Genomic DNA, 72,089 nt, shown 5'->3' with positions numbered 1-72,089 from the left:
AATATATTCCTTTAGTTTAACTTTGAATGCATTAAATGAGTCAGTTTTCTTTATAGTTTTTGGAAGTTTATTGTATAACTGTGCTCCTTCAAAGGTGATATTTCTTTTTCCATAATTAGTTCGGATCTTAGGTATTGCTAAAAAACTCGCTCGACGCGTCGATCGCTTGGTCGTTTCTTTCAACTTCGTAAATGATAAGTTAGTGTGGAGAATGCCCTTTAATATTTTTTGAATAAGAATACATGTGTTGAAAATATATAATTGTTTTATATTCATAAGCTTAGTTTCTGTATATATTTTAAAAGTAGGTGTTAGAAAGTGGTATTGAAAAATGATTTTTATTATTTTATTTTGAATTCTTTGTAAATCAGCTATTTTTGACTTAACTGCGCTGCCCCATATTTCTATAAGATAAAGTAGGTGTGGCTTAACTATGGAGTTATAAATTGTATAGCGTATTCGATTTGGAATACATCTGACGATGTGACGAAGTGATCCTAAAAGCGACGTGAGTTTGTTTTTTATATGTACAATCTGTGCATTCCATGTGAGCTGGGAGTCCATCCTTAAGCCAAGATATTTCTCACTGCTTTTTTCTTGCAACGCTACGTTATTAATTGTTAGAGATCTGTGGGGAGGAATGGTTTTATTTTTTGCCTTGAAAATGACGTAGCTTGATTTGGATGTGTTAATTGTTAGGAGATTGAATCTGAACCAGGAATATAACATGTTTAAATCTCTTTGAGCTTTGGTTACAATATCGTGTATTGAGGACCCGAAATAAAACAGACAGGTGTCGTCGGCGTATAAAGTAATATGGCCGTGCAATCCGATTTCATGTATGTTGTTAATGTAAATTAGGAAGAGCAACGGGCCCAAAACTGATCCTTGCGGAATCCCGCATGTTGTAGGCAATAGTTCACTTTGGCTATTTTCAATTTTGACTACTTGTGATCTATTTGATAGGTAGGACTTGAACATTTTAAGAGCGGCACCACTAATACCAATGTTTTGTAGCTTTTTTATCAATAGGCTGTGACTGACTGTATCGAATGCTTTTTTTTGATCAATGTATATACCTAAGACTATATTTTTATTATCGATATTAGACTTAATTTTGGTAACAAGATCTATCGTAGCTGCTAAAGTGTTGCGTTTGGACTGGAATCCGTATTGACGCTCGAAGATGAAATTAATTGTATTAAGATAGGATATTAGTCGCTTGTATAGAATCCGTTCGAAGACTTTAGACAGTGTCGGCAGGACAGAGATCGGTCTGTAATTCCCCGGGTCAGTTTTAAGTCCTGCTTTATATATAGGTGTGATTTTTGCTATTTTAAAAGTGTTCGGGAATTCTCCCTTTAGTAATAAATTGTTGAAGCAATTAGTTAAATTACGGGCAATTAATTTGTTTATACATTTGATAGATTTTGTGTTAATACCATCTAGACCCGTGCTAGTGTTAGTGTCTAGTTTGTTTATGATATTTGTAATTTCGTCCGCGGTGCATAATTCAAATGTTGTAAATTTAGGAGGATATTGTTTATGAGATAGTGCTTGGGTACAATTGTCATGAAAATATTTAGGGATTTCATTTGCTAACTGTGGTCCTACAGTAGTAAAGTATCGATTAAATTCATTACAAATATCCCGTGTGTCGGTTATTTCTAAAGATCCAATTACTAGTTTTGAAGGAACATAGTTATGTTTGATTTTATTACAAGCTAAATTATTAATTAATTTCCACATTTTCTTGGGTTTGTTGGAGCATTTAATAAATTTATTATAATAGTAATTATCTCTTGTGTTCTGAATTAGCTTAGTTACATGGTCTTTTTGGGTTTTGTAATTTTCTTCTATCTTTTTATTGTCCTGGTTATTCTTGAATTCCGTCCATAAGTAATTTCTTTTGGTGATTTCATCGATTATATTCTTGTTTATCCAGTCTTTTTGTGGTTCATTGATTATTTTAGTCTTTGTTACTTTGCATTTCTGTATATAGTATTTTATATCATTTTCTAGTTTTGTGTAATTTGTGTTATGTTCGTTGTGCATGGATCCTTCCATTATTGTATATAGTTTGGTATAGTCTATCGCTTCGTATTTATATTGTTTCTTCGGTGGCGGTTTCAGTATTTTTAATTGTAGGTAGATTTGCTTATGGTCAGACATGTCAGAATTGATAATTGCCATGTGGAAGTAGTCGTTTTTTAGATTCGTGCAGACGTGGTCTAAAATTGATTTTCGAGTGGTAGAATCTCTTGTACAGTATTTTTTAGTGTTTTTGTTTAGTATTGTGTATCCAGATTCCTTTATTAGTTCTTTGTATTGTTTCGTTTTTCTATCTTGGGTTAAAAGGTCCACATTAAAGTCACCAAATATTATAGCTCTTTTTTTCTTTTGTAAGTATGAAGAATAAGTCTCAAGAAAGTTTTTAAAGTTTGTATTACCTGGATTGTATACTATTCCAATTGATAACCCATATTGTTTGAGTTGTATCCAAAGGTAGTTGTTCCCATCTTGATAGTTTGACTCGGATAGACTGTGGTTCAGGTTGTTGTGTATATAAGCGGATACTCCGCCACCCTTAGCGTCTGTTCTGTAATTGTAGTAGTGAGTATAGTTCGGTAGTTGTAATTCAGCGGCTTGTGTTTCATTTTGAATCCACGTCTCGGTTAGTAGGATGATATGTGTAGTTCTTGGTATAGATCTAATAATGCATTTCAATTCGTCGAATTTTCCTTTTCTACGGATACTACGTGCATTTAGGTATAGAAATGTTAATCGAGATTTGTTTGTTTGTATATTTTGGTAATCATGTATGACTTCATAGGTGTTATTGCATGCAGTTGTTTTTGTAGCGTTCATTATGGCAGTCAGTTTTTTGGCACGATTTGTGTGATGCAAGGTATTCCATTTATATATTTTATGGTAAGGTTGGTCTCTCCATTTTTGATGCGGCCGTCTAACTCGTCTTTTAGATTTTTTAAGTATTTCTGCTGGGCAGGGGTTTGGTCGGAGTATATTTTTAGGTTTTCAGGTAGCATATTTTTATTGCGAAGTAATATTTTAACAGGGCTTTTTGAATTAAAACAAACTTTGATACTACGGTTCTTTGTCGGGTTGAACTTGCCGAGTCGTATTACTTTCATTGGTTTGGGCAAGTCAGTATTTACTTTACGTATAATATCTGTTATTTCCGTCTCGTCCTTAGATATTCTTTCTTGTGCATTTAACGAACTTTGTTCAGGCAGACCCACGAGTATGAGATTTTTCTCTCTTTCATTACGCTCTTGCATTTCACGAATCAGTTGTTCGTTAGTATATGATTGGGTGTCAAAATGCGTGGATAGTGTAGATTTTTTTGTAGATTCTAGCTCTTGTAGCTTGGTATTATCATTTGTTCCTATTTTGTTCTCCAGCAGGGTCACCCTGGCAATGATGTCTTTTTGTTCCGTTTCGATATTCAGTGATGATAATTTAATGTGATTAACTTGTGTTGTAACTTCTGAAATATTTTCTTGAATTGAGTTTATTGTTCGTTCATTGCTTATTTTTATTTCTGCAATCTGGGTCTTGACTTCCGAAATGTTGTCTTTCATTTGATTCATTAATTGTTCATTCGATGAAGTATATTTTTCAAGTAGAGAGGTCATACGAGTTAGCTCAATACGTATATCTTGTATTTCTTTTGAACATTTACACTCATTGTCGAATGGTTGTTTTCGTTTTCTCATAGTAACAGAAGAGTCCGTTTCCATGTTTCTTAGCTTGGTTAAGTCGGGCTGCGATCCACCGCCCGTTGTAGTTTTAGAGGGAGAACGCAATAAGCTCATAATGACTACAACACTTTGTGGATATCGAGAAGCTAGCTTAGCTTGAGATACAATGCGGGTGTAGTTGGGTAATGTTATGTTGCTTGCTAACTTCAATCCTAGCGTATCAGCAATGCATGTGCACAATGCGTAGTTACAATTTCACTCAGTAATGCTAGTAAGTGCAGGTGTTGAGTGAGCGAGTTAAAAAATAGCAGCCATACCGTTTCCTCCGGGTGTGAGGGGAGCCGCACGCGCATCGATGTTCGTTATCTTCCAGCTAGGGCGGTCAGAAACGACGTAACTGCGAGCTCGAGGAGTACACGAATTGGAATTTATTTCTTGTGTTACTGTGTTTTATTTTGGATAGCACTTGTTATTTAAATTTATTAGCAAAGTTGCAATACGTCTGCTCAGTGTGGCTTACGAACGACGAATGGCTTACGAACGACGAATGGTTGTTTGTTAGGTAAAATTGTTTTTGTTAAAAGTGTTTGATCGGTGGCGCATCTGTGGCCGACCTCAGGTAGGAATCCAATGTTATGGTTAATTACATATGACTATGGGTAGCAGTAACCACTTACCATCAGGTGGACTGCATTGTCTGCTACTCTTATATCCAGCGACTGATCAAGAGTTCTGACCGCCCTACGCTAATTATGAAGACGCGCCCCCACCGTTACGATAGACCAAAAGTAATAAAGTTTTGACTTTGTTTACTAGCATGAAATTAATAGTGCCGAAGACACAATTTTGGCGCCCCCCCCCCCCACCAATCCTCGCGTCCTAGGCTGCAGCCTAATTAGCCTAAGGGTTAATCAGGCCCTGCTTATATCATAAAAAATACAATGAAATTTGTATTATTTCCCTACATATATTACTAGCTGACCCGGCAAACGTTGTGATGCCATATAAATAAAAAAATGTTAAGGTTGAACAACTCACTTAGGGGTATGAAAAATAGATAGCCGATACTCAGACCTACTGAATGTGCATAAAAATTTAGTGAAAATCGGTAAAGCCGTTTCGGAGGAGTACTGTAACTAACATTGTGACACGAGAATTTTAAATTTTCTTGTATGCGACGATAAACCGTGTGTCGCGGATGTCGACACAGGATATCCTCTTTAGCTAGTTGATTGTCACGCTACGTTGCAAGTGTATCGTTATTATTGACTTTATTCCCGTATATTCCTTTCCTGTGTATTGAAATAGCAGAAGTGTATTATTATTTCTATTTTCATATTACGATAAGAGCTATTTGTCCAAGACGTTACAACTGATGGTTAGGGAGACATACGTTTCCGAGGCATTCCAGGTTAGTCCTCAGAAGTAGTGGCGCGTCCGTTTCTGACCTCTGGTAGGAATCAAATCTTATCTTGGGTTGATTATAGGTGTCCTTCGGCGGTAGTAGCAACTTTATTTTTTTGAACCCACCAAATGTGGTGGCGTTAACCACTAGAAAACCACTAAAGTAAAAGAGCAAGGTACATTATATTATATTTCAATTGTTTTAAAGTACGATTTTTTCTCAGGCGTCCCGGGACCCCCCCCCCCCCTATATATACACTCACAAATATGCATATCAAGGCAAAAACATACTACCTAAGGACTCCCACACTCTTCACTCTATAATAATATAATTTATAATTTATTTCGTACCCAAAAAAAATAGAACCACATAATTTGCACTTAGCTACTGGACCAACAGTGCTTTCCGCAACTTGTAACCAGTCCTTTAATTCTGGGTCATGTAACCAACTATCACGGATTTTTTGTGTATACTGTGGTTTTGGCTAATTAGTTTCTAAAAGATAATATGCAATTATGAAAAATCAACCCTAACTGTACAGTGCGTCCGGTATAATATTCGAGCAAACTGGAATACTGGAATAAACAAAAACAAACCAGTGGAATACTATAAAACCTTTGAAACAAATTCGACCTAGTAACTATACCTATAAAGTTTATTATTAAAATGATGAAAAAAATTTGCAAAATAACGGGGGAATCCTCGACAATAACCACGTTGGTTCTGTTGTGTTGCCTGCACAACAGATAAATATACCCTTGTTTTAGTTTTGTTTCTCTAAATACGGTATATATGTCAATCATTCTAGTGGGTGAATATTGTATCTTACCACTAACTGAAGCAGTCAAAGTCACTAAAGAAATCCACTAAAGCCCATATTTATCCGCTGAAACGAAGGTTTAAACCACCAGATTTAGTGGAAAATCCACTGAGTTGGCAACACTGCTCCCACGGCACCAGGTACCTTTTGAAGGTTTCCCCTTCGATAAAAAAAAAAAGGTGGACTAAATACTCGTGTGCTGCTCCCATATTATAGAAAAGACTTAATCAAGGGAATTATTTCTAGTTTCATCTGGAGTTGATAAAACTAGGAGGAACTAGGAATGGCGATCTAAGATCGATTAATCGGAGAATCGATCTTTTGGACCAAAAAAATCGATATTAGTAAGGAGTGATGATCTTTAGCAAAGTTGTTGTCCATGAACTCAGGAAGGTTCCAGAGTTGGTACGACCAATTTTCGCCAGATGGCGCCACTGTCATTCCAATGAAGGTACGAATTTTCAGTTTTATGTATGTTAGTATGTCATATTATTTTCTTTTAAACGCGGGCGAAGCCGCGGGGAAAAACTAGTAATATATAAAAGTCTTGAAATACTTCCATACACACGCAGGAAGTATACCATATATAAGTATGTAGATAGTCCATGTCTTTCCACGTGAGACCTTTTTTTTTTTTTTTTTTTTTTTTTTTTTTTTTTTTTTTTTTTTTTTTTCTTCTCGAGGGGGAAACCTCCGGGATCTCCAAAGGAACGCGACCGGAGTCCTCTCAGCGCACTGCCCCGTCGGGCTCCGCCCAGGTGACTTTGTGTCACCACACCGTCTGGTGTATACGACGGAATGCGACCACACATACCGTCGTCCTTCCCGGGGTCGCTAGCCGGGTGGTTCGAGCTCCCACTCTTGCCGCCCGTAACCCCGAAAGCCCCTTTTAGTCGCCTCTTACGACAGGCAGGGGATACCGTAGCCCTATTCTGGTCCCGGAACTACAGGGACATTCCACGTGAGACCTAAGCAACAAGCAACCTGATCTAATGAGTTAATATCTTAATTAAGCGCTCCGATGAACACAACGGATGTTTGTCACCGAATAATTAGTGCTATTTGCACATCTCAGATTCTTGTTTTTTGAACGAAAAGTTTGTTTCTTTGTTATCTGATTTTAAATACTTGATCATTTCATAATATGTAACTGCTTCGCATGAATAACCGCATAACTCAAAATTCATTATTCTGTATAAGGTATAGTTTAGTCCAGAATAGTTCCTATTTAAATTTGTCTAACTATACTGTAAATAACTAATTATAACTGTATTTTTCATTATTTTAACTTCATTTATTAGACAGATTTTCTATACCTACTTCTGTTTTATTTTTACTAGTGCGGTTCGTCATGCAAAACAGCGATGTATTGTATTGACTCCTGATATAAGTAGAACCCAGCTATATTTTAGGGTTTCAGGGTAATTGCTTAGCTATATATGTATATGGGTCCGACCGGGACCCTGCGCTCGGAGGACTCCGCTCCGTGGATATCCCGGTGTCCGCTACGTTGCGCCGTGGATGAGTGGTGGAGGAATATGTGGTGCCTTCTGAAGTACCCTTTCCTTGAGAAAGAAGGTTTGTGTTGACTGCGATAATTATTTAGCAAATCCTATGTTATCAATATTTTATTTAATTGAAAGGTGTCCCATAAGGATGTATTGCATGTAATTTTGAAAGGAGTGCCAAAGTTTCGCACTACAAAGGGTCGTTGGCAGTATTCTACAGTCATATACATTAAATTTGACGGTGGTAGAACCCTTTGTGGTTCGACTCCGGCGGCACCACCGCCACACCTATTTGTACCTAATAACAGCAGTGTTAGGCGCTGCTGTGTTCCGTTTTGAAGGGTGTGGTAAGGGAGATAGACTTTTCCGAGGCGTTCCAGCTGAATCCTCAGGGGTAGCGGCGCATCTGTGGCCGACGTCAGGTAGGAATATCTAATCCTATCTGGGATTGATTACAGATGTCCATGGGCGGCAGTAGCCACTTACCATGAGTTGAACTACATGCTCGTCTGCTACTCCTATATTATAAAAATAATATATACATTAAATATTCATATTCTTTACTCCTACACTAAAGATAGAACTGATCTAATCTGAAGTTGCTTATAGATGGCGCACTAGCCATTTTCTATCAGATGGACTTCCAGCCCCTTGCTATTTGTACTTTACTACCTTTGGTTATGTATCTATTTTATAAGTCATATTTTTTTAGATTTCATCTTCTACTATGTTATTTCTGTTCTGGGTCTGGGTGTATTTGGATTCAGCTCTGTGTGTGTCCACGGCTACCAAGGGTCATGGCACCCACGAGAATCATAGTATGGGGCTGTAAGTGTATAAATACAGAAATTTCTTATACAAATCATCATCATCATCATCAACCCATTATTGTCCCACTCCTAGGCACGGGTATCCTCTCAGAATGAGAAGGATTAGGCCATAGTCCACCGCGCTGGCCAAGTGCGTATTGGTAGACTTCACATACCATTGAATTTTTTTTAATACTCTCTGGTACGCAGGTTTCCGAGATTTCGAAGTCTTCCTTCACCGTTTTAGCAAGTGATAATTATTTTTTTAATACGCACATAATTTCGAAAAATCAGAGGTTCGTGTCGAGCGGCCCCGGGAAGGACGACGGTATGTGTGGTCGCATACCGTCGTACACACCAGATGGTGTGGCGAGCGTCAAGCTCACCTGGGCGGAGCCCAACGGGGCAACGCGCTAAGAGGACTCCGGTTGCGTTCCTTTGGAGATCCCGGAGCCCTCTACGCAGCGCAGAGGACGGCCACCGGGGGGGTTTTAGTGCGGTAAAAATCCCACATAACCCGACGTCGCTCCCACGTTGTCGGGTACCTTTTGAAGGTTTCCCCCTTGATAACAAAAAAAAAAAGGTATGCTGCTTTTTTATTAGAATAAATTGTTTCACGAGGGGACTTCTTACGCGATTTGACTTCTCGGGTCACAAGGAAGCATATTCACACAGTGGGATCCAAAGACGACATGGGACCGCGATAGGATACGGCCCAATGACGCAATTATCCCGGGGAAATAATTGATAGTCGATTGATACCCGGCAAACGTTGTGTTGCCATATAAATAAAAAAATGTTAAGGGTGAACAACCCACTTAGGGTATGAAAAATAGATAGTAACCGATTCTCAGACCTACTGAATATGCCTATAAAATTTGGTGAAAATCGGTAAAGCCGTTTTAGAGGAGTACGGAACTAACATTGTGACACGAGAATTTTATATATAATATAAATCACATAATATTCCCTGATGCGTTGTTCATTCTGGTAAGGCTGTGCATTCTGGTTATAAATAAAGATATAACTTGATTCTATGTACTGCATATGTCATATCTTGTTGAATGGGTATGATGCATTAAGTTCAAAATGGTAAAATATGCAGTTTTAATTTTGTACCCTACATGGTGGATACAACGGTGCGCGAAGAAACTTTGAATTCGATTCCCGGCTAGGCCAACATTTCTAGGGTCGGTGTGTTTATATTTTGTCTGTGTGTGTGTATCCTTCGCAACACTTACAGAAAGATGTCTTCTACACCGATATTGATTAATAACACATGTGCATGGCCAGTAGCCACTTACCATCAGATGGACTGCATACTCGTCTGCTAATCCTGTATTGTAAAAAATACAAAATCCCATCGGATAATGTTGTGAATCTCTGATTTATTACACTAACTGTGTAGTTATAGTTACTTTGTCGGGTTGTCAAAATGTTTATTAAAAGTAGTCATAATAGAAGTGGTAGCATAGAAGTGAAGGTAGTAGATCTATGCTTTGGTGTGGCTAAGGAAACATACTTTTATTATACTACTAGCAGAACCCGCGGCTTCGCCCGCGTAAAAAAATATGATATGACATACAAACAACTGTAATCGTAAATTTGTACCTTTAACAATTTTAACAATAGAGTAGCATTAATATTTAATTAATAAAAGCTTTTTTTTCGTCACTGTGTACCTAAATTGGTCAAGGTTTCTTCAGAAACATACACTAAGACTCTAATTAGTGGACTGTAATGAAACTTTATTTAAAATATAAGTTTTATGTAGGATATAATATTTATTATTTACACTATTCCATAGGAACCGTCCATCTATGGGGCCTTACATACAGTGGTTCTTTCCAGGATCTCTGACTGGGCGATTAGAGCTCTCATTCTTACCACCCGCAACTCCAGAAGTCCCCCTTTAGTCTCCTACGACTGGCAGGGGATACTGTAGCCCTGTTCTAGCTCAAAATTTTTATCGAAGATCTATGTATCTATCACATCACCATCACTAATCCACGCATAGCCACAACCATACCCCACGGCAGGACAAAATGTCGGCACATAGTGTGTCCAAAGTAGTTGCAACGTATCTAATCAGTATACCAAAATGTAGGCCAATTTGAATAAACTTACGCATTATCATATATAAAATTTGCACCCGTCCACGTGGTCGTGCATTTGTCTGAATAGACGTTATCTGAAATTTCACGTTTCTAAGTTCGAACCTAAAAGATTCCCGTATACATACATATAACACTTCCTTTACCTCCTTAGTAGAATTTCAAAAACATCCTTTGTACATATGCATCAATAAATACTTTATCAGCAAATTTCTGGAAGCTAATATTCAACACCAGCGGTCGGCAACCCAACACCCACTGGTGGTGTGTGGCCCGCGACTTTCCCTTGTGACCCGCAGGTCTGCGCGTTACTAATAATTGGCCAAGTGCAAGTCAAACCCGCCCCTGAAGGGTTCCGTACAACCAACATATTGTTTTTTTAATTTATAATATTTAATATTACAGCAGCCATTAAAGTACACAAATTGTGAAAATTTGAACTTTCTACCTCTAACGGTTCAAAAGTTAGTTTGAAAAATAACGATTGCAGTTTGTTGTATAACGATAGCAGTTTGTTGTATTTTTAGTATTTGTTGTTATAGCGGCCACCGTTATGCACCCTCTGTAAGAATTTCAAATGTCTATCTATTACGGTTCCAGAGATAAAACCCTGTGACACACGGACAGACAGAGAAGTCTTAGTAATAGGGTTCCGTTTTTATCCTTTAGGTACGGAACCCTAAAAAATCGCTGTTCTGCACTTCAACACGCGCAATACGGAATGTATTGCATGTTAAAAATATATGTTACGATGGCCCGTGCAATTTCGCATTACACTAAACTTCTCTGCACTCTGTTCTTTTTCCAGACACGCCAAAGGAAGTAACTTCAATAACGGTTTTTAAAGAAACTTTCTTTATTTATAGTACCCTAATGGGGTTGATTGTTGAGTTGCTAAAAATGCTGAAACAGATGCGGAAACAGAAAGGCATGATGCATACACCCTTTTATAACCGTCTTAAGGGTTGATCTAAAAAAAACAGTGACTCAGATGCTTCATTAAGTCCAATGATAGTTTTTCATAGTGGTTGCTATTTAACGACCTCAAGGGTTGATTTGGTGTGAAAATGAAAAAATAGTGATATATTATTTACAACCAGAAAGCAAAATACCAATTTTCATAGACTTTGCTTCAAAATCTGCGGACTTCTAAACGAAGTTTCTACACCTATTATACCCTCATAAGGGTAGATTTGCCATAAATGGTGTTAAAAAAGTTCTATCATTCCTAACCAATTACATTTTTTACAGTCCTTGCTTCCAAATAAACGGTTTTTAAAATAAAATTCCATCCCCTATTAAATAACCTTAAGGGTTGATATTCCAAAAAACTGTTTTATAGGTGTCCTAATATTTTCAATCAGAAAGCCAAATAACAATTTTCATAGACTTTGCTTAAAAAGCTGCGGACTTCTAAACGAAGTTTCCACCCCTATTTTACCTTCTTAAGGATAGATTTTCCATAAAGGGTGTTAAATAAGCTCTATTATTTCGAACCAGAACGCTAAATGCTGTTTTTACAATCCTTGTTTCCAAATGAACGGATTTTAAAATAAAGTTCTATTCCCTATTAATCGAACTTCAGGGTTGATTTTCATAAAACGGTAAAATAGGTGTTCTATTATGTACAATCAGAAAGCTGAATACCAATTTTCATAGACGTTGTTTCAAAATCTGCGGACTTCCCAACAAACTTTCAACCCCTGTTTTACCCTCTTAAGGGTAGATTTTCTATAAATGGTGTTAAAAAGTTCTATTATTTCCAACAGGAAAGCCAAATGCAAATTTTTATAGACCTTGCTTCCGAATTAACGGAGTTTGAAATAAAATTCCAACCCCCATTTAACGACCTTAAGGGATGATTTTCCAAAAATTATGAAATAAGTGATTAATTATTTTCTATCGTAAACCCAAATACCGATTTTTAAACAGTTTACATCAAAACTGGGGGACTCTCATACAAACCTACAACCCATATTTAACCCAAATAAGGGTTGATTTTCCAAAAACGATAGAATTAAAGTTCCATTATATCTTACCAGTGAGGCAATGGCTTACTTTCATAGTGCTGGCTTTCAAATCGGAAATTTTTAAAATAAGCTGTCAACCCTTATTTTACCAACTTAATGGTTGATTTTCCAAAAATGGTGAAATAGTTGTTTAATTATTTTCTATCGAAAACCCAAATACCGATTTTTATACAGTTTACATCAAAACTGGGGGACTTTCATACAAACTAACAACCCTTATTTAACCCATATAAGGGTTGATTTTCCCAAAAACGCTAGAATTAAAGTTCCACTATATCTAATCACTAAGGCAATTAATAACTTTCGTAGTAAATTCTAAAATAAGCTGTCAACCCTTATTTTACCAACTTGAGGGTTGATTTTCCAAAAACCATGAAATAGGTGTTTAATTATTTTCTACCAAAAAGCTAAATACAGATTTTCATAGAGATTAGATCAAAACTGGGGGATTTTCATACAAACTTACAACCCTTATTTAACCCACATAAGGGTTGATTTTCCATAAACCGTAGAATTAAAGTTCCACTATATCTAACCAGTAGAGCAATGGCTAACTTTCATAGTTCTGGCTTTCAAATTGGCAAATTTTATAATAAGCTGTCAACCCTTATTTTACCAACTTAAGGGTTGATTTTCCAAAAATGGTGAAATAGGTATTTAATTATTTTTAAACGAAACCCCAAATACCGATTTTCATAGAGTTTACATCAAAACTGGGGGAATTCCATACAAACTTACAACCCTTATTTAACCCACATAGGGGTTGATTTTCCAAAAACGGTAGAACTAAAGTTCTATTATATCTAACCAGTAAAGCAATGGCTATCTTTCATAGTGCTGGCTTTCAAAATGGCAAAATTTAAAATAAGCTGTCAACCCCTATTTAACCACCTTTAGGGTTGATTTTGAAAAAACCCTTAGATTAGTTTTTTATTACTTTAAATCAGAAAGCTAAATACCAATTTTCATCCAGTTTGCTTTAAAACTGACGGACTTTCATATTAACTTTCAACCCCCAATTAACCCCCTTAATGGTAGAATATCAAAAATTCCGTTCTTAGTGCGCATCTACATTATAAAATGAAGCTATATTCCAAATTTCATGATTGTAGCTTCCGTAGTTTCGGCAAAACCTTGATTAATACGTTTCGAACGTGAGTATCTTTTCGCTTTTATATACAGGGTGAATTTTTAAAACGGGCCTTCAGGGCCAAATCCGAAACTATAAGGATAAGCGAAAAATGCTGAAAGGAGTTACGAGGCCGATTTTGATAAAAACTAAAACTGCATCATTAGTTTTTTTAAATATTTTTTTCCTTAGCCGGGAATCGAACGAGTTCATTTTGAAAAAAATGACACCTCTATATTATTCCACTATCTAATAGTGTCGCTTATAAGGATCAAATTCTGGGAAGTAATGTTATGTGACAAATTAAAGGAAAAGGAAAATTTTGAAGAAAATACGTATTTTTCCATACATTGGCATACTAATCCTTAAGGATTATACATAACAAATGATTTATGTATAATTCTTTAGAAACAGACATAAGTCATACCATTGAAGAATTTGTTGGTTAATCAACTAATTATTCGATGTTATGACTATGACATACGGCTTAGTATGAGAAAGTAATAGTTTGGCAAAAAGTTACCGCCGTTTTTAGGATTGATTTTTTAATGAAAATAAATAACTGATTAAATAGTAAATTCTTATTGTTTGTTGATTAAAACTTCGTTTCAACGTTAAATATGATTCTCTATATCTCTTTTTTATTAATCACTCGGATTTGACTCTAAAAAGTAATTCTCGCAAATTGTAAACTTTACATCTGTATTAAACGATACTCCGCCCATAGCAAGTAAATCTATTTTAATGGTCCTAAAAATAACCTTAGCTAAGTCGGACATAAAAATATAAATTATTGTGAAACAAAACGTCCATTTCGAATGATTAGAAACATTGAGCCAAAAAAAATGTTAATACACGAAATGTTTAAATTGATGAATGGCGGGAACTTAACTGCCAAATTAATATGAAAAAATAAGTATTTTCTTAAAATTGAGGCTTTTCTTTTAATTTGTCATTTATCATTACTTCCCAGATTTTGATCCTTATAAGCAACACTATCAAATAGTGGAATAATATAGAGGGTGCATTTTTTTTTAAATGAACTCGTTCGATTCCCGGCTAGGGAAAAAGTTATTTTAAAAAAGTAATGATGCAGTTTTAGTTTTTATCAAAATCGGCCTCGTAACTCCTTTCAGCATTTTTCGCTAATCCTTATAATTTCCGATTTGGCCCTGAAGGCCCGTTTTAAAAATTCACCCTGTATATAGATTTAAAAGCTCAGACCAACGTAGCTCAGACGACACTTAGCATCTTAAAAGAGGTTGATTAAAGAAGTGACCACTTACCATCAGGTAGACTGTACGCTCATCTGCTACTCGTTTAATGTAAAAAAAGTGGGTCATAGGTATTGTAGTATATGTACTGCTATTCTCCTGATGCACTGGCTCGACAACTCACTATGTGCGCAGGCGGCCGTCCGCTCTCACCCTTGGCTCTCACGATACTGACGCCGCGCGCCCCGCCACACCGTAAGCACGAGACCGTGTTTACAGCTGTGCTGTACTTTAGTTAATAGTCATGGTGCAAACACTACAGGTATAATAGGCATTATTTATCCCAAATAGTTTATGGCTTGTTAGTTCTGTTTCAAGGCGGTAAAATATGAGTTGCTACACCTCATTAGAATGAACCTACTAAGTTTGTGTTACTTAATCTTCGTGTTATAAAAGTAAAGATATAGAGAAGTCCATGTGTATGTATGTTTTTGGTATAGTTAAAAACGTTAACTATTTCTATTTAATTTTTTCTATTTTATTATTTTCTATTATTTTTGAGTATGTGACAATTAAATATAAACAGCATAGGGATTCAATAAAAGAGTCTTTACAAGCGAATATTTATTGCATAGAACAACTACATGAATAAGTAAGAACAACTAAAACAATTTATTGAATAAAGTGACAAATGTGATTCGTAAATCGATTTTTTTCTTTTAAGTGTTTCGTCTCGCTGAACGGCTGTATCAAACTCTACCCGCAGTCTATTTTTCCCCACAGGTTGAACCCCTGCGGGCGAATAATTCACGTCCTTAAAGTGTATGCTTTCCCTCCACCGCTCAACCACTTCCTGCCGATTCCTATCCTCCGATGTAGGATATATAATGAGGGATGGCTTACTTTTTGGTTTTGCGATTTTAGGAGAGCTGGTATTCCTGGACGAGGCCATCTGAGCATATGTCGGGATCCTGTCTTTCGTGGGTGCTGGTGTTTTTAATTTTGATATTTCTGACTTTATAGTGTTTTCTATGCTGGTTTTTACGTTACCCAATAGGTCATTATGATCTATGGATACAACCGTCTCCCGGGTAAGTTTCTCTATTTCATTTGCCATTTTAATAACTGTTTTTTTGTTTTCAGATGTCACGCTTTTCAATTTTTTCCGATTTTTCGGGTATAAAAACAGGAATTCCGGGAGAACCACTACTCCTACAGAGACGTGAGTGGTGTCTGCGGATAGGTGTTGTTATAACGGAGCTATTAATACTAGAATGGAAGAAATCTAACGACTTGGCAAGAAATAGGCGAAAAACTGAATCTAAAAAGTGCAAAAACTAAGAATTGAATTAATTTAAAAACTATTAATCTGACAAAAGCAAATGAGATATTTACTGAAAGGTCTAATAGAGAGAAATCCGTGGACACCAAAAGTGTTGAGATGTGACGGCGGACAACGGAGAAAATGGCTTTCAAAAATGAAGAGAGTATCGGTTAGGTTAGACTGATCGTCCGTGCCTTTTTTATGCAAAGTTTATTTTGTCATATCTTAGTCTTAGTCAAAATTGTTGATAGCTCCACTATGAGCCTTCACTGTCACCACCGCACTTTACCTGCTAATGGCACGAGCCGATACCCAGTTTCATGCGGTGATGGCAGTGGCGGCTGTATAGAAAACCTTATTTTACTTACTACTACAGGACCTTTATTGTCTCTTTTCGGCTTTGGTCATGGCGGTCCTTGGCTGTAGTGAGTCCCTTTCAGGAGCTTTCTGTGTCCGTGTAATGTTTGTGTCCAGTTTGTGCGTGTGGTCTTTTTTGCCTGGAATTTGTTGAGAGGCGGCTTTGAATGTCTTCATTATCGCTGACAGCATTCCCTTCTTTACGCTTTTCTCGACTAGCTTCTGGTCGGCGGCTCTTTCAGCGGTTCTTTTCTGTTGGAGTCTTTCTGATCCGCTGTCTTCTTCAGGGCTATCTATGGGGTGGCCCCATCTATCTTCGGGGTTTCGGGAGGAGGATGGGCCTACCTTGTGTGGTTTTAGAAAACTGAGGTTTTCGCCCCTGTCTTCGTATTCGTCGTCGTCTTCGTACCACTACCTCGTGTTTTTCTGAGGCTTTGAGGTTCCCTGTGTAGTCCTCCGCTCTTCCCTTCATGTACTCCACTACCATAGCGTCCAGGCTTATTACCCTCGGTGTTGTTGTGGGTTCCTCGCCTGGTTGTCCTAGTCTCAGTAGCACTTCGCACGCTTGAGCGAACTGGGTCTCTTCGTCGCTTCCTTCGAATAGTGCGATCGTTTTGTTCCTCCTTCGCACTATTTTGCAGCGTTTGTTTGCCATCGAGATTTCGGACAGCGCGAACGTGGTGCGCTTCATTGTAGCCCTGAAGGTGCTGCCATTCAGCAGGGCCGCTAGGCCAGGTGAAATGGCCACTCTGCCTGAGCACTTCGTGTTGCAGAAGCTTATGTCGAGGCGCTCTTCGTTATTGTCCATGAAGAGGGCCACTCCCCGGATTCTCATGCTTGGCTCCCCTCGCTCTGCTTCATGCAACAAGTTGTTAAATGCTGCCATGGTGCCGTCGAGGGGGCTTTGGCTCTGGGTGCGGTCCTCGTTTGTTTGGAGCGTGATGGTTGGCGTTCTTGTGGGAATTGTTACTGTCTGCGATAATGTAGAATTTCTTTTGGCTACTGTCCGAAAGATAGAATCCAGATAGTCAAGGAAGTGAGACCTCTTTTCCTCTTCCTCCAGGATCTTCGTCAGGTTTGGCTTCTCTAGTTTGACACCGATTTTGACCTCAGTCTCCATGCGGGTCACCAGGAATCTGGGGCATTCCAAGATCACATGCCAGACTGTCTCGCTGATGTTGGGGTCGCATTCGCATCCGGGGCTGTCTTTCAACTTGAACCGGTGTAAATACTCTCCCATTCCTCCGTGTCCCGTCAAGGCTTGCACATGTGTCGGTGTCAGTTTGGTCTTCCTTACGATCACGTAGGCTTTGCCCACGTCCGGGAAGAAGGTCTTCATAACTGACCCGGTGCTAGAGGTGGTGTAGCGATCCTGCCATTTGCGAATCGATTCCTCTCTGATTTTTCTCTTGACGAATGACAGCGGAGTTTCTGCGTAGTCCGGGGTGGTTGGTGTGTTCTTGGCGGCCGATTTGGCTAGCTCGTCTGCCCGTTCATTTCCGGCGGTCCCGATGTGAGCTCTGATTCAGAATAGCTGAACGTGTCTTCCTTCCCTCCTTAGCCCTCTGATGTTTTCTTTTATTGCCTTTGTCAGGGGGTGGGACGGTCTTGGGTCTTGACTCCAGCAGTTCGAGCGAGGAACTTGAGTCGCTCATGATGTTAACGTATTTGTTTCTGCTCGATCTCGCTTGTTCCACAGCCTTGTGTAGTGCATACACTTCGGCTTGGAACACCGTGCAGGAAAGATATCCTTACTAATATTATAAATCCGAAAGTAACTCTGTCTGTCTGTCTGTCTGTCTGTCTGTCAGTCTGTTTGGTTGTCTTTTCTTCACGCCTAAACCACTGAACCGATTTTAATGAAATTTTATACAAAGGTAGTCTGAGACCCGAGAAAGGACATAGGATAATTTTTATCCCGGAAATTCTACGGGAACTAGGGATAGCGATCTTTGATCTATTAATCGGAGAATCGATATTTTTGACCAAAAAATATCGAGTCTTTTAATCGGTCTCCAGTAATGGATCCTACCTACGTTCGTGAGTCTTTTGGCCTACTCTAAATAACCATGAGCTTAAAAATATCAATGTTTGCAATCGGAGACGGTTGCAACATTATATTTGTTTATATAGATTTATTAACCCCAATAAATGTATATAATTATAAAATAGGGATGGCCATTCTTTCCTTTCTTTCTTATCAGGACCAAACAAGCACTGTATCCGTCAGCCAATCCTTACTTCCTTACTAATCCTTACTTATATTATACATGTGGAAGTAACTCTCTCTGTCTGTCTGTCTCTTCTTCACGCCTAAACCACTGAACCAATTTGGATGATTTTTTGTACAAATATAGTTTGAGACCCGAGAAACGACATTGGCTACTTATTATTATTTTTATTAGGCTACTTATTTTTAAGGCTTTTCTATTTTTCTATAAATTTGTGTGACTTAAATAAAAAAATCGAGTTTCCGGCGCTTTTCGTGCTGCTTAAACCGTGAAATATAAATCAAAACAGTGTACTAGAAAATTGTAGCTCTTTAAATGACCTACAAATAAGTATATATCTATCTATTAAGGGCATATACATATCTGTCTATTAAGGGTGAGTCACAATAAGCATTTTTTAAAATATTAGGGAAATTTACGAACCTTTTTCCTCCAATTCATTATTAAATACTATCCAAATTAATATGTTAGTCACTTTATTTATAAAATTATACTTATAAAATAAATTATTTATTAAATTAAACTTACTAAATACAACTTACTAAATAAAAACTTACTAAATACTTATTAAATTATTATTAAATTATACTTTATTTATTAAATTATACTTATTATGGTTTAAACTATACCATCTGGATGAATATTAAGGGAGATATCACAAATTCAAATATACGTGTAACATAAACATTCACTCTGAGCGAAACGTTTGATCGGTCGCCGTCGTTGCTAAGAAATATACCTACAATTCCTTTACTTATCCATGTTGGTTGATCATCCCTACTAAGATAATAAATGCAAAAGTCTTTATGTCTGTCTGTCTGTCTTCCAGGTTAGGTGTAAGTTTGGTTTTGCTGTAATACTGTTTTAAGTAGTTTAGTTCATTTTGAAATAAGTAGGTTTGCGTGTTAATGTCTGTACCTACTAAGATTATATTTGTATGTTTTTGCTTCGTTTATGTCCTTATAGCATCGATAGCAAATTTTGTTTATTTTACCTACTCCTTTTTATTTACCGCGTGTACTGGTTCGGTTAGTACAAATATAATGCAAATCGATCCACTACCGTCCTACCCGCACGGCGTCCACACTAAGAGTGACGTACCAGATCAACTGACAGTTACTCGATGTCGCCAGATGCGTACCAATACCGCACGCTATACCAGTACTCGTACTAGTACTCGTATCTATGTTTAGTGTCTAATTATGAGCGTACTTACTAATACACTACACCGCGTATATTTTAAATTATTTAAGTTACATTTCTTATTCGTGTAGGTTAGGTGTAAGTGTTGATTGTTGTAAAATTATTTTAAATAGCTTAGTTCATTTTAAAGGTTTGCGTGTTAATGTCTGTACCTACTACGTATTACTTTTATGTTTTTGCTTACTTCCTTACGTGAAATAGTATTTTATAGTATCTACAGCAAATATTGTTTAATTTATTCCTTTTCATTCCAATTGTTATTTTTGTCATATGTAAAATAATATACTGTAAGTATTTACAGCATTTCATTTTATTTTTAAGTGTCTACAGCAAATATATTTGTTTTATTTTTTTCTTTACACTTAACGTGTCATTTTAAAAATCTATAAATTACATTTCCTATTCCTGTAAGTTAGGTGAAAGTTAATATTTTGTTAAAATACAAATTCTTAAATGACTAGAAAACGCAAGTCTCGAGGGTGGTAGAACCCTTTGTGGTTCGACTCCGGCGGCACCACCGCCACACCTATTTCTACCTAATAACAGTAGTGTTAGGCGCTGCTGTGTTCCGGTTTGAAGGGTGTGGTAAGGGAGACAGACTTTACCGGGGCGTTCCAACTTAGTCCTCAGGGGTAGCGGCGCATCTGTGGCCGACCTCAGGTAGGAATATCTAATCCTATCTGGGGTTGATTACAGATGTCCATGGGCGGCAGTAGCCACTTACCATCAGGTGGACTGTATGCTCGTCTGCTACTCCTAATTTATAAAAAAAAGTCTAATCTAGCACGTAGTTCCAGTGGAGCTCGCGCGAAGAAAGTTGCAAGACGTGAAGAATCTGAAGAGCAAACTCAAACCCGTTTGGCTTTAGAAGCGCAACGTCATGCAGCTCAAAGAGCTGCGGAGACTGAAGTGCAGACTCAAACCCGTTTGGCTTTGGATGCCGAGAGTCATGCAGCTCGAAGAGCTGCTGAGAATGAAGAATAGACTCAAACCCGTTTGGGTTTAGATGCCGACCGTCATACAGTTCAAAGAGCTGCTGAGACTGAAGAACAGACTCAAACCCGTTTGCGTTTAGATGCCGAGCGTCATACAGCTCAAAGAGCTGCTGAGACTGAAGAGCAGACTCAAACCCGTTTGGGTTTAGATGCCGAGCGTCATACAGCTCAAAGAGCTACTGAGACTGAAGAGCAAACTCAAACCCGTTTGGCTTTAGATGCCAAGCGTCATGCAGCTCAAAGAGCTGCCGAGACCGAAGAGATGAGCGTAGAGCGGCAGCTCTTAGATGCCGAGCGTCATACAGCTCAAAGAGCCTCTGAAACTATTGATCAAACTCAAGCACGTCGGGTTTTAGATGCTGAGCGTCATGCGTCACTGATCGCTGCGGAGTCACATGAAGAATCACAAAGGCGACGTATTTTGTTAGCTACAAGGCAATTGGAAAGGCGACGTATATTTACACGTAAAACTTGGGAGGCATTTCAAGACGCTGCTTTTGATTATGACCCTTTAATCGATTACATGAACCATCGATTAGTTCTCTTAGGACGGATGGATAAAAAGTGTACATATTGTAAAGCACTAAAATGGAAAGAGGAAACTCCGGGTATGTGCTGTTCTGGTGGTAAAGTTTCACTTCCATCACTCGGTGAACCAGAGGAACCCCTAAAATCATTATTTTTATGCGACACCAATGAGTCGCGACTCTTCTTAAACAAAATAAGGAAATATAATTGTTGTTTCCAAATGACGTCTTTTGGCGTAGGTAATGAGGTTGTTATGCCTGGATTTTCTCCTACATTTACTATACAAGGTCAAGTTTATCATAGGGTTGGTTCTTTACTTCCTTCAAACGACGCACCTAATTTTTTACAAATTTACTTCATGGGCGACGAAAATAACGAAGTAGATCGCAGGTGTCAGAATATACACGGTGTTGAAAGGAACATAGTTTTAAACATTTAAAAAATGTTGCACCAGCACAATAGGCTCATAACCACTTTTAAAACAGCATTAGAAAGAATTCCAGGAGAAGACTATATGTTGGTTATGCATCCTGACCGTGCGCCAAGTGGAGAACACGAAAGACGGTATAATGCACCATTAATTAATGAAGTCGCAGCCGTGGTTATTGGTGAACAGTTTACTTTCCGTGATATTATTTTATACGCCCGTAATGACACTTTAACAAGGGTACCAGATACACATAAATTTTACGACGCGTTGCAATATCAAATAATATTTAGCAAGGGCGAGGAGGGATTTCATTTTCAAATTCCCCAGGTCAATCCTGTCACAGGGTTGCCCTTACCCAATAAAAAAGTGTCATGCATGGATTTTTACGCCTTCCGTATTATGATTCGTGAAAATGATTTTAATCTAATATCTCGATGCAGACAACTGGCCAATCAGTTTTATGTTGACATGTATGTAAAAGTTGAAAGTGAACGATTACGATACATATCATTGAATAAAAACAAATTAAGAGCGGAAAACTATATTCATCTTCAAGATGCTATAGAAAATGACGGTAATGTTAATCCCCATAATTTAGGTAGAATGGTGATTTTACCGTCTTCATTTGTCAATAGCCCTAGGTATTTACATGAGTATACACAAGACGCGTTTGCTTATGTACGTACGTACGGTCGCCCTGACTTATTTATAACTTACACCTGTAACCCAAGTTGGTCTGAAATAGTTGATGAGCTCCTGCCAGGACAAAGCGCTATGCATAGACATGATATAGTTGCAAGGGTTTTTAGATTGAAGGTTAAAAAGCTTATGACAGTTATTTCCAAAGGAAATATTTTTGGTGAAGTATTGTGCTACATGTACTCGATAGAATGGCAGAAGCGCGGCCTACCACACGTGCATTTATTAGTGTGGTTGAAAAACAAGTTACGACCTGATAAAATTGATCTAATTATCAGCGCTGAAATCCCAGATCCGAATGGTGATAAGACACTCCACGATATTGTAGTTAAAAATATGATTCATGGTCCATGCGGTCCTGAAAATCCTCAATGCCCATGTATGAAGGATGGAAAGTGTACTAAAAAATACCCTCGCCAGCTGATTAAAGAGACTGTCCACAATGATAATGGATATCCATTGTACCGCAGAAGAGCACCAATAGACGGAGGTCGAACGGCATCTGTAAAAATTCGAAACGGTAGTTACGTTACTATAGACAACGGTTGGGTGGTCCCTTATTCGCCTGTTTTGTCAAAAATGTTTAATGCCCATATAAATGTCGAGGTATGCAGTTCAGTACGCGCAATTAAATACATCTGTAAGTACATTTTTAAGGGCAGTGACCAAGCCATTTTTAATTTTAGAAACACAGAGGCCGCTAATCCCGTCGATGAAGTTAAAACATATCAGGCTGGTCGCTACGAGTATGTCAGCAGTAATGAAGCGGTGTGGCGGCTCTTAGGGTTCCCGTTACACGAAAGGCACCCCGCCGTCACACACCTCAGTGTACATCTAGAAAATGGCCAACGTGTCTATTTCAATGAAAATAATTTTCGGGAAATACTGTCTTCCCCTCCAAAAACAACGCTGACAGCATTTTTTGATCTCTGTACAAGATACGAATATGCTAAAACACTACTCTATTATGAGGTACCAAAATTTTATACTTGGAACAAAACACGAAAAGAGTGGAAACGACGACTTCAAAAAATATATAAAATCTAAAATAAAATAAAATAAATAAATAAAATCTATATATAAAATCTGGAGATGCATTAGGTAGAGTTTATACTGTTCACGTAAATGATATGGAATGTTTTTGTTTAAGAATGCTTTTACACCATGTGCGTGGGCCAACCTCCTTCGGGGACTTCAAAATATTCAATAATCAGGTGTTTTCGATATTTCAAGAAGCATGTGAGGCAAGAGGATTATGAGAGAATGACAATCAGTGCGATAATACTCTAGGAGAGGCTGTTCTAACCAGATCTGTGGCCAAGGTGAGGGAACTTTTCGCTATATTAATGGCAACATGTGGAGTTTCAAACCCTCAACAATTGTGGGAAAAGTACAAAAATGATATGGCGGATGATATTTTACACAGATTACAAGAACAGAATTTGAATGTTGTATACAATGATATAATTTATAATTAATGCGCTAGCAAAGATTGAAGACCAAGTGACAACTATTACTGGAAAAGATTTATCTGATTTTGGGATGAGTAGACCAGAAAGAATTGGGGAAATAAGTAGTGATTTAATGCGAGAACTAGATTACGATATTATTTCTTTACAACGACAAATAACGGAGGCTCTGCCACTATTAAATTCTGAACAAAGATTAGTATTTGATGCAGTTATGCAAAAAAATTCAAGTGGTGCTTTGCTTTTTTGGATGCTCCTGGAGGCACCGGCAAAACTTTTCTTTTAAATATACTATTAGCCCAAGTCCGAAAAGATAAAAGTGTCGCTGCTGCAGTAGCTTCCTCTGGAATAGCTGCTACTCTACTTAGTGGGGGGGGGCGAACAGCGCACTCAGTTCTTAAACTGCCATTGAACTTGGCTCATGAGATTATGCCAGTTTGTAACATTAGCAAAAGCAGTGGTCGTGGACGAATGTTGCAGAATGTAAACTGTTGGTTTGGGATGAATGCACTATGTCCCACAAAAGAGCGATCGAAGCACTAAATCGTACAATGAGAGATATCAAGAACAACTTGAATATAATGGGAGGAATGGTAGTACTTTTAGCTAATGACTTTAGAAAGACCTTGCCGGTCATTACCAGGGGTACACCGGCAGATGAAATAAATGCATGTTTGAAAGCGTCTGAACTATGGGCACACGTAGAGAAATTTTGTCTAACTACAAACATGCGCGTACGACTACATAATGATTCTCTAGCAGGACAATATGCGGAGACACTTCTTAAAATCAGAGAAGATTGTATGCCAACCGACAGTGATGGTATGATAACACTGCCACGTGAAATTTGTCAAGTCTCAGATGATTTAAAAAAAATGTCTATCCTAATATACAAATTAATATGGCGAATCCAGAGTGGTTGTGTGAAAGGGCAATTTTGGCACCGACAAATGATTTAGTAGACCAGATAAACGAACAAATTATGTCAGACGTAGAAGGCGATGTTGTCGAGTACCTCTCCGTAGATAGTAGACTTTTCGAGGGTAGGTGTACAAAGCAAACAGCTGTTTTTGATCTCTGAAGTTTAAAGTGTATTTAAAATTATTTACAGTTTAGTTTTTAATAATTTTTGTCTAAATAACAATACTTGACATCCTATAGTGAGTGTTACATATTGAATATGTGCTTATAAATAGTTCTGAGTACTCACTTGGCACCACCCCTCAGCATAACCTGATTCTTACATCACAATCTTTCACTGTGTGGACAAGCACAGGTATTCCTCAAGTGATAATTAATAGTCCACTGCACTACACTGAAGATGGCACTTTTACCGGATGCAGAGAAAACCCATAAGGAGTTGGAGTCATGCTGGATTCAAAAGATGGCAGAGTTTGAAAGCAGATTAAATGCTGTCTCAAGTCCAAATAATCCAACTTTACTTCAGCTTCAAGGGGAATTTAAGGCATTCAAGGACCTTGTAACGAAAATGTTGCATCTTCTGGGGCAACAGGTTCGCGAGAATGCCAAGGCAATCGATACCATGGATATGCGGAACCGGCAAAAGGTATTATTGTTGCATGGCATCCCTGAAGATCCTGATATTGTGGTCGAGCAGAAAGTATTGGACTTATTTCACAATACTCTGGGTGTCACTCACATTAGCAGTTCCTCCTTTAAACGGTGTCACCGGCTGGGGATTAAAGGTAACAACAATGTTCGCCCAGTTCTTATCCACTTCTGTGACCATCGCTATAAAGCAGAAGTGTGGAGTCTGAAGGCGAAATTCAAAGCAACTCCTGTATCGTTAGCAGAATTTCTCACGAAGTCCCGGCAAGTGGTTTACAAAAAAGCCCGGAAACATTTTGGTATGCGTAATGTGTGGACCCTGCATGGTACAATCTACATTAAACTTTCTGGAGGTGACCGGGCAAAAATCTCCACAATGGAGGAGCTGGAACCGCTTGTTGCTAAGTACCCTGAGCAGCTGGCGGCTGGAGATAGGAGTGGAGACAGCGGTGACGGTAGCGGCGCTGGTGATGGGCACTCTGGCCACCATAGTGGCTCCAAACCACCTCGCCAAATAGAAGTGCGCCGCAAACAATTTCCCACGGGGTCGCAAGTAGAGGACAATAAGCGTGTTAGACGTACGGCCCCAAAGAAGTAAGATCCAATTATTTACTATCGTCCGCTGTTTTATGTGTCGCTTTATTCGTTTCACTGTTTTTGTTTTTCCTATCTTTTGTAGTTTTCTTCATCATTCCATTGCTATTTGTGAAGTCTACTGTGTTTTTGTTTTGTTTGTTTTGCGAAGTTGATTTTGTTATGTCAAATAAAATAAGAAATGATTTCAATTCAACTGTCAATTTATGACGTGACGTATTGTGACGTTTCGATGTTTTGGGTGCGTTCAGTGTCTGCAATTTTAATTTAAATGTCAGTGCTTAGTGTTTTATATATTATTTATTGAACAATTTTGTTTCGAATTGAAAGATTATTTATTAAATATATACAGGGTGAATTTTTAAAACGGGCCTTCAGGGCCAAATCCGAAACTGTAAGGATTAGCGAAAAATGCTGAAAGGAGTTACGAGGCCGATTTTGATAAAAACTAAAACTGCATCATTACTTTTTTAAAATAACTATTTCCCTAGCCGGGAATCGAACGAGTTCATTTTGAAAAAAAATGCACCCTCTATATTATTCCACTATCTGATAGTGTTGCTTATAAGGATCAAAATCTGGAAAGTAATGATAAATGAAAAACTAAAGGAAAAGCCTCAATTTTAAGAAAATACATATTTTTTCATATTAATTTGGCAGCTAAGTTCCCGCCATTCATTAATTTAAACATTTCGTGTATTAACATTTATTTGGCTCAATGTTTCTAATCATTCGAAATGGACGTTTTGTTTCCCAATAATTTATATTTTTATGTCCGACTTAGCTAAGGTTATTTTTAGGACCATTAAAATAGATTTACTTGCTATGGGCGGAGTTTCGTTTAATAAAGATGTAAAGTTGACAATTTGCGAGAATTACTTTTTAGAGTCAAATTCGAGTGATTACTAAAAAAAGAGATATAGAAAATCATATTTAACGTTGGAACGAAGTTGTAAACAACAAACAATAAGAATTTACTATTTAATCAGTTATCTATTTTCATTAAAAAATAAAATCCTAAAAACGGCGGTAACTTATTTGCCAAACTATTACTTTCTCATACTAAGCCGTATGTCATAGTCATAACACCGAATAATTAGTTGATTAACCAACAAATTCTTCAATGGTATGACTTATGTCTGTTTCTAAAGAATTATACATAAATCATTTGTTATGTATAATCCTTAAGGATTAGTATGCCAATGTATGGAAAAATACGTATTTTCTTAAAAAAAATCCTTTTCCTTTAATTTGTCACATAACATTACTTCCCAGAATTTGATCCTTATAAGCGACACTATCAGATAGTGGAATAATATAGACGGTGTATTTTTTTTTCAAAATGAACTCGTTCGATTCCCGGCTAAAAAAAAAAATATTTAAAAAAACTAATGATGCAGTTTTAGTTTTTATCAAAATCGGCCTCGTAACTCCTTTCAGCATTTTTCGCTAATCCTTATAGTTTCGGATTTCGCCCTGAAGGCCCGTTTTAAAAATTCACCCTGTATATATATATATATATATATATTTAATTGATTTGACACTGCATAATATTCATAAAACAGTTTTTAAGCTAGTTATTATATTTTAAACAACCGTTTGCAGACACTGAGCGCGTTCTTTCATTCATTCAATTATTCAATCGCATTCATATGTTTGTTTGTCCATGCAGTGAATGTTAATTCTGATCATTCTACCATATAGTTGCTTATGATTAACGGGTAACGGGTGTAGTTATTGGCCATTATTAATACATTGCGACATTTATTATAAATTATTTGTCTTCATATATTTTCTAGTTATTATTGTGTTGCTACTATTTATACCTTTCTTTCTTTTCTTCTCTTATCTCCATTATTATATATATTATTATAACACTCTATATTTCATTTATATATTTTATTTTTATGTTTAAAGATGTCCGATGACTCGTATTGTTCCTATTTTTCAGCAAATGACTCTGACATTTCTTATGCTTCCTGTGACGAATCTCTTGACACCAATGTATTAAAAAATCAGGTAGATTTCATATTTAAGAACAATAGCAACTGTTTGAATGTGGTTCATATTAATGCTCAAAGTATACCGAGTCATTACTCTGAACTCGAAAGTGTTTTCTCCTGTGATCACATTCATGCCATCCTCGTTTCAGAAAGTTGCTTAAAACCCTCACTTCATTCTTCTTTATATCCATTACCTGGTTTTATTCTTATTCGTAATGACCGAATAGGTAAAGGCGGTGGTGGCGTAGCTATTTATTTGCGAACTTCAATTGCGTATAAAATTGTATTAGCTTCCCCATCGAGTTATTCCGCTTCCGCCGAATACCTATTCTTAGAACTCGATGTAAAGGGCACCAGGGTGTTGCTTGGGGTAGTGTACTGTCCTCCTTCCATTGACTACTTCTCCTGTCTTGAAAGCGTTTTCGATTCTATTGGGTCTGCGTACGCTCATTATATTATAATGGGTGACTTTAATACTGATTTACTAAAAGATTCGACCCGTAAGCAGAAATTGAAAGCCATAGTGGATTCAGTCAATCTTTCAATAGTTCCGTTGTCAGCTACTCACCATAATGTCGACACTGATCCTACCTGGATTGACCTTATTTTAACCGCGTCTCCTGATCGGGTTTTGAGGCACGGCCAGCTCTCTGCTCCCGGTTTCTCTCGCCATGACCTCATTTACGTCTCCTATAACTGTAGACCTCCAAGATATGAACCTGCAATTGTTAATTTGAGAAATTTCAGAAGGATGGACACTGGGAAGCTGCTGAGTGATGCTTCTGGTATAGACCTCCAATCGGTGACTGAGGCGTCAACAATTAATGATAAAATCTCTTACTTCAACACTTCTGTCATTAATTTGTATGATGCCCATGCTCCTATTCACAGCGTGAGGTTGAAGCGTGCTCCGGCTCCCTGGATGTCCAAGGGGATTCAAATGGCGATGAGAAGGCGGGATCGGGCCTTCCGTGTCTTCAAGAGGGACCGCACCGATTCCAATTGGTCAACTTTTAAAGCAGCGAGAAATCGTTGCAATCAGATGGTACGAACAGCCAAACACCGCTATTTTCACGATAACATCTTTAATTCTTCTTCCGCTGAAGTGTGGAAATTTCTTCGCTCTCTTGGATTTTGTAAACCACAAACCTATGATTGCGGTACGTTTCTCACTCTTGATGCGATTAATGATTATTTTGTCACTACTACGACATTGGACCCTGCAATCAGACGTAAAACTCAGATTTCAATTGCAGCCATGCAATCACCCTGCATTCCCAGTTTTCAGCTGTCTCCTGTGACCCAGAAGGAAGTGGTGACAGCCATTACGTCAATTAAATCAAGGGCCATGGGGTGTGATGACATTAGTAGGACCATGATTTGTCAGATAGTAAAAAATCTGTTACCAACAATTACGCACATTATAAATTTTTCTTTACTATCGGGCCACTATCCTTCTATTTGGAAGAAAGCCTTTGTGCGACCTCTTCCTAAAGTCTCAACTCCTTCCCTACCAAATCACTATCGCCCAATCTCTATACTTCCATTCCTTTCTAAAGTTTTGGAAGTCTGTGTTCACAAGCAACTTTCCTCTTTTGTGTGTAACCATAACCTACTGAGCGTATATCAGTCTGGGTTCCGTCCTGGTCATAGCACCACTTCTGCATTGATCAAAATTACTGATGATCTAAGACGTGCCATAGATAACATAATGGTCACAGTAATGGTGCTAATTGACTTTTCAAACGCTTTTAACACAGTCGACCACGATATTCTCCTTTCCATCCTTTCGCACTTAAATTTCGCCCCATGTACCCTTAAGTGGTTTGCATCATATCTTCGCGACCGTCAGCAGGCAGTTCGTCTAGAGCGCAAGAGCTCTAAGTGGGCTGACCTTACTGCTGGGGTTCCGCAAGGCGGTATACTTTCTCCTTTATTATTTTCGTTATACATTAACTCCATCACTTCACTTATTAACTGTTCGTATCATCTATATGCTGATGATTTACAATTATATGTGCAGACAAGTATCGGTGAAGTTGGCTATCAACAGTAACTTACACCCTGTGAAAGATTGGTCTAGTCAGTATGGCGTTTCTGTTAATCCCTTGAAGTGTCAGGCCATTATAGTAGGTAGTTCGAGACTGCTGTCTAAAGTCGACTTTGCGAATTTACCCGCTATTACATATGACAATATCACTATTCCTCTGTGCAATGCCGTGAAAAACCTTGGGCTTGTCATTGATAGTAGTTTGAGCTGGCGAATGCAAGTCACCGAGCTGAGCCGAAAAGTAAATGCCACGCTACAATGCCTATATCGGCTTAAAAATTTTCTGCCGTACAGAACTAAAGTTGCGCTAATTCACAGTCTCGTTCTGCCTGTTATTGATTACGCGGATGTGTGTTATCCAGACCTGACGGATGAATTTCTTGATAAGCTAGAGCGCCTTCTTAATAATTGTATCCGATTTATTTTCAACCTACGTAAGTATGATCATATCTCTAAATATAGACGTCAGCTTAAATGGCTAACTATTCGCCAAAGGCGTAACTCTAGAATTCTCCTGGTTCTGTATTCTATTTTACATGATCCAGCTTCTCCTCCGTATCTAAAGGAAAATTTTCAGTTTCACTGTTCGTTTCACGGCAGTGGACTACGTTCGTCCAGAATTCTTAAAGTCAATATTCCACCGCATAATAGTGGTTTTTTCCAGTATTCCTTCACAGTACAGGCGATACTACTTTGGAACGCCCTGTCCGAAAACATTAGGAAAGCCACTTGTAGGAATACCTTCAAGAGAATGGTTCGGGAGCATTACTTACGTATGTCCTCCAATACTTGAGTCTTTCAACTTTCCTTAATTCACTGTGTTGTATATATTTATTTGTATATATTATATTTTTATTATATATTTATATATAATTATTATATGTAGATATTGTATGTTTTGTCCATAGTTGTATTTCTTGATATTTTATCATTACTGCTTATGTTTATGCCTACCACATGCTATCGCCATCACCCAGGGTCGACTGGCAGAGAATGCCATTAGGCATTAAGTTTACCCTTTGTAACCCTTAGTTTAAGGTGTACAAAAATAAATAAATAAAAATAAAATAAATAAATAATTATGGACACTGAACAAATGACGTCTTACCCTGTAGAGTTTCTCAACTCTTTAGAGCTATCAGGGGTGCCTTCACACAAGTTAAGGTTGAAAATTTTTGTTCCAGTGCTATTGATCAGAAATCTAGATGCATCAAGGCTATGTAATGGTACACGATTACAAATTACAGATCTAGGACGGAACATCATAAAAGCTACAATCATGACTGGATTGGCAAAAGGAGAAAATGTGTTGATTCCCCGTATTCCGATAATTCCGACTGATTTGCCATTCCAATTCAAAAGAGTGCAGTTTCCCCTAAAAGCAGCTTTTGCAATAACTATTAATAAAGCTCAAGGGCAAACGCTGAATGTTGCCGGTGTACATTTAGAAAAACACTGTTTTGCCCATGGGCAACTATATGTGGCGTGCTCAAGGGTAACAAAGTCGCAAAACCTTTATGTTTTAGCAAAAGAGGGAAAAAAAAGAAACGTTGTTTATAAAAATGTACTCATAAATTAATTAAATATTTTAAACAAAAAAGTCCAATAACCCCCACTGAACGTATTTGTAAAATACTTATATACTGTGGAAGTTAATGCTATATATCATAATAGTTTGTAACCATATTTTTTGAACAATTATGTAAAAAATACCTCACATGCGGACGAAGTCGCGGGTAAAAGCTAGTAGACTATAAGTCGAAAAACTGGTCTCCCGTCCGTCCTCCCACCATGTTAGGGCAGCGCCTGTTTTCCCTTCAATATTGCTGCCGTCGGTGTAGATGTGGGGTCCGACGATATGGTGGGTGCTTGGGGTTTCGGGGTCTACGCTCTCTAGCACTTTGTATGTGGTCGTTGTGAGTGCGGAGGGGTGAGGTAGATCTCCATATCTCACCGTCTGTTCCAGTTTTCTTCCAGGTGGTAGATAGTCTATGGACACGTTCTTCTTGGCCTTGTACAGGCTTGCTGATTCTTGGATCCGGAGGTCTAGTGGAAGTAGCCCAGATAGGACGAGTGCGGCGGTTAGTGACACGGTTCTATATGCCTTGCAGGTCTTTTGGGCGAAACCCCTTCGCAGGGCCTCCAATTGGCTCTTGTTTATTTGGAGGTCTGTCGCTTGAGACCATACGCTCGAGGCATATGTCACTATAGGTTCTATCACCGCGATGTAAATTGTTCGTACTATTTCGGTGTTGAGGCCCCAAGTCACCTTCGCGGCACACGCTAGTTGTTTGTATACATCTGCTGCTTTCCTGCATACGGCGGCCACGTGCGATTTGAAGGTGAGCTTGTTGTCTATAATGAGACCCAGGAGCTTCATCTCTTGTACCAGATGTAGTTGCGTGCCCGACATATACAGCTTTGGGGGGTCGTACTTTAGCTTTTTGGTGATAAGCAGCGCGTTGGTCTTGTGCGGTGCAAATCGTAGCTTATTCCGAGTTCCCCATTTGACTACATCTGCTAGAGCGTTGTCGGCTGATTGCTCCAGGGTTTCCGTTTTGGCGCTCGAGAACACCAGTACGATGTCGTCCGCAAACGCTTGGCAATATACCTTTTTACCGGTTAGGTGGTTGAGTAGCGGGTCTAGGATGATGTTCCAGAAGGTCGGTCCACCGATGGATCCTTGGACGCATGCCTTCGTGGTTTCCTTTTCGTGCGCCGCTCCGGCGAAGTTGATCTTCACCTTCCGGTCTTGGAGGTATGAATTGACCATCGCGTAGATGTTTCTTGGGCATTGTCTCCTTATTAGTTGGTGTTTCAGTGCCGGCCACCACGCGTTGTCGAAGGCCCCCTCTATATCTAGTGAAACTAATAGTACGATCTTTTTGTTATTGATTTCTGATCGTACGTGTTCCATGAGGTCGTAGAGGGCGTCTTCGGTTCCGCGTTGTGGCAGGAAGCCATATTGCACGCTGTTGAGAGTCGGAAGGATGTGCCACTGGAATCGGCCTATCATGAGCTTTTCGATGATCTTGCCCATGACGGGTAGTAGGCCGATAGGTCGATACGACTTTGGGTTCGTGTAGTCGTCCTTACCTGGCTTACGGAGGATAACAACATGGGTCGTTTTCCACTGCTTGGGAAAGTGAGCTAGTTCTAGGCATTTGTTGGAGATCGGCATGAACGTATTCCTTTCGCATTGGATTGCCTCTGTGCAGATGTCGGCCGTTAACCCGTCGCTCCCGGGGGCTTTCTTCGGGTTCGTGGCTTTCAGCACCAGGTCGAGTTCTGCTGGTGTGAAGCTCGGGTCATCCGCCGACAGATCCGCTGGTTGTGCCTCCGTCGATTTTTGGAGCTGCATGTGGTACTGGTTGTCTGTTGTTATGGAGTCCTCAGGGTAGAAGGTGTCGGCGAGGAGTTTCGCCGATTTGTCTGGGGCCAGAGTCTGGCCACTGGCGTCTTTCAGCAGTTGGTCTTCCTGCCTCCTCGCTGTTCTCCTGATGACTCTGTAGATACCATCCCACATGCTCTCTCTCTCCTGCGTTGTGCAGAAATCCTTCCAACTCTTTATTTGTGCTTCCTGAGCTTTGAGGGTGTACACTTCCTTTGCCTTAACGTATTCTTTTATTACCGCCTCTCTCCGGTGGGGTGCAGCGTTTCTAATTCTTCTTTTCTTTTTGATCGTATCTTTTTGGGCCTCTTCAACCATCTTTGACCACCATGGCGGTCTAATTTTCGCTATCCAGAGCCCCACTTTGGGTATTGCTTTCTCGCACGCTCCCTGTATGGCGGCCGTGTAGGCCGTGATCACGTTTTCGAGGTCCTCGGGCGTTCTCCCTTCTCTGATGGTATTCGGGGTGATGTTGTATTCCCCTAGTAGAGCTTTGAAGTGTGTGCGGAATTGGGGCCGGTTCGCCTTTTTCGTGTTAAATACGCGTGTGGTCGCGGCTCTATTTGACCTTAGTGCCGCGTCCAGTCGTATCACGAAGGTGATGGCGTTATGGTCCGATGTTGTTATATTTCCGTCCATTTTCCAGTCCTCTACTCTCCTTAGGAGCGACTGACTACATTCCGTCACATCTACTATGCTCGTGAATAGTCTGTCGCCCCTATAGGTTTCGAAGGTTGGTGTTTTCCCGGTGTTTAAGACCTCGAGTTCCATTTCGTTCAGGAAGGTGCTGTAAGCCGTACCTGTTTGATTTTCTCGACTGCTGCCCCACCAGTGACTCCAGGCATTTACGTCTCCCGCCACGATGATATTTTTTGTTCCTAGTTCCTGGCACGCTTTCCGTGTGCGTACCAGGTATGGATCTATTTCTTGGTCTCCCTCGAAGTAGACTGACACGACACCGATCTTGAGCTGACCCGCTGTGATGAGGGCTGCCGCCTCAGTTTCAGTGACCAGCTGGGGTTCGTCGTTGACCTCCAGCTGTTCGCCGAATACGAGTATCGCTGCCTTCACTGGTTTTTGTCTGTTTTGAGTGCATTGGATGATCTTCGTCCCTGGGTAGTGTCCCATGGCACCTTCTTTACCCACGTACGGTTCTTGTACGAGGGCAATGTGCATACCCTGCTCTCTTGCAGCTTGAACCAGTTCCACAGTTGCCAGCTTTGAGCGCTGCAGATTTACTTGTACTATCCGCAGGCTTGCCCTGTATGTCTTCTTAGGGGGAGACGCTACATGTCCCTGGACGCCTTTAGCAATAGGTAATGCGAGACCACGCTATTGCATCCCACTTTTGTCTCTCTGGACATTCATCGCTGAATGACAGGTGCTTCCCTTCGCCCTTCCCGGTTGACCGTCGACAGTTTATGCAGACTGGTGCCTCGTGCCCCAGTCTCTTCGGGCATTTTTCCCATGTGTGGGCCTCTCCACAGTAGCTGCATGCCTGGTTTGGTTCTTTACATACGGCGTTTGTATGGCCGTAGCCCAGACATTTCGTGCACTGTACGAGCGGGGATTGGTCCACTATGGGTCTTCTCTGGAGGCCGATGTACACTGTTCCGGCCTCCGTGAGTTTTTTATGGATTGCTGGGGAGAGCTCTAGGATTGGGTGGCACTCGTGCGGGTTCCTCGCTCGTTTCCTATAGCGGACGCGAATCGTCCTATCCTTCTCACCGATGTCGTTGAGCAAGTGTTTATTTTGTGCCCAAAGGTGGTCCACTATTTCGTCATCAGTGTGGTAGGACAGGACGTCCTATATCTTAGCCAGGGGGTTGTTGGTTCTGGCCACTTCTACTTTAAGATCTTTGTCCGCGGCCACTCGGCTTTGCACCAGGGTCATGTCTTCTTTTGTCCTGCAGCTCAATACTACTTTTTGGTTCCTAGCTTTCCTGACTCTGTCCACCTTAGCACCCGTTCTTTTCAGTTCTAGGTCCACTCTGATAGTCTCGATCACGTTTTCTCCTGTTTTGTTCGGGTCCGTCGATGAGACTATCAGAGTGTGGCTGGGGTTTGGCTTTGGTGGTGGGGGCTTGGAAACCGCTTGAGCGTAGGTGGGCTTGGATGCTGTCGCCTTCGCGAGTTCTTGCAGGGCTAACTCAGTTCCTATGCTGATGGCTGGTGGGGGTGTCCGCTGCTTCTGCTCGCGCATTGTTCTCAGCTCTGAGGAGACAGCTTCCATACGCTCGTGTATCGGCTGCAGGTGTTCATTGATATCTTGCGGCGGGGTCGTTTGTTTTTTGTTTCTGTCAAGGTGTCATTAATTTTTGTTAATTGCCCTTTGATTTCTGTCAACTCGTTGGGGTTAGGTAGGTCTTTTTCGGAGGGGGGGCTGGCTACTTGCTTTTCTAAGATTTTGTTGCTGGTAACCTTCAGTTCGTCGGAGCAGATTCTGAGTTTTTCCAGATCTTTTCTTAATCTGTCTAGTTGCTCAGAGATGGTGTGGACGCTCTGGATGATTTTGGCGTGTTCGGTCTTTAGAGGCTCTACGTTGGTCGTCCTCTTTTCCGTTACCATCTCCTTGGATTTTGTCAGAGCCTCTCTCATCGTCTGCTCGATATTATGGGTTACCTTGACCAGGGTTTTTATTTGGCTGTAGGGCTCCTGGGTCTCGTAGCCTAGCCAACTCCTTATGTCCTTTGTCTCCTCCAAGTTCGCGGAAATTTCGGCTCTCGCCTTGTGCAGGTCTTCGGTCAGGGCTTTGATGGTCTCGGCCGTCTGTTTATTATGGGCCCTCTCTTACCTGACCAATTCCTGCCCATGGCAAGATCTCTCTTTTTCTAAGTTAAATTTGTGCCGCGACCTGGAGTCCGACAGGGCCAGCACGGTCTCGTACAGAGTCTGCAGGCATTCGAGTGTGGTGGTTTTGCACTCCCTCTTTATGTTGCCTGCAGCCTCCAGTGCTTCTTTTGGAGCCCTCCAATGCCCAGTCCAGTCCCAATCCAGTGCCCTCTGGAGTTGCTCATTGGCCAGTTTTGTAGACATGTCCATCTGGATCCCACTCCGCCTGTTAGAGGTTCTAATGATGCTTGGTCTTCCTTGCTCGGATGCCACTGACACATCCGAGAATTCGTCATCAGACTCCACAGGTCGGGGTGGGATCTAAGATTGTTCCCACGACTCTATTTTCTGGAGGACAGAATCGGCTGTGGTCTTCTCCGTCTGCGGGGCTATTTCCACTGAGACCTCGCTGAACGAAGACCTCGCGGTCGCGGCCCTGGATAGGACCTTCTCTCGCTGCGTCTTTAGTACCGGTCGCGATGTTGAGGATTTCATTGCCGGTGCTGATGCGCTCGAAGTGGCCTCCGCAGAGTTCTTGGTGGTCTTGGCTACATTATAATTTGTTGCTTAACTATTACTTACTTATTACTTAACTATAGAGTAGTCTTACTATTTCTAAACTTAGTCTATGGTCATGTGTGGCGGCGATGGCGGTGCCGGAGTAAGTCTTGCTTCTTCTTGTTCGCGGATCTCGGTGCGTGCTTGGAATTTGGAGATTCTGTTGGGGCAGAATGACGGAGAATCTCCTTCCGAGTCGTTTGAAACTCGGGTATCCTAGCCCGCCTGGATCAGGAGTTGTGGTCCGGGGGGGTGAGGTATCCTTGCGCGGGGAGAGGGGGGGGAGCTGGTTCAGGAGAGCCCAAACACGGAGGATGTCGGTCTTCCTGTTCCGGAGTTCCCTTGGGTGTACCTTGTGTGGTGTTGGTGAGTGATGTTTGTCGTGTGCGGAGTCCTACGTCGGTGCGGGCGAGGTCTTGGAGCCGGTATCGGAGCGCGAGCAGATTTAGCCGCGTGCTAGCGAGATTAACCACGTGCGCGCTAGGTTATAGTTCTGACCGCATGGTCGAGTTTCCACCACGTGGTTTTTTGTACTTTGCGGCCGTCGTATCTCCGTGTAGAGTAGGAGTTCTCGGGAGATACGGGTGTCGTTTGATTCGTCTTGCTGAGGTCTATTCGAGGTATTATTTTGTTGGTTGATTGGATTTGCCGTTACCTGGATAATGCTCTTCAAAGTCCAGGGTCTGCTGCTCCGAAGTCCTTTGATGTAGGGTGTTGCGCACACGAATCCTGGTGAATCACTCACTGTTTTATCACTTGAACAAGTTTTAGATGTTAAATTCACTGGTTTTCCGGTTTTATTGATTTTTAAGCGTGGAGCTAATCTTGTTTCGACCGGTGCAAGGTGCTTACTGGGTTAGGTTAGGTTAGGTTAGGAGCTACCACCTTGTCGCGGTGGAGGGGCTTGCGTGGCCCTACGATCCCCAATGCTATCCCGGTAGGAATACCCGTACTGGATAGGCTTGTTGTGGAGGGTCCAGACTAAGAGCGGCTCACACCCCCGTCGGAGCCAAAAATGGTTCCGCCAACGGGGAAGGTGCAAGGCAAATTGCCTGCAGCAGGAGTTTCTTCCGATCGGGAGAACCCTGGGTGGGCTCGGTGTGCACTAACTATGCCACCGAGCAGGCTACGGTAACATGCCTACCGTCGATATCGTAATCCCACCCAGGAGACTTATCGTGGTCATGTCTCGCGACCTCGGGTGGGACCGATGGTCTTGCCTTAATTGGCTGGACCGCGAGGAAGAAAACCTCTATAAAAAATCACCCTAATCCCAAGCGGCGGCGCACCGCGAGGGGATGCATGGCTGGCAGGGAGGCCAGTCATTAGTGCGGCTCCCGCTACTCCTCCGAGGAAAGCTCCTCCTCCTCTTCCTGGGAAGGCCGAGAGACCAGCAGCCAACCGGCCAGGGCCTGTTAAGCTCCGGCCTCCCCGCTCCTCGGCTGTAGTTATTACACTGCAGCCGGGAGCGGAAGAGCAAGGCGTAACATTCGCCAAGATTTTGGCCAAAGCCAGGGCGGACGTCGACCTCCCAAGCTTGGGTATAAGCGGATTAAAATTCCGTACGGCCGCAACGGGTGCCCGTATCTTGGAGGTGCCAGGTGCATACAGCGGCGACAAGGTGGACTCCCTCGCAGAAAAATTTAGGGAGACCCTCAACGATGGAGTCGCGACAGTATCCAGGCCGGTGAAGTGTGCAGAAATGCGGATCACCGGCTTGGACGACTCGGTTTCGCAGGAGGATGTCGCTGTCGCCGTAAAGGTAGGCGTGATAAGACCCACTCCTCGGGGCGTTAGCTCTGTCTGGGTGCGGGCTCCGGTCGCGGCCGTAAAGAAGGTGGGCAGTCTCGGCCGCCTGTTAATCGGCTGGGTTTCGGCGCGAGTTGAGGTGCTGCAGCCAAGGAAACTGCGGTGCTTCCGGTGCCTGCTCAGCGAGCACGTCAGAGCTCAGTGCACCGCAGAGGCTGACCGCAGCGAAGAGTGTTATCGCTGCGGTAAACCCGGCCACATGGCTAATGCGTGCACCGGCACACCAAAGTGCTCGGTATGCGCGGCGGCAAACAGGCCGGCCGAGCATCGGTTGGGGAGCAAAGCGTGCTCCCCACCGAAAAAGAAGGGAACGGGCGCTAAGACTACAAAAGTCCCTGAGCCCGAACCCGCTCCAGCGCGAGCTGTTGCCCCAGTTGCCCCGACTACCATCACGTCTATCGCGGCGGCCGATGCTTTCCCATCCGAAGGAGGGAGCGGTGAGGAAATGGCCACACAATCCAAATAAATATGGCCCACCGCCTACTCCAGGCTAATATCAACCACTGCCGCTGTGCACAGGACCTCCTAGTCCAGAGCATGGCGGAGTGGTTGATAGAAGTGGCGGTGGTGGCGGAGCCTTACTTCGTCTCCCCCATAAACAACTGGGTGGGGGACTTAGATGGATTGGTGGCCATTGCTAGCGCACGAGCGCTTTGCGTGCCTCCCCTCATCACGATCAAGAGGGGCAAGGGCTACGTGGCAGTGAGGTAGCGTAGCTATGTCCTCATTGGGGTCTACTTCTCGCCCAATAAACACCTAGCCGATTTTGAGGCATTTCTGGGCGAGTTGGAGGCCCTAATAGGACCAATCCAGCCTCGCCGTGTGCTCGTCGTTGGGGACCTTAATGCTAAATCTACTGCTTGGGGCTCCCCTAAGACTGATGCTCGCGGCGAGGTTTTGGAAGATTGGGCGGCGACGACCGGCTTCTTGGTGCTAAATAAGGGGTCGGTAAACACATGCGTGCGACAGCGAGGGGGTTCCATTGTGAATGTCTCAAATCAAATCAAATCAAATCTCTTTATTTGTGAATACAGGTATTAAAAACACAGGTATTAAAAAGTTACATATAGTGCGCTATATTCCACCTTGTCAGGTATACAAATATATATTAAATTAAATTATCAAAATTTATAACAGAAAAATAAAGAAAAATGTCATTATAATAATTTACATTCATAAGTATTAATTGTATTCATTAAATTATTAATTACCATATTCATTTCAACCTTGATACAATTATTATCAAATATTAATAATAATCATAAATATGTCAGTAAGGAATTCGTGAATTGTATTAAATTTATATAATTAAAACTAAAAAATGTATCAAAATTAAATGTCAATTTGGAGATTTTAGTCAAATTTGTCACTTAAGAATTCATTTATGTGATAGTAACATTTGTTAGCCAGGAATTGATTAAGTCTTTTCTTGAAAAGTCCTACATCATCAATGGCACGTATGCATTTAGGTAATTTATTATAAATTGTGGGTGCTTTACCAACAACACTTTGTCTACAGAGCTGGGTTTTGCATGGGTGTTTAATGTATCATCTCTGCGAGCTCTTGAACAAAACTTATATAATCCAGAATTATTTTTAACAAATAAACAGCACTCTAATATGTATAGGCTTGGTAAAGTGAGGATTTTAAGGTCTTTAAAAAATGGTTTACAGGATTCTCTTTGTTTCAAGTTAAACATTGACCTTAAAGACTTTTTTTGTATTCTAAAAGCCAGTTCTTTATTGGTAGAGTTTCCCCAGAATATCGCACCATATCTAAGGATTGATGAAACGCAACCGTAGTAAGCTGTGAGCAAGGTCTGTTGGTTTACCGTTTTTCTTAGCTTTCGGAGATCGTAGGAAAGTGTACTTAATTTCTTACAAACATAATCAATGTGTGATTTCCATTTCATATTGTAATCAATAAAAAGTCCTAAAAATTTAGCCATTTCCATTTCTTCTATTTTCTGGTCTAAATATTTTATGTCAAGTTTTGGTGCATTACATTTTTGTCTAAAATTCATTATTATTGTTTTATCAAGGTTTATTTTTAAATTATTCTCATTTAGCCATTCAATTATATTTGTTAATGAATTATTTATGTCAGTTTGCAATTGACTAAAGGTTTTATTATTATAGAGTACGGTGCTATCATCTGCGAATAAAATCATGTGATTGTTTATTGTTCTTGGTAAATCATTTATATAGATGATGAATAATAAAGGACCCAAAACGCTTCCTTGTGGAACACCATATTTAATTTTCCTAAGATGAGATTCATAGCTAACTATACATTTAGATTTGCTGCATAGCTTACTTATTTGTGTAAATTGTTTTCGATCTGTTAAATATGATTTTAAAAGATCAAATGCACTTCCCCTAATACCGTATTTATATAATTTTTGTAATAATATTTTATGATCCACATGATCAAAAGCTTTCGAGAGATCCATGTAGAGCGCAACGGTCGGTATCCTCTTATCCATATTTATCATAACTCTCTCTAACAAATCATAAATAGCTAAGTTTATGGACTTATTCTTCCTAAACCCAAACTGCTGTGGTGTTAATATGTCTTTTCTTTCTAAAAAGGAATATAAACCATTAAAAATAACTTTTTCAAAAATTTTTGAGAATACTGGGAGCAATGCAATGGGCCTATAATTATTGACGTCAGATGTATCACCTTTCTTATGCAACGGTTTTATAATTGCAGTCTTTAGTTTGCTAGGAAAGATACCTCGTTGATAACATAAGTTAGCTAAATGAGATATGACAGGCGAAATTATTTTAGATGAGTCCTTTACTATTTTCGTTATAATGCCATCATAACCCGGGCTCTCAGTATTTTTAAGTGATTTTATAATGTTTTCAATGTCTTGAGCTACAGTAGGAAAAATGAAAATAGAATTTATATTATTAAATGTCAATTTTGTGTCAGTATTTAATGTATTATTATTATTTGCCACGTCAGTAAAGTAGTCATTAAATATGTTAGTGATTTCTTGCGGTTTGTCAACAATTTTCCCATTGACTGTCAATGAAGGAACATTTATTGGTGGAAATCTTTTTTTTGTATTATTAATAATAGACCACATAGCTTTTGATTTGTTTCCAGACGTATTGATTTTATGATTATTTTGTGCTTTTTGGGTCAACTTTATTACACTTTTATAGCGTTTGCTGTAAATATCAAATTTATGTTTATTTTCATCACTTGGGAAAGTTCTATATTGCCATAATAATTCTCGTTTGCGTTTACTACAGATCTTAATTCCTTTCGAGATCCATTTAGGTTTTATATCATTAGTATTTTTTATTTTATTTTGAGGGAAACACAGATCATATAATAGTTTAAACCAATTATGAAAAATATTAAATGCTATATTTGGATCCTCCTGACTAAATACATCGTGAAAAGTCAACTGCTGTAGATAATTTACAAATTTTAATCTATTTTCTACTGAGTAGTCACGATGGTAGCTATACCAGAATTTGATATTAGATGTTTTTTTAACAGGACATTTAAGAATCTGTGCGGTGTGGTCTGATAAGGCTAACTCTACAACTTTGCTTCTACACCCTTTAAGGTTATGCACAAAGTTATCTATGCAAGTATTACTTACAAGACGTGTTGGCTCCCTTATTGCAATTCTAAAGTTATACGTCAATAAAAGAAGCTCGAATTCTCTTCCGTACTTATAATCTTTTAGTATATCTATATTAAAATCTCCGCAGAAAATTATTTTCTTCTTACGATGTAGAAGTTTAGTAATCATACAATTTATTTTTTCGAAAAATATGTATAAGGATTGGGAATTAACTTTAGGGGCTCTGTATACACAGATAATATAAAAGCTCAACAGCAGAGAATTCAACAACACCTAGTAAAGATAGCTCATTGATTTCATGTATTTTATTAAACTTATGAGAATATTTCACAAGAATGCAACATCCTCCATGTCTAGTTTCTCGCATGCAAGATGACGCCAGAATAAAATTCGGTACATTTAGACATTGTTCATCTCCTTGGACCATATTATGTTCGGTAATACATACAACATCAATACTGGTACCATTATTATCTAATTCGTCTATGCATATATTTAAGTCATCAGATTTCATAATTAAGCCATTGATATTTTAATGTAGAATATTTATATGATTATACACGAAATAAATTATTATTATTAATTACACAATTATTATTATTAGGGACGTCAGTACAATTAGAGATAAGCGTATCATTGTTTACATAGTTTGTGTCTTCATTATTATTGTTCGTTAATTTACATTTACATGTATTCGTTTCAATGTTACAATAGCAGATTGTTAATGCCTCAGTTTGTGTACTTACACTAGTATAACTTTTACAATTTTTGACCCTCTGTTGCATAAGTAACTGGTAATTATCCATTCTTTTTTTATAGAATAGGCGCAGAATTTCTTTCAGAAGTGATCGTGCTAAGTGATTTACATAATATCTCCGGTATGGTATAAAAGTGCTATAATTGAAGTCCACAAACACTGAGTTTCTATATTTGCTACATAAGAATTTTAATTGATAGTTTAACTTTTTTACATTGAGGTAAGTATTATTTGGTATTTCACCTATTATTACATTAGTGTTAGTTACGGTCGACAACCATAAATTAAATTTAAAATTAAATTCATGTGGATTTCTGTCATGTATTCCACCCAATAGAATGACATAGTCGTTTTCACATAACTTTGATATGTCTGTTTTCATAGACTCTATAACATTTGTGAGTGGCGCGTTAGGCTTTATAAAACTCGTAACAATATATTCAGACCCTAACAGATGTTGTAGTGATTTTCTTAAACCGACCCCTTGATTGTGGGCAATGATAATAACTTGAGATTTTTTAGGTCCTAGCTGAACTTTAGCACTGCTTGGTAGAACTGAGGGCTTCTGTTTTTGAGTCACATTTTTATTTGTTTGTTTCTGTAGATCTCTAATTTTTCCGCTGTATGCTGCTGCAGTTGAAGAGTTTTGAGATTTGATCTCAATTTGTTCCTTCTCTATGTCAGCTTTGTATAATTTCTTAATATACCCGATATATATATTACCGAGACTACGACATATATTTCTGCCTTCATGAATAGGTGAGTTTCTTGGTGCATTAAAATTAATTTTCAACAATTTTTTACCTATAGATGTAGCATTTTTAAAAGTGAAGTCCTGTGAAAGTTTTTTTAGTAACAATATCTGTTTATTTTGTTTTTCAATAGTATCTTTCAAGTGACTATTTTCAAGTTGCAATTTTTCAGACGCTATTATTAGCCTGGTGTGCTATTATTAATTTTTCTATAGTATTTTCTAATTCCGCCTTCAATTCTAAGTTAACATGGTCGTTAGTTAACTTTCTTCTCAGCGTTACGTTTTCCATATTTTTTTTTTTTTTTTTTAAATTATATTTATATTTTTTTAATTATTTTTGTTATTTGATTTTTTTTTTTTTTTTCTTGCCCTTTGCCTTTAAATCTGTGTTGATATTCCAAAATAAAGAAGGATAAAAAATAAAATTAAAATATTTTATGACTCCAGGATTTGAACTCGGGTACAGTAGTTGCGATGCGACGCAAACTGTCTCTACACCAAAGTGTCACAGTCGTTTTGAACGAAATTTGTTAATAAGTATGTACTGTAGAGATTGTCTTAAATGGTCCGTTATTGCATCAGCTGAGTTTTATTTGTTATGTAGGTACACTTCACAACACTTTTATCGACTACCATCAGTCTAATAATTTACGATTGTTATAACACTTAAAGACTTTTTCCAGGTTTAATCATAGTCTTTTATATTTGTTATGGTCTATTATTCAGAGTACATTGAAATACAAAAGTCTCACCACAAAGATGTATCACGTTTGTTTACACTTTAATTAGGTACTAGTTTAGTTATGCTGACACTTTATGTAGTTCTGAATCTTTTTGTCTAAATATCACAGTCCTGTTAGTATATCTGTCGGCAAACACTGTCACGCACTTGTTGTTGTATCACGCACATTTTAAAACTATAATTATTGAACTTCATGTACTTTATGATTTTTAAACAATTAAAATTACGGAGCTGCGTATCGTCGTATGCGCGTTGACAGCGCGTCCCCGTCGCGTCCCCCGCTGTGGCAAGCATCGTCCGGGGCTAGAATGTTCTGGAGAGGGTGGAAACACTGTCGGATCATCTGTACATCCGGTTCGACGTGTCCCCCTCGCCAGAACACCCGGACCGTCGTCGCCCGAGAAAGCCGGAGCGGAGGTGGGTGCTGGGGAGTCTGAATAAAGATGTTCTGGTTGAAGCGGCCATAGTCCAGGCCTGGCAAGCTCCACCTGAACCTGTGGAGGTCGAGGGGGAGGCGGAGTGGTTCCGGGATGCCATGTCGAATGTATGCGACGCATGCATGACCCGGGCCAAGCCGTGTCCCCCGAAACGTCGGGTGTACTGGTGGTCCCACGAAATCGAAGAGATTCGCTCGGATTGCGTAGTGGCGAGACGCCAGTACACCAGACACCGCAGGTTGCGCCGTCGTAATAAAACTTTGTGAATCATTAATTCTATCTAAATTAAATTACATGGATGTGGCCCCCGGCTGCTGGCGCGCACTCGTCAAGTAGTGCAACGCGTTCAAAATGCCTGTGCGCGATACTGCTACATGATACCGCCCCGCACACATGTCACTCCGTTTATCAATGATGCAAAAATATTAAAAATGGAAGCACGCAGGAAGCTTCACCTCGCCACACTTCTTTTCGGTATTATTAGGAATAATATGCCTTCCTATCTATTAAAAAAACTGACATGGTCATGAGATACTAAGATATATAACACAAGACCTCGAAGTAATCCTTTAGCAGTGCCACTTCACCGTACTCACTCCTTTCGTGGTAGTTTTAGGTACGCCGCATCCAAGTGCTGGAACGATGTTCCTTCACCTCTCCGTAGTCTACAAACAATAAATACATTTAGAAATAAGTATAAATTATATTTACTAGAGCTTCAGGTGAAATCTTGATAAATTATAATATACTTATTTATTTTACTATCACTCACCTGATCAGTTATAGACTTTAAACTAATAAGTCGCTTCTTCACAACTTGGATGCGACGAAACGAAAATTCATATAAAACACCACATGCACATAAAACACCACATAGTTACAGGCATACACTCCTAATATACTAATGATTTAACTTATTTACAAGCACAGTTCATATTGAGCAATACCAAACACGCCCAGTGGTAAATACAAAATGAGTCTACCCGCGTCATAAAAAAATATTGGGAACTCGGCTGATCACGTGTTACCCCATACTTCTCTTCGCTGTACGAATATCCGTGAGTCACTCTGAGGGCTCACTGAAAACCAGCGCCGTGGTGCAACACACCATGGCATTAATGCCGAGTGAGTACTGTAGTGTATGCGCAACCCGACTACGTCATTCGCTCACCGGCAGTGAGTGCGTGCATACGTATTCGGTGTTCCGTCTACACTATTATCATTACATTAGTAAACAGTGTTTTATTAATAAAAAAGAAGACTTTACAAGTGGCGACGAGGATAAAAGTGAGTACCTACAAAAAAAAAAAAAGATGAAGGATAACCCTATAACCTACAAAAATATTGTTTACGTATAGTTTAATTGTATTTAAAATCACTTAAACGTTAAGAAACAAGTAAGATTTAAATTTAATATGCCTATCAAATTAAACAATGCGTAAATAATTGTTACGGTTAAACATATCTTTCATTGTTAAGGGCCACGCATCAGATCAGTATAGATAAAGGCCACGCAAAAAACAAAAAATAACAGTAATTACGACATAATAGCAAACCTACGTATGTAGGTATACAACTAATATGCATTGTGCAGGTATGCAATCTAGCGGTACTTGCGTACACATCTGTTACACATCTGTTACTTAATTGAGATAACTATCACATTGATATTATTATAATTTCATTGATACTAATTTAATACTTAATCGATACATATGATTGAAAAATAAAATATTAATAAATCCTTACATTTCAATTAGAATTAATTAGATAATTACTATGAAATAATTTTAGATATTTTACTATGAAATGTTTTCAATTATACCTACTACTTTATTAGTATTTTGTCGAACTATTTTATACTCTTCTATTTTTATTCTTTATAAACGTAATGGATTGCATATGAACACAATAATGTATATATGATCGTAATGACATTAAAGGTATTAAACCACGCAATAAGTTAACTTCAAACAAAAGGGCCATGCATATTGCAATATAGAATGTACAAATTGTACATTACGCAAATATGTGATTAAATTATGACGTATAATTGCAAAATTGAAAAGGCCATGTATATTTACAATAATAAAATAGGGCTATGCAGATAAATACTGTTACCTAATAATTTTATGAAAAAGCCACGCAAGAGTAAGAGGTACATTTGTTTGCAGGCCGCCCCAATGTCTCATGCATCACTCACGCTTACAAACTTAGACCATTTTGATTGTGAAGGCGATCCGACATCTGTCGGTACTCGCTGGGTAAAATGGAAGAGGGCACTTGAAATTTATTTACTGGCTGCTAATATTGACACACCTTTAAAGAAACGAGCGACGCTCCTTCATGTAGGAGGATTATCACTCCAAGAAGTTTATTATAACTTACCTGGTGCTCATGCTGAAGAAGAAGATGGTGTTGATGTATATACAGTAGCTTTAGATAAATTAGATAGTTACTTTGCTCCAAAACAAAGTCGAATTTATGAAAGATACTTGTTCCGTCTTATGAAACAGGAAGAAGGAGAACAATTCGAACGATTTTTGTTAAGACTGAGAAATCAGGCTGAAAAGTGCCAATTCCATAAAAAAGAAGATCATATTATAGACCAAATAACTGAAAAGTGCCGATTAGTTGAATTGAGGAAAAAAATCTTAGAAATCGGTGATTCGATTACTCTAGATGAAATTATTAGCAAAGCAAATGCATTAGAAGTTGTAGCCAGACAATTAGAACAATTTAAAATTGAAAATACACACAAAACGAACAATTTTACCAAAACAGATATAAACAAAATTGATAGTAAGAAAAAAATGGGTAGACCGAACCGATATAAACAGTTTAATACAAATTGTAGTAGGTGCGGTAGTCCCACGCATTCATCCGATGACTCAAAATGTCCTGCAAAGGACAAACGATGCATGAAGTGTGGCTTCATTGGGCACTATAGAGAGCATTGCAGAACCAGACAGAAAAGACAATTTTCTAATTACAGAACTGAGACAGTACATAAAAAACCTAGAACAGAAACAAAAAATGATACTGATAAATCTGAAATTGATTATATATTTCATCTGGACGACGATGAAACTATAAAGTGTAACATTGGCGGAGTTAGCGTTGATATGTTGATCGATTCGGGAAGCAAATGTAATGTGATCACTGAAAAAACATGGCAATATTTAAAAAACAATAGTGTACAAGTCTCTAACCAGATACGCAATCCTAACAAGACACTTATATCTTACGGCAGTAAAACACCATTAGATATTATGGGCTCTTTTGACGCAAATATTTCAGTTCTTGGTAATAATATTATAAAATCTACTTTTTATGTTATAAAAAATGGGACACGTGACTTATTAGGCAAGGAGTCCGCAATTTTGTTACACGTGCTTAAAGTTGGACTTCAAGTTAACGCTGTAAGTATGCCATCTTTAAAGAAATCGTTCCCAAAATTTAGAGGAGTGACTGTTCAGATCCCAATAGATCAATCCGTTAAACCAGTGATCCAACCCCATAGAAGAATTCCAATTCCATTAGAAGAGAAGGTTGCTAAAAAATTGAAGGAACTGAAGGATGCTGATATTATAGAAGAAGTGAATGAACCATCACCGTGGGTATCTCCAATCGTTCCAGTTCTTAAAGAAGGTCAAGAAGAGGTACGTATTTGTGTGGATATGAGGAGAGCCAACGAAGCAATTATACGGGAAAACCACCCACTTCCAACAATGAATGAACTGCTTCCTCATTTCCGCAATGCTAAATACTTTAGCTCTCTTGACATAAAACATGCCTTTCATCAACTCGAAATTCATAAAGACTGTCGTTACATTACTACTTTTAGCACTAGCAAAGGACTATTTAGATACAAAAGATTAATGTTTGGAATTTCTTGTGCTCCAGAAATGTTCCAAAAAATTTTAGAAAAGATGTTATTAGGTTGTGAAGGAACACTCAATTTTATTGATGATATTATAGTTCACGGGTCCACAGAAAAGGAACACGACGAAAGGTTAAATAAAGTATTGCAGGTTTTGAAAGAAAATGACGTACTACTAAATGAAAAAAAATGCATCTATAAAACCAAAAATATTGAATTTCTTGGTCATGAACTTTCAAGTAGCGGAGTCAGACCACTAGATAAATACTTAACTGCAATCAAAAATAGTAGAACCCCTAATACCATAGAAGAAATTCAAAGCTTTTTGGGTTTGGTTAATTTCGTTAGTAAATGGATCCCAGATTTAGCTACTCTTACTGAACCTCTGCGCGAAATGTTACGGTTAGGGTTAGGAAAATCAGCAAATATACAAAAATATTGGTCAGCTAGGCAGGACAACGCATTTGAAGTTCTAAAGAAAAACTTATCCAATATTTCATCCTTAGGTTACTATAATCCTTCTGATAAGACCCAAGTTATTGCGGATGCCTCTCCTGTAGGTTTAGGTGCAGTATTGGTTCAGATTGGCGAAGATGGCCCCCGTGTGATCGCTTATGGTCATAAAGCTCTTACAGACTGTGAAAAAAGATATTGCCAAACAGAAAAGGAAGCGTTAGCACTCGTTTGGGCTGTTGAACATTTTAAAATATACCTGTTTGGCAAAGACTTTGAACTAATAAGTGACCACAAACCATTGGAAACCATTTTTGGACGAACATCTAAACCATGCGCTAGAATAGAACGGTGGGTTCTTAGGTTACAGGCTTACAGGTATAAAGTCATTTATCGTCCGGGTAAATCAAACATAGCTGACACCATCTCCAGACTTGGCAAAACTTCCCCGTCAGAACCATTCGACTCCGAAAATTATATAAACTATGTTGTAAATTACAGTAGACCTATTGCAGTACCATTAATTGAAATTAAAGAATGCTCTGCTGAAGATGGGGAAATTTTGAAAGTCAAGAAGGGCGTTTATTATAACGATTGGGACGATTCTATTAATAATTTTAAATTAATACAAAATGAGCTATGTTTCAATGGTGACATACTTCTCCGAGGTACAAAAATAGTTATTCCTCATAATTTACGACAACGTGTACTAGAAGCAGCCCATGAAGGACATCCAGGCATAGTAGCAATGAAGGCTCGTCTTAGAACAAAGGTTTGGTGGCCAAGAATTGATAAAGATACTGAACTACTAGTAAAATCTTGTCGAGGTTGTACTCTGGTGTCTAATCCTACTCCACCGCATCCAATGAAACGACGAACACTTCCTGCCGAACCTTGGGTTGATGTAGCGTTAGATTTTTTAGGGCCCCTCCCTAGTCATGATTACCTTTTGATACTTGTTGATTATTATAGTAGATATAAAGAAATTAAAATAATGCGTAATATTACTTCCCTTGACACGATAAATGTCTTGAAAGAAATTTTCTCCAGATTAGGTTACCCGGCGACATTAACATGTGATAATGGAAATCAGTTTACTAGTGAGGTTTTCCAGAACTATTGTAAAGAATGTGGTATTATCGTAAATAATACAATACCATATTGGCCTCAAATGAACGGAGAAGTTGAGAGGCAAAACCGAACAGTTTTAAAACGTTTAAAAATTTGTCAAGCTGAAAGTCGAGACTGGAAAGAGGACCTTTTTAGTTATTTAATGATGTATAACAGTACACCTCACTCTGTTACAGGCAAATCTCCCTCAGAATTGTTTTATAGGAGACAGTTTAGAGACAAGGTTCCATCAGCTCCAGACATGGAATTTAAAACAATTGATGCAGACGTAAGGGATAGAGATCTTGAATTGAAAGAAAAAGGGAAAGTATATGGAGACCTCAAAAGAAAAGCTACAGATAATAATTTAGAAATAGGTGAAAAAGTTCTAGTAAAAAATTTAATCAGAGAGAATAAGTTGACTACCAATTTTAATCCCACTACACATACAGTCACTGGTGTGGCTGGTGGCGATGTTAATATTCGGAACGATGATACGGGGAAAGAGTATCGTCGAAATATAGTTCATTTGAAAAAAGTTAATGATTCATGGACTGTGATTAATAAAAATGTTAATAATGAAAATTTAGAAGATAATAATGAATGAAATTAAATTATTTACGATTAACTTGCATTGATTACTTACCTATTGTTTACATGTTAATTATTATTTAAAATTATTAAGAAAAAATTTAATAATATAATTTAATTGTAATGAAAAAAATAAAAATAAACGAGGGATGTAGTGTATGCGCAACCCGACTACGTCATTCGCTCACCGGCAGTGAGTGCGTGCATACGTATTCGGTGTTCCGTCTACACTATTATCATTACATTAGTAAACAGTGTTTTATTAATGAAAAAGAAGACTTTACAAGTACCTTTTCCGTATGCAATGTATACATACAAGCATAGGGATATACTGTAACGTATTTATTTAACTATTATATATTTTGTTTTTATTCGTTTGTGTTGCCATTTTATGTATCTTAAGTTTTCTATTTACCTATATCCCACTATTTTGTAAATATTTAATATAATTTGTCGTTGTTATGTGTGTGTACAATGCATTTCGTACTAAAGCTATTTCTTCTTCTTCTTCTAATATCGACCACGGCGTGGTGGAGCGACAGCTGTACGAGGCCTATCGAGAGCGACGATTGGCCCTACAGCTGTCTATAAGCCAGGCTAAGGAGCAAGCCAAGATGGAGCTTCTCCAGACTCTGAGTCGCGATCCGTGGGGGCGCCCCTACAAGATCGTCAGAGAGAAAATGCGTGAGAAATGTATCTTAAACTGACTGGCGTTTGACATATTATGTTTCAGAACAACTCATTACCAATTACCAATTCGTAATAAGTCATAGATGACACCCCTCGTACCAACGTCCGGTCTACTACTACTATAAACTTACATATCTTTATGATTAAACCATCCTACAATTATCGCCGTCCCGCACAATTTGCCTTACGTTATTGTGATATCTAACAGTGTTGGGGAAAATGAAATCTAACTACTGATTACTAACTATGATTACATATGGTAATCAATAATTATAACTACAGTTTACAAAAAGTAATCGTAAAAAGTAGTTAAACATTTTGATTACTAACTACTAATTGTAGTTGCAATCACGATTACATGATTACTTTTCATAAATACATATTTAAAATGATGTTGGGCCTTTAAAAATCGTACATACGAGCGCGAGCTCGCACGTTCAAGTTTATGTACCTAATTGTTGTTTGCTAGGTAGTTAGTTAAGAGCCTGTTTGAGCGAGAGTGCAGCGTTAAGTCCTACCACCAAAGAGACCATAGGCGGCATAGGAATCAAACCCACACCTTCGGGTTTTAACTCGGGTGGCTGTACAGGCTGTACTCTTATTCCACATTTTACTCGTATTTCATTGCAAAATATTAGTCCATAGAATTCAAATAATCAGTAGATATGACCACTAGATTTTAGCAAACAAATTAATAGCTACATCATGTAGTCTGATCACCATAGTTAAGTTATGTTACGATCAAAAGTAGTCAACTACAATGCAATAATAACTACATGCAGTTGAGCACCTCAGTCGCAGTTAGTAACCAGATTACAAATTGCAGGTAACAACTACTCTGGTATCTAATTCTAATAACGTCTTGAAATTTATTCCGATAACCTTATATAACCTTTTTAGATGTCTTTGTAAGCAATCAATCAACTGTTCCAAATTTATTGGAATATACCTACTTAGTATATTGCATTGCATACAGTCTTTGCCGTGACTTTGTAAACCTATGACAGATTTATGACTTTATTTATTAAATTCACATCTAGATTTCATTTGCATGTTAAAATATTATTTATATCACGGCTCGTGTGATTGCAGTCCTCGCCTGCGGCTCGGCCTGCAAACTCACACTTGTCAGAAAAAAATTTTTCGTCCTCGTATTGTAATGTACTATTTTGTAACAGTCACTTCTAGATTTAATGACCACACGCGACCTGTATATTATATTATATACTAACTGGACCTGGCAAACGTTGTGTTGCCATATAAATAAAAAAATAAGGGTAAACAAAGGGTGAACCCTTATCTTTTATCATAACTTTTTTTAATTAGGGATCACTGAGTGTTATAAACGTAGGAGTAGACAAATATAATCCGAAAGCTTCGAACTGCTAAGCTATCGGGAGTTACACGTGTTATTGTGAGTCAACCATAAAAGATAGACATGCTGTCGTGGGATATTTTTTATATAATTTTAAGGAGAACATTTCCGTCATACATCATTTCTGTGTAGCTTTAACCATTAAGGTTTCACACGCGATGAAAGCTTAAAAAAAGGAGTAACTTCTCCCGTTTTCCCAACATTTCCCCTCACTGCTCTGCTCCTATTGATTGTGGCGTGATAAAAAGTATACTATAAACACCTCAGGAGTATGAAAAATAATTGTACCAAGTTTTGTTAAAATCCGTCGAGGAGTTTTTGTTTCTATAACGGTTATACCGACAGACAGACAGACAGACATACAGACCGACAGACAGACAGACAAAAATTTTACTGATTGCATTTTTGGCATCAGTATCGATCCCTAATCACCCCCTGATAGTTATTTTGGAAATATATTTCATGTACAGAATTGACCTCTCTACAGATTTATTATAAGTATAGATTACCACATATTTATTACACATTACTAAAGTGTATTTTACTACTATTTTTACTACACTACTACTACACTACTTACTACTACAGACAAAAACAATAATATTCATTATATTCCAATGTACATAGTCTTTTTAAGGTTTCCATTTAGGAGGTAACTTTTGACAATTTTTTTTCAAATCAATGGGGAACAACTCCAAAGTAATAATTATTTAAACTTAACCTGTTCATACAACGTGACAAAACAGCTAACACGGCGAATGTCATATGTCTGACACAACAGGGTAACTACGCGGTAAATATACTGATACACATTACACACCTACCCCACGCACTGGGCTGTGCTGGGCTTTGGGCTGGGCTGTGTGGGTGTGTACGACCACCACTATGGTTTACTCATGGTTTACTGTAAAAGTTTTACCTCTTCCAAATTACCTACATAATTCAAGTAACGTATATAATTTACTAAACTATCAATTAAGTTGTATCTAATGATGTACGAAGTATTATGTTCTTAATGTATTACTTCCTCCCCCATTGATTAAAAATAAACATTCTACTTACGGTCAAGTGATTCAGTTTTATCCTCGTCGCCATTATGTATTGTTCCCGACTCAACGTCGGGATAGTAATATCACTTAAACCCCATTTGGCTCGCTCACGCACCAACACGCCCGTCCTCACCGACGGTCTAGCATGACTGCCCCCACACAGTCCGCTCTCATTCCGTGTCGTATATGCGCTCGAGACAAACTACCCACAATATGATACACTACACTGGGCTATGAGTATCCATCGATCACATGTAGTGCTTAAGTGTCCTGAATCATTTGATATATTTGGTCTTAGTAATTATGTAGAAGGAATTGGTCAGCTAAGCTCTTGAGTTTATAAAAAAAAGGAAAAAAAAAATAATAACTCGTTGGAATTTATTTTACGCGTTTGAGTTTAATGTTAATCTTTTGTTTAAATGGTGTTGTAAAAAATGTGGAATCCTATAAGGTCAATGCGACCAATCTATTTTGGGTAAAATTTTGCGTAATAAGAAAAGTAATAAATATAGTTCAAAAAACTAAAAAACACGCTTTTATGATAAAATCAACTAAAAAGTAGAAAATAATTTACAATCTAGGAATCAATTAAGGAACAGTAAATTGTATAATTGTAAAAAAAGCCTGGAGTGCTCCACTTATCAATTTTCGAAAAGCACTCCACACTTTTTCCACAATTTCCACAGTCGGCGCTCAATATATTTCGTTGGATAACGATGTAAACAGCATGTCTAATATGAGCGCCGACTTCAGAAATATGTACTAAACCAACATTTATTTCAATTATTTTTTACTTTGTAGTGACATAGAAGTCGGTTGTATTTTTTGTTAAAAAAATGTTTTCACCCTTTTTAGTGATGACATAATATCATTTATATTAATATAATATAAAATTATATAAACTGGATGGAGGACAGTACACCACCCCTAGCAACACCCTAGTACCCTTAACATCAAGCTCCAAGAATAGGTATTCAGCGGATGAGGAGTAAGTCGACGGAGAAGCTAAAACAGTTTTGTATGATATGGACGCTCGTAAATAAATAGCCACTTCCCCTCCGCCTTTACCAGTTCGGTCATTGCGAACAAGAACGAATCCTGGCAAAGGATACAGTGACGATTAAAGCGACGGTTTCAGCCAACTTTCTGAGATGAGGATAGCATGTATGTAATCACATGAAAAAACAGTCTCCAGTTCCGTGTAATGACGAGGTATGGATTGAGCATTCATGTGACATACATTTAAATAATTGTCATTGTTGTTAAATTCAATTTCTAATTGATTACTTATGGAATAGGAGTCGAGAGATTCACCACAAGAGGCATATGATACATCAGAGTCATTTGCAGAGAAGCATGAGCAATGGGAGTCATTAGACATAATATTTATTTATTTATTTAAAATTTATTGCATCACCTCTAAAAAGAAATGTACAAAAGGGCAAACATAATGCCTGATGGCATTCTCTACCAGTCAACCCTGGGTGGATGTAGAGAATTTGCAGCCGGTGTTACAAAGCAACAAAAGAAAAAAAAGACAAACAATAATGAAAACAGCAGATATTATAAATATGTATTAGGAGTAAGAAAAATACATATTAAAATGATTTAATAAGTATATATTATAATATACAATACCAATATATAAATACATATAAATAAACTAAATTTATTATATATATAATTAGGGCGAGCGAAGCGAGTCCTCTATAATTCGAAAATCTTGCAAGCTTTCCATCCCTTTTTTGAAAAAACTACAGGGCTTATAAATTTGAAACTTAACATAGTTACTTAAGGTCATGTCTAGATTGGACCAACACGATTGAAACAAAAAAAAACTTTTTTATCATATTTAAATTTAGTGTAACATTGATGGCTGTATGACTTGGATTATTTTTGTTTAAATAATGGCAGAATAAAAAAAACGTCATGATGAATGCAGACATTTATGACATAATTATGTCAATCAAAAATATGAAAATGCTAAGGTGGCAGCGTTTCACCGACGTTTCACCGGTGTATTTTAAAAGCGTTTTGTTTCAATTTTTTCTTTGTTTTATAATATAGGAGTAGCCGACGAGCATACAGTCCATATGATGGTAAGTGGCTACTGCCGCACATGGACATCTGTCTGGACATCCACAGAAGCGCCGCTCCCCTGAGGACTAAACTGGAACGTCTCAGATAAGTTTTTTTAATAATATATGAGTAGCAGACCACCACCACCTGCATGCAGCATGCAGTCCACCTGTAGTAAGTGGCTACAGCCGTCCATGGACATCTGCAATCAAACCCAGATAGTATTACATATTCCTACCTGAGGTCGGCCACAGGTGCGCCGTTACCCCTGGACTAAACTGGACTAAGCTGGAACGCCTCGAAAAACCATGTTTCCCTTACCACACTTTTCGAACCAGAACACAGCGCTGCTGTTATGAGGCAGAACTAGGTGTGGCGGTGGTGCCGCCGGAGTCGAACCACATAGGGTTCTACCACCTTAATTTAAACTATCCGTCCGATTTATTTAGTGTCAAAGAAAAAGTTAATCTAATTACAATATGCGTACCGAAAATGTATCTAATTAATTACTATTAATCCATTCATATAAAATTTACGTATCATCGTATGGTAGGTACATCAATATAGCTCTGACAACTAAGTATAGTATAGCCATATCTTTATGAATTGTATTCTCCAGGTTATACTGGTGTACTTATAGACTGTAATACTGTAAAGTTTCATTCAAATTAATTAATATAAGGCACAAACATCCTTCCATACTCACAAACTTTCGCCTTTATAATATTCGTTGGATAAATGTTTTGACGCAGTGCAGTTTCAAAAACTCCACATATCCGATTAATCTAAGTTTTTGTTTACAGTGGGAAATTATAAAACGATCAAATAAAAATAAAAACTTAGCGACTGATAATGGCAAACTGTTTTAATAACTTGCGCGACTACATTACTAAGTGAGCGACTACATTACTAAGTGAGCGACTGGAAATATAGAGAGGCAACTTTAGTATTAAGATAGATTAGGTTTTTGTAAATGAATTGGTTAGGTTAGGTTGGAACATATAAGACAATATAAAACGAAGCGAGCAGGGCGCGACAGCGCACAGCGAGCGGGTGGGCCCAATCTGTATCAATTCAGACCTTACCTTTATTCATGATCAATGACATGAGCACACAATATTCTACTTATTATAGTATTTTTCAAAGTGATTTTTGTATTCGAAACACCTCATTTAAACATAAAATGCTGCTCAGTATTAAAAAAAAAAAACAATTTGCTAAATATTGAATAAAACGCAGGACGTAATGTTTACACTTAGAAAAATATTAGGTCGCTCAAATTAATATTTGTAAGTTGCTGTTCTGTTGATTTCTCGTCACTCGCAGCCAGTTGCTCTCTTAGTAATACTATAACCAAAATTCATTATTTTTGTCATTCAAAACTTTTATTTGCAGTCACTCGTTTAAATACTACCCGTTTAGAATCCATACGCAAATTTCATTTCCATCGTCAAAAAATACTTTGTTTGTGACAAAAAGCCCAGTGACAAATTTACAATTTAGCGACTATCACATTGTGTTTTACGGAAATTCGTTCCTGTATTGTATAGAATTGGTTATGTTAGGTAGAAACATAAAAGAAAATACAAAACTAATTGAGCAGGCCACACACATAATTCATTAATTTAATTCATAAATTTAATAGTTAATTTAACAATTAATAAAAATGTTATTTAATAGAATTAATTAGTAGCTCATTCGCAGGTTTACGGTATGTATCCCTCGGAGCTTTAGTAAATTAAAGAAGTCGTGGTGAATTCAACATTCACTGATAAATGACCCAAATCGACATGAAGAGAATCATAAAGGTCATTCACCATCTTGTTAATTGGTAACAGACCCCAGATTAGCTTATAATGTACTGCGTTTCAGACATCCACAATAGCTTATACCTATATATACTTAAAAAAATTTTTTTGCAAATCAGACGCAATAATTTTATAAGTATGGCGGAGTTTAAATTCAAGAGTAAAAAGATACCAAGGATAAATCGCAAAAAAATTACAATCCCAATAAATTGATCTAATATAAGTTATCCACCACAAGCATTTAAAGTGGTTCTGGTTCTGGATCAAAGGTAGCTTTGCTCTTCATAGGTCTTCTGACGAAAGGTAGATTTAATAATTTATTGTTAATTAATAAGTGACCACATCATCTTTGATATAGGATCTTAAACTGTATTCAGTTTAAGATCCTATATCAAAGATGATGATGTGTGTTCAGTGTGTGTGTTCACGATACGCGAGCCCTTATAAAGCTGCGCTTTTTGCTAGTTAAATGAATACACACAAATAGTAACAACAGGAGATTAGGAGTTCGATGAGGAATTTAAATAATGTTCTCGGACAAGCTTTTTGAATACAGCTTTGCTGGGGGCTTTACGGATATGCACGGGCAAGGCGTTCCAAAGCAGTACTGCCTGAACAGAAAATGAGAAAAAACCGCTAGAATACAGTGGAACATCGGCTCTTAAATTATTAGACGACCGAAGCGTTTTATCATGCGTTAAAAACCTATATTGGAAGTGATCCTTCAGATAAGGAGTATTTGTAATAAAAATATGTATGTATGTATGTGTAAATATATATTTGTAATATAATGGAGATTAAAATAAAATATATATAAATAAAAATAACTGAAGTATAAAAATAAAGTAACACAATAATAAATTAATAGCAAACAATACTAACACATATAGACACCAACCCATCAGCTGACTGTTACAATTCAAACCATGCAACACATATTTATATCTAAAATGCAAAATTAGAATACAAGAAATGACAGCAGTAGTAAAAAATAACAAAAGAAAAATAAAAAACATAACGGCTGAATAGTAAGAATTACCTTACCATGCATAAACAGACAACTGTGAAGAAATAAATGAATGAATGACACAATGAATGAATGAGTGCGTTAACTATCATTAGTCCGTTCCAGAAAATGAAAATATTAATCCGTAGTCTTTCGCAAAAATTACACATAAAAAAATATATGATTAATGTAATTATTACCAGACTTAATGCTAACGGATGCAATAATAAAATAATAATAATAATGTAAAATCGCTTAGAAAAAAGAAAAAATACATAAAAAAAATAAATCACGTATTATTAAACGAGAGAAAAAAAGATCACAAATTTATGCAAGTAAATAATATACTGCAATCCATTCAAAAAATTGGAATTGCAGATACTGAACGCACCCAAATACTGATACGTAACAGAATGTCACACAGGATTGACAGATGGGAAATATTTTGTTGACAATGACAACTTAAACATATCAATTTAACAAAACAAACATCAAAACATATTGATCATAACAACACAGTAAGCCGCAAGAGTAATTAAATATAGCGTAAACTAAACAAGGGAGCGAAAAGCAAGAAATAAGCAACACGGATGACAGGTAATAAATTGATCCTACTTCTTTGGCGCCGCACGTCTCACCCGTTTACTGTCCTCGCCCTGTGCCCCTGAAGTAAACTGTTTACGATGCGCTTCCATTTGGCGATTAGTGTTGGATCCACTTTGCTGCCCAGTGTGCCCATCACCAGTAATATTGCATTCGCCACTTTGACCACTCATACCTGCAGCCCCCACTAACTGTTCGGAGTATTTAGAGACGAGGGATTCAAACTCCTCTTCCGTGGAGATCTTTGCACGGGTACCATCAGGGAGTTTAATATAAATTGTGCCATCAAGGGTCCATACGTTGCGCATCCCAAAGTGTTTCCGGGCTCTCTTGTGTACAGCTTGCCGAGATCTTGTGAGGAACTCCGCCAGTGACACAGATGTTCCTTTGAATTTGGCCTTCATGCTCCATACTTCACCCTTGCAACGATGGTCACGAAAATGGATCAGTATTGAGCGAACTTTATCATTACCTCTGGTCCCCAGACAATGACATCGCTTCAGAGAAGAGCTACTTATATGAGTTAGACCCAATGTGTTATGAAGTAAGCCCAGCGCCTTCTGTTCAACATCGCCATCGGGATCTTCAGGGACACCATTCAACAGCAAGACTTTTTGTCGGCTCCGCATGTTCATCGTGTCAATAGCCTTAGCGTTCTCACGGATCTGTTTCCCAAGAAGTTGTGACATTTTTGTGACCAAGTCCCTGAATGTCCTGAACTCTTCTTGAAGCTGCAACAGAGTTGGATTACTTGGACTGGTTGCAGCATTCAGTCGGTTTTCAAATTCAGCCATCCTCTGAGACCAGCATGACTCCAACTCCTTTTGGGTCTTCTCCACGTCTGGTAGAAGTGCCATCTTGCGTGTACTACTGTAGACTCTTGTATAACACTCAGTGAATCACAGTAATTGTTTGCACAGTAAAAGTTTGTGATATGAAATTAAGGTTATGCTGAGGGGAGATGCTAAGTGAGTACTCAGAACTATTTAAAAGCGCATATTCAATATGTAAGACTATTTACAGATTGTCAGTTAATGATTTTGAGAGGAATACTATTATTATATAAGTTGTAAATAATTTTAAATATACTTTATACTTCGGAATTTATAAACAGCTGTTTACTGTGCACACCTACCCACAGAAAAACTTAATAATAAGCAGAGATATGTGATGAAAAATTCGACCTTCAACTCTTCAACCTTGATAATGCAGAGGAGCCTCCTGCCTCAACCATACAAGTAAGACATTTGAAACTTACGAATATTTAATAAGGTTGATAACCAAAGATACATAATGGAAACTTCAACCTTCAACTTTTCAACCCTGATAATGCAGAGGTGCCTCCTGCCTCAACCACAGAAGTAAGGCATTTGGAGCTTACGAATATGTGATAAGGTCCTTGAGTAGATACATATGATGGAAAATATTACCTCTGCATCAACCCTGACGATGCAGAGGTGCCTTCCATGTAAAGTATATAGATTAGATATTTGTTGTAATGAAGTTGTTAAACAGAGACATATGATGAAAAATTTGACGTTCAACTCCTTATATCTGATAATGCAGAGATACCTCCACCATAAACCACATGAATAAACCATTGTGGCGACCTCCCGCTACTCGACAAGAGATGGCGCCACGAGTATTCTGAATCACGCTATCGAAGTTTTCTAAACATCTGGTATGTAGTGGAAGTACAATATTTCATTGTGCATTTAAAATTAAAATGTGAAGTAAATTAAAATCTAAAAATTGTAAAAATAAAAATAAATTGTAAAATTAAAAATATAAAATCAAATTTAAAATACTGTATAAAATGTAAATTAAGAAAACAAAATAAGATAGTAAAATAATAAAGTAAAAGTAATAATATAAAAATATAAAATATTTTGTGTGTAAAAGTTGAACAACAAATCTTAGTTTTATATAGTTGTCTTATCGCGGCCGGTGTGGCCGAGCGGCACCGAGCGCGCGCGATCCCTCCCGAGCGGGCCGCCTGCGCTTGGGCCGCGTATTCAAATCATCGAGTAGTCGTTACCGAGTCTATGTACGGCTACACCGCGCCACCTTATGCTTTCGCGCCGCTTAAATATTTTTTCGCTGATGAACTTTATATGTGTGCTACATGTATGTGCTGAACTTCATTCTAATCTTCTTGCTGTCGCTTCGTTTCTCCTTCTGTTCTATTCTATGTGTGGACTAGTGTGTGTGAATAAAAATTGTGTCGCGTAAATTGACTTTTATAATTACTAAACTCGGCACCTAATCGCAGCATCACACCATCTACCCCTAAAGGTATATATACAAGTTCCGAACTGAGACTGTCGGAGCACGGCCGCTCCCCGGGCATGATCACCTAGCCCGGCGGGAGATCTCCCTTTGCCAAAGTGGTGACCCCGACGTGATATGAACACGCAACCTTCTGATCTGCATCGATGGTGGTGGCAACCTCACTCCCTGAATGGACTGCAACCTCACAACATCCGTTCAGCAGCTCATCAGGTGAATCGCAGTTCATCATGAAGACACTTCCTGTGCCTGGTCCAGTTGCTCTCCGCGAATGCCCGGACGGCTCGAGTAGCCCAGCTCACCGTCTCTCTTCGCCCCAACTTCGAGGCCTCGGTTCGTCCTTACATCTCGACTCACCGCAGACTTACGAGGGCGTTCCGAGGCGCTTGCAAACCTGGACGAATACTTCACGGATCACAATCATCGGATATCGACCTCCGGTCTGAGCAGGGGGTGATGTGGCGACCTCCCGCTACTCGACAAGAGATGGCGCCACGAGTATTCTGAATCACGCTATCGAAGTTTTCTAAACATCTGGTATATATACAAGTTCCGAACTGAGACTGTCGGAGCACGGCCGCTCCCCGGGCATGATCACCTAGCCCGGCGGGAGATCTCCCTTTGCCAAACATTTAGTGCTTTCACACATACAAGTATTTATTCTTATTCCTTATTCCGACCTTATTCCGACCAACAGCACCCCTACCACTCAATTCACGTACCACTTAAACAATGGAACTTTAACAAGGCAGATTTTAATCACATATATTATTTAATTATGTGTATAGACTGGACAGATTTATACAATTTAAACGATTGCGATTCCGTTTTAAACTTTTTTTATGATAAAATAAATAGTATTTTTGATGTTTGCGTACCATATAAAATAAAAAAAACCGCCATCTAAGTATACTTATCCAGTGTGGTATACGTCCCGCATCATCAAAGATATTGAATTGAAATATGTATTGCATAAAAAATACAAAAGTACTAAATCGGAGAGAGATTATGAAGCGTTCGCTCGGTGTAGGGCGCGCTTAAAAGTGCAGATTGAGTACGCACACGACCATCATAGGGACCGGGTACAGAGTTGCCTTGTTTCAGACCCAAAAGCATTTTGGTACTTTATAAGATCTAAAAAAGGTGCCTCTTGTCCATATCAATTAATAAGTAAAGGGGAAATACTATCGGATCAAGAATGCGCTGATGAATTTGCACGATTTTTTCAATCTGTATACAACTCGGAGCCGGCCCTTTTGGATGTATCGGCGGCGAGCGGTGTGGCGGAGGGCGCTGCTCGGGTGCACTTGCGGAGCTTGCTCCGCTCGGAAGTACGTCGCGCCCTCGCGCGGCTGCCGTCGAAGCGTTCAGTGGGGCCGGACGGTATACCTCCATTCATTTTTAGGGATTGTCGCCGAGTGTTAGAGGAGCCATTGACGCACATATTCAATGTCTGTCTCGCGACCGCGACATTTCTTGAGCAGTTGAAGCTTACCCGTGTAGTACCAGTACCGAAGGGACGTGGAGGTTCTGAACCAAGTAACTACAGGCCAGTGGCAATCCTGTGCACTCCAGCAAAGGTGTTTGAATCGGCGATTCATCACTATTTATATACACAAGTGAGTGCCCAGCTCTCCGATGCCCAACATGGCTTCCGCCCTGGACGGGGAACCACGGGGAACTTGCTACATCTAATGACGCAAGTAGTGCCAGCGGTAGACTCCGGAAGGCAGGTAGATGTCGCCTACTTTGACTTCCGGAGGGCGTTCGACACGGTCGACAATGACATCCTGTTGAAAAAATTGGCCAATATAGGGTGCACTCCGCACACGCTAAAATTTTTCGCCAGTTACTTTCAGGACAGGCGTCAATACGTCGACTGTGGTGGATGTCTTTCGGATCAGTTTTACACACGGTCTGGTGTAAGTCAGGGGAGCAACTTAGGGCCCCTCCAATTTATCATTATGATAAATGACTTACCAAACATTATCCATGAGTCTACTTGCCTACTCTTTGCGGATGATCTGAAATTGATAGTTGACGTAGGAAACATCTCAAACCATGTAAAATTACAAAGCGACATAAATAGGGTAATTAAGTGGAGCTACGACAATAAGTTGTTTTTTAACGTGGACAAATGCTCCGTGATGTCGTTTAGTCGCGCGCGTACTCCCCGTCACTATCCGTACCACGCTGAAGGGAAACCGCTGCAACGAGTAACGGAGATTAAAGATCTAGGCGTTAATTTCACTGCAGACTTAAAATTTCGGGGCCACATAATGGAAGTCTGCAAAAAAGCATTCCGAAATCTTGGGTTCGTTATGAGGCAAACACGAAAATTTACTAACATTAGCGCCATACGTGCATTGTACGAAGCTTTGGTAAAGAGCCATATGGAATGCAATTCTGCAATATGGGCTCCAAGCGAAGCTAAATACACTATGATGTTAGAGCGGATTCAGAACAAATTTTGCAGATTTTTGTACTTAAAATTGTTTGGAGTATACCCTGGTTATCCATTGCTGTATCCTTCTATGTTCGTTCTCGGTATGGTGGGGTACAGCAAATTGGATGCTAGGAGGCAGTTATCGCTGGCTAAATATATATTTATGGTATTACGTGGTAAAATCGAGCACCCGGCTATACTACAGGAACTCAGTTTGTGTGTGCCGCACAGCAGTGGCGAGCGGCGGCGCGCGCGCCTGCTGTCGCTGCCGCGCGCTAGGACACACCTGTTGCGAGACGCGCCGTTCACGCGCGCGCTGCGCACACTTAACATGGTAGCTGACCGCGTCGACTTGTTTAGTTGCTCACTGAATGAGTTCACAAAAGCCTGTCACTATGTAATATGTAAATAATGGTTTGTCATTTAAATAATATTATATAAGTGTAATAATATATATATGTAATTTAAACTAACGCATTAGGTTACCCTGTAAGGTTAGTTGTAAGTAAGATTGTATAAGATAAATAAATAAATAAATAAATTTTATAGTTCTTAAGCAGTTACATGTAATGAAAAAATGTCCTTCAATTCTTTCACTGTGATGATGCTGGTGTGCTTCCAACCTAAACCATAGGTATTAGCCATTTTGTGTTTTCATATATGTATTAACGTCATTAAGCAGACACATAGGATGAAAATTTTGACCTTCAAGGTCTTAACCCTGATAAAACAGGTTGTTTCTCCCCTAAAGCGTATGAGTTATACATTTTATGCTATCGGATATTTATAAACAGTGTCAAAGCTAGACTTTGTAGTGACATACGGGATAAAATGTGACCTTCAAGTTTTCAATCCCAAGGATGCAGGGACACTGCTGGCCTGAGACACAGTAACTTGACAATTACTTCTTACAAATATAAAATATTAAGGTTAACGTTTACATTGTAGTTTTTCTTGGTGAATTGGACCGACTCACTCGCAGAGTTTTACCACTTGGTTTGATTTATTTACTTTTCTGTCCCAACCTAACCTAGCCAATAATATAGTATTTCATATAGCATCGCCTATAGTGTTTCAAATTGAATTGGTTAGGTTAGGTTGGAACATATATAACGGAGTAACAGTTTAAAAAAGCGTGACGTCAGCACCGCTGACGTCATAATTATTGTTATGATGTTGATGAATGACTCGATGAAACCTACGAAAGCAAACCACACGAGAATTGTTGAGCTTCGTTTATTCTTCGGGCAGCATAACGACGTCCTAAGGAGGTCTGCACTGTTCCACAGCTCGAGCAGTATTGTCCCGATGTCGCCAGTACGGCCCTTTTTATAGGACCGGCGCACGTGCACTTGTTTTTCTATTGAAGATGCAGGTAGTTTTACCTCAGGTGTTTAATCATTTCATTTTATAATAGGAGAACTGCCGTATTTGCTCCGACATATAAGACAATATAAAAAAAATAACAAAAAAATACAACTGACTTCTATGTCACTACAAAGTAAAAAATAATTGAAATAAATGTTGGTTTTGTACATAGTTCTGAAGTCGGCGCTCAATATATTTCGTTGGATAACGATGTAAACAACGTGTCAAATATGAGCGCCGACTTCAGATATATGTACAAAACCAACATTTATTTCAATTATTTTGGATAAACTTCCGAAAAGCGCATACCGCCGATCAATCTGAAATCTAGTAGACTAACGTATGTTGAACTCCTAATCACGAATATCACAACGAAAATTGGCGCAAACGCCATTTTGATTTTCATTTCTTCAACAGAAAATCATCAAAAAATTGAAATGGTATAGCGGGAAATCATCATAAAGTTCAGATGCTATAGCGGAAAGTATTCAGAGTTTGCGTTATTGATGAATAAAAATAAAATTATTCGGTGAATCGGTGCAACGAATTAATTTCAAATTCCCAGGGTTCGACTAAAAAAACGAAAAGAAAATTATCAAAAAGTTCAAATGTTATAGAGTATTTAGAGTTCGCGTGATTGGTAAATTAAAAAAAATTAGAGTATTCGACCAATCGGTTCAACAATTTAATTTCAACGAATTGTTTTGACACACACACATACACACACACACATACACACACACACATACACACACACACACACACACACATACATACACACACACACACACACACACACACACACAAACATAAACACACACACACACACATACACACACACCCTTTCTGGGGAAAGCTAAAAAAATAGTCTTATTCGGTTAGGAATGCGCGATCATGCACACCGAACGAAAAGAGGTTCTCCTTCGTTTTTCTCATTCAAAATGGCGTTTGCGCCAATTTTCGTTATGATATTCGTGATCAGGAGGTCAAAATACGTTAGTCTACCAAATTTTAGGTCGATCGGCGGTATGCGCTTTTCGGAAGTACACCCATTATTTTTTACTTTGTAGTGACATAGAAGTCGGTTGTATTTTTTTGTTAATTTTTTTTTCTTAACTATTGAATTAAGGTAAATTGGACCGACTCACTCGCAGAGTTTTACCACCTAGTTTGATTTAATTACTTTTCTGTTCCAACCTATATAGTATCTCATATAACCTTTTTTTTTTTTTTGTCGAGGGGGAAACCTTCAAAAGGTACCCGACAACGTGGGAGCGACGCCGAGTTATGTGGGATTTTTACCGCACTAAAACCCCCCCGGTGGCCGTCCTCTGCGCTGCGTTGAGGGCTCCGGGATCTCCAAAGGAACGCAACCGGAGTCCTCTTAGCGCGTTGTCCCGTCGGGCTCCGCCCAGGTGAGCTTGACGCTCGCCACACCATCTGGTGTATACGACGGTATGCGACCACACATACCGTCGTCCTTCCCGGGGCCGCTGGCCGGGCGGTTCGAGCTCCCACTCTTGCCGCCCGCAACCCCGGAAGCCCCCTTTTAGTCGCCTCTTACGACGGGCAGGAGATACCGTAGCCCTATTCTCGTCCCGGAACTACAGGGACAATCTCATATAACCTATAGTGTTTCGTACTGAATTGGTTAGGTTAGGTTGGAACATATCCCCTCCGAGGAGCTGCCACCTTGTCGTGGTGGAGGGGCTTGCGAGGCCCTACGATCCCCAAGGCTATGCCGGTAGGAATATTCATACCGGATAGGCTTGGTGGGGAGGGTCCAGACTAAAAGCGGCTCAGCCTCGTCGGGAATCGAAATGATTCCACCAGGCGGGGAAGGTGCAAGGCGGATAGCCTGCAAGAGGAGTTTCTTCCAATCGGAACAATCCTGGGTGGGTTCGGTGAGCACTTACCCTGCCACCGGGCAGGCTACGGTTATTTGCCTAGCCACCGTCGATATCGTAATCCCACCCAGGAGAGGTGCAGTGGTCATGTCTCGCTGCCTCGGGTGGGACCGAGGGTCTCGCCTTAATTGGCCGGACTGCGAGGAAGAAAACCTCTATAAAAAGTCACCCTAATCTCAAGCGGCGGCGCACCGCGAGGGGATGCATGGCTGGCGGGGAGGCCAGTCATTAGTGCGACTCCCGCTGCGGTACCGGCCGACACCGTGGCGGGGTTACGCTCAGGCTTACCCGGGTACAGGGGGCACTGCCCGGGTGGACCGCTAATCCCCCATACTCGTGGGAACAAAAATGGCGTCTCAAATCAAAAAACAACAAGAAAAACCACACTACACAAAAGACACACAAACACACAACACTAAACATTGATGAGGGGGAGACATCCGGTTTGGAGGCATTCGAATCGGATGTTAATGGGAGTACAGTGACGGGTACGGGCCGGAACCGCCTGTGGAGGAACCGAAGGAGGCACGATCAGAGCCTTCCAAGGTCAGAGCTGCCGAGCGAAGAAGAAGGTGCTTGCACAAAAGTTGCTCCAGCTAGAATAAAGAACAGAAGAAATGAATTTCTTCTACAGCAGGAGACCAGCTGTGAAGCGGCTGTACAGGCGCAAGCGACGGGCGACAGGTCTCAAGCGATAACACCTGGTGGTGACGACGACGATCGTGCGGCCGTCGCTCTAAAGGAGCAGGTGCTTCAGGATGTAAGTGCTACCCTCAACGTGTCCACAAAATCAAAACATCTTAAGGGCACGTTTCAAAAAGCACTAAAGGAGGCAGCCACATCGATGAAGGTGGCAGTCGAAGCCCTGCACACCAGAACTGCCTCCGATGAAAATGTGAAACTACAGGCGGACAACTCTCGCCTGTAATAGATTGCTGTAGACTTATGATTATTGTGATGGTTATTAAATATTAAGATATTATGTATTAAATGTAATATTTACTATTGAAATAATTATAAAGTTTAAATTGTTAAAAGTGATTATAATATCATGGTAAAAGTACTTCATTTGACTACTTTTGACGGTAATGTTGTCGGTAGTATAAATAGTGGTGTTGTAACAATGTATCGGATGATTCTTCGGCAGAGAGGCTTGGAGTTAAGACGTAAAAGCTAAGTACCTGTATTTTTTGTTTTATAAATAGAACACCGAAAGGTAGATAAGTAGCCATCTTGTAAATTTGGGTTAGTAAATCATAGAATTATAATTAATTAAATTATTAAATTATATTGATACTACAACTTCTTTTTTTGTAATTATGTTTTGTGGATCCTTATTTACTTAATAAATGCTCTACAATTCTTAACAGTTGTTCATTATTTCTAGCATAAACTTGACTTGATATCCATAAACTACATCGATATTGTTTAGTAATATATTATAGCTTATATGATATAATCTAAATCTAATTTATCTAGGTATATAATCCTAATAGCTTTTTAATATCTCACATCAGAAGTGGGATAGTGCCCACTCCATATATTAATTAAACTAATAATGGATGTAAATAACTTTCAGGATGGATCTCCCAGTGTTGCAAGAACTGCTTAAGGCGATTAAAGATGCTGTTTCCGGTACACAACGGAGAGATGACGACATTGTTTTGCCGGTCTTTGACCCAACTACAAGCGACCATGGCGCCGAGTCCTGGTGCAACAACCTCGAGACACTCTCCAAGGAATTTGGATGGAGTAGCATTGCGACCGTCGCTAAGGCAGGTAAGGCCCTTAAAGGGTCTGCATTATTATGGTTTGAGACTTGGGATCCTGAAGAAGGTCGGTCATGGGAGAACTTACGCAAAGAGTTAACAGCTTTATACCCCGAAAAAAAAATCTATCAGAAAAACTTCAAAGAGCAGTGTTGTATACTTCTGAGTCGGCCGATTCCTACTGTGAATTAGAGGTGCGCAAAATATATCACTAAAGTGAAAAGAGAGAGATATATCTTTTGAACTCAGTGATATATATCACTCTTTTAGCTCACTAGCTCACTTTAGCTCAGTAGCTCTGTAAAGATATAAGCGACATTTTATATCAGTAGTTCAGAGAATCAGATCAAAATGTTTTGACAACATTTTTGATTCCTATAATTAATACAAAACTGGCAAGAAATTATATATTAATTTCGCAGCCAACACTATTTGTATATCCCTGTTTTCATATTCTTACCAAGGAAAAAAGATTTTAATTTACTGTTTAATACGTAATGCATTTGACTCAAATCCAACTCTCTCAGTCAGTCGCTCATTCGACTCATCACTCACTCGCAAGCGAGTGACTCCGAGTGAGTGGTGAGTGTGACGCGGATATAAAGATATAATTCAAAATCGTTGGAGTTGATGAGTGATTAGCTCTTTGGTGAAGATATATATCTTTTATATCACTCACTCGCAAGCTACTCAATTCTACTGTGAATACGCGAGGGAAAAAATAAGACTGTTACGTAATACTAAAGTTGCTTTTAATGAGTTACAATTAGTTGAATTAGTGTGTGGTAGCATAACTGACGTTAATGTGAAAATGGCATCTTTCAATAGCAATGTCACATCTACATCTGAACTTATTGCTTTGTTTACTTCATATGCTAAAACTAACAAGAGACCTTTAGAGCAAGACAGTAGGCATTCTAAAAATTCTTCCAGTTCGAGTTATTCTAAACGCCCTAAATTTGAAAACAGACTAACCGATATAAAATGTTATACATGTGGTAAGCTGGGACATACAAAATTACAATGCATTACAAGACCGACAGACGTACAAACAAACAGGCCGGATATACGAGATCTGAAATCTAGTGACTTTTTTAAAAGATATTGTACATTTTGCAAAAAACTGGGACACTCAAATCAGGACCCTCCCCCCTCTGCGACTGAAAAAGAGGTTAATTTTTTAGGAAGTCGGAACTAAAGTTAACTTTTTTTTTTTTATAATATTGGAGTAGCAGACGAGCTTGCAGTCCACCTGATGGTAAGTGGCTACTGCCGCCCATGGACATCTGTAATCAACCCCAGATAAGATTAGATATTCCTACCTAAGGTCAGCCACAGATGCGCTGCTACCCCTGAGGACTAAGCTGGAACGCCTCGGAAAAGTCTGTCTCCCTTACCACACCCTTCAAACCGGAACACAGCAGCGCCTAACACTGCTGTTATTAGGTAGAAATAGGTGTGGCGGTGGTGCCGCCGGAGTCGAACCACAAAGGGTTCTACCACATTCAACTAAAGTATTTATTAATAATGTAACCCTGGATTCACTTATTGACACGGGAGCCAATTGCAGTATAATAAAAAAATCTGTCGTAAAACGTCTTAATTGTCCTTTGACTCCATGTTGTTTTTATGTTCATGGAATAGGAGAAGGTAGTGTAAAAGTCTCTGCGAAAATCACAGTGCCGGTTCAATTTCCGGAACTGTGTATAGAATTAGATATTTATGTAGTTAGGGATATTGATTGCCGTTATGACCTTTTAATAGGAAGAAATGCCGTTCAACATCCTGATATTGCGATAGTGACGGACATGGAAGGTTCTTATTTAATACGAAAGCCTAATCCTACTTTAGAAATAAATTTTTTAGACCAACTTAGCAACGACCAATTTTCGGAACTCTCAATAACTTTAGCTCACTTAGATAAAGAATTACATAATAAAATAAAAGCCATTTTTCAAAAGTACCCCTCTGTTTTAGAATCAATTGGAAATGTAAAGTGTGGGGAATTGGAAATAAAATTAAAAAAAGATGAGGTTGTTTACTATAGACCTTATAGGTTAGCCCCAATAGAAAGAGAAAAGGTTAAAGTTATAGTTCAAGATTTGTTAGATAAAAGGGTAATAAAAGAAAGTAATTCGTCATTTGTCAGTCCTATACTCTTGGTAAAAAAGGTTGACGGAAGTGATAGAATGTGCATAGACTATAGAGCGTTAAATAAATTAATAGAGAGGGACAGGTACCCCCTCCCCCTAATTGAAGACCAAATCGATAGGTTAGGTCAATGTGATTTGTTTATTTCAATCGATATGAAAAATGGTTTTTATCAAATACCCATTTCTGATAATTCTACTAAATATACGGCCTTTGTAACACCTGACGGACATTACGAATTTCTTAAAATGCCATTTGGTATTTGTAACGGTCCATCGGTGTTCCAAAGAGCAATTTCTAAAGCGATCCAAAATTTAAAATTCCTTGTAGTATATATTGATGATATCCTTATTCCGTTTAACTCTATTGAACAGGGGCTTGATTATTTGGAACAAACAATTTCAGCACTTAGTTCTAA

General features: G+C 38.9%; 2 protein-coding genes across 2 annotated transcripts; one reads left to right on the top strand and one right to left on the bottom strand.

Annotated features, from left to right (window-relative positions):
- Window positions 1-34,900: 34,900 nt before the first annotated feature.
- Window positions 34,901-37,487, bottom strand: LOC140746624 (uncharacterized). Its single transcript, XM_073078748.1, is given in 4 exon segments — window positions 34,901-35,891; window positions 35,990-36,974; window positions 37,337-37,440; window positions 37,483-37,487. Coding segments are annotated over 4 exon segments (2,085 nt in total).
- Window positions 37,488-39,261: 1,774 nt separating this feature from the next.
- LOC140746622 (uncharacterized) lies at window positions 39,262-45,360 on the top strand. Its single transcript, XM_073078746.1, has 3 exons — window positions 39,262-39,495; window positions 39,580-39,741; window positions 44,965-45,360. Exons 1-3 carry the CDS (start codon window positions 39,262-39,264, stop codon window positions 45,358-45,360), a joined length of 792 nt encoding a protein of 263 aa, XP_072934847.1.
- Window positions 45,361-72,089: the final 26,729 nt, after the last annotated feature.

The sequence above is a fragment of the Epargyreus clarus genome, unplaced genomic scaffold (genome assembly GCF_041222505.1).
Source record: "Epargyreus clarus isolate Ecla_fem2 unplaced genomic scaffold, WU_Ecla_fem_2.2 ptg000013l, whole genome shotgun sequence".
In the NCBI taxonomy this organism is placed as follows: domain Eukaryota; kingdom Metazoa; phylum Arthropoda; class Insecta; order Lepidoptera; family Hesperiidae; genus Epargyreus; species Epargyreus clarus.
This window is presented reverse-complemented; position numbering and strand designations above follow the sequence as displayed.

Coding starts and splice junctions, on each gene's coding strand:
- LOC140746622 (XM_073078746.1), top strand. CDS start 39,262: ATGGCCCACCGCCTACTCCAGGCTAATATCAACCACTGCCGCTGTGCA. Junction 39,496..39,579: donor GGGGCAAGGGCTACGTGGCA/GTGAGGTAGCGT, acceptor TTTCTGGGCGAG/TTGGAGGCCCTAATAGGACC. Junction 39,742..44,964: donor TGGTGCTAAATAAGGGGTCG/GTAAACACATGC, acceptor GTCCGGGGCTAG/AATGTTCTGGAGAGGGTGGA.